This window comes from Staurois parvus, unplaced genomic scaffold (genome assembly GCF_062004578.1).
Source record: "Staurois parvus isolate SC_StPar_1 unplaced genomic scaffold, SC_StPar_1.0 ptg000097l, whole genome shotgun sequence".
Classification (NCBI taxonomy): Eukaryota; Metazoa; Chordata; class Amphibia; order Anura; family Ranidae; genus Staurois; species Staurois parvus.
Window position 1 is genome coordinate 343,547 of NW_028317893.1, and position 72,089 is coordinate 415,635.

The window sequence follows — 72,089 nt, forward strand, 5'->3', positions numbered from 1 at the left end:
ACATTTTTCTCTTTTAAATCTGTCTCCTTATACAACTTGACCCCCTCCCCCACCCCAGCATCACCTGTCCCATATGCAAATCTATGGATCACCGCCCCACTCTTTAACTATCTATTTACTGATCAAGTGAATGTGTCTCATTTTCTATCAGCTACAGCTCAGATCTCACATTATTATACAATTGCTGATTGTATCTCACCACTAGTCTGATTGAATTCACAATTCCTGGTCAGTCCTGTTCCCTGACCTCTAATAACCTTTAGGGCCAGTTCACACTACATGTGTTTCAGTTCCTTTTTCGGCATCACAAACGCACAGAAAGAAGGTTATGTGGTTGTCAATGTCATAGTTCACATCAGCGCTTGCATTTTCAGTGCATTGCAGGTGCTGTAAACAAAGTTGACCACGCTGCATTGTTTCTGCACAGAACTGTACTGGAACACATTGAAACGTCCTTGAATGTACTAAAACGCACATGTCCCTAACTACATTGAATACAAAGAAAATAGAAAAAAATAAGTGGAAGGGATACAAAAATGCAATGTAAACATGTCCAAAACGCATCCAAAATGTACTGGAACACACTAAACATGCATGCCAAAAGGACATGAAAAAAACCCATCAGGAACACATCTAGACTGTTTCTATAGTGTGAACCGGCCCTTAGGACTTGTTCACACCATTGGTGGTGCAGAAACGCATGCAAGAACACACATTTTCCAGCACAGCAAAGAAATGCAATGCCTTCTGTAGATGTGCGCAGGTACCATGATGAAAACGTTATTGCACCTACACACGTCTATTAAAAACAGCCCCATTCACAGCCACAAAAACGCATGGCACCACACTACTGTGCGGTTAGGTGCCACACACTTGGAAAATAACATGCCTGCAGTATTTTGGCATGTTTCCACATGTTAAGCAGCCCATTGAATTCAATGGGCTTTGGGAAAAAATAAATATAACAAACACAAAATGCCACATTCACACAGGTCCTCTGGCCTGTACAGCATGAATGAGTGGGTTGTTTATGTGGCTAGAGCCACCTGTTACACTATGGGGACACAGCAGCTGTATGAACACAGGTTTTAATCTGACAAGTGTGAAGGCGTGGGGAAGTGGCCCTGAATGCTCACTGTCTGTGTTCAGGGCTGTACAATTGCAACCATATGCTTGTCAAATTAGGATCTGCAGTATTCACATAGTGTAACATAGGTTGCATGCTAATGGCGACAGACACAAAAACCAAACACTGATTCACACTCTACAGGCCACAGCACCCATGTGAATGAGCCCTCAATTACACAACGTTTGATTTATTAACTCAGTACAGTTTTATCATTTGGATTGAACAGGAATTTGTTTGTGATTGTGTCCATGAAGAAAATGTTGTGTATTTTTACCATATATATAATTTGGATATTTTCTCTAGTGGTGGGGGCCTGTCAGGTATGCTGTATGGGGCCACGTGATATCTAACAGTGGCCCTGGTTGTATGCTTGTGTCTGTGCCACCTGTATAGTTAGGAAGAACAATAAGTTCTTCTATGGAGTATCTTGAACCTCTGCTATGTACCTCAATGCATCTAGGGATCGGCCACGTTTTCCTATGAAAAATAACAAAATTCGTTGTAATGTTTCCCCTGAAGCAAGCGTGAACTAGCCCCTTCATATTATAAAGCAGACCGAATTGGCATTTTCCACAATTATGCATAGGCCAGATCTGTGTGCCCAGATAGGACCTCCTAGTGGCTATTCTATGGACAAGGTACACTTTTCTGTATGCCTGATCTTTATTGAGCTGCAATAGTCAATACGCTGCAATGGGCAGAAATATTTGGAAACAAACCACATGAGCTCAAGTATCCAAACATTAATGTTCCTTCATAGCAAGCCTCCATGATGTACTGTATGGGCCTGGCCCACTCCAAATGAATGCATTGTTCTGGTAGGTCCTCCTATGACAGACTTTATCTACATGTGGAGGACATTGCTAGAGATGAGCGAAGTATTCAAAAATTCGATTCGACTGATTCGGCGAATTCGTAGAAAAATTTCGATTCGAGTCGAATATATTCGCTGTGAATTTAACTTAAAAAAGGGTGTTTCTAGGCTTCAGAGAGACTTAATATTAGTGCTGAACACTGTACCTTTAATTTAAATGCCCTTGGAGTCTGCTGGGGAAGAGAAATAATACTGTCAGGCAGTATGACATGCAGATGAGTGCCGTCGATCTTAGAATCACCGCACACTTCACTCATTTGGGCAGTCACGGGGCCAAAACCAGAGTGTGGAGCCACAGTGTGGCGGTGGAGGCAGCAGCAATGGGAGGCCATACAGCACCCTATGACAAAAATGGAAACCACCAGCAGTGTGAGGAGACCTGAAAGTGGCACATGGCAGAGTGTGGCGATAGAGACAGCAGCAATGGGAGGCCGTACAGGGACCCATGACACACTCTGGACCTGGCAGCAGCATGAGGAGGCGGTACAGGGGCCCATGGCAGATTACGGGCCTGGCAGCAGCATGAGGAGTCGGTACGGGGGCCCATGGCAGATTACGGGCCTGGCAGCAGCAATGGGAGGCCGTACAGGGACCCATGACACAATCTGGACCTGGCAGCAGCATGGGGAGGCGGTACAGGGGCCCATGACAGATTACGGGCCTGGCAGCAGCATTTGGAGTCGGTACGGGGGCCCATGACACACTCTGGACCTGGCAGCAGCATGAGGAGGCGGTACAGGGGCGCATGACAGATTACGAGCCTGGCAGCAGCAACTTGGACAGGAGGACGTTCAGTTTCTGCACCGTCTGGTGCGTGCTCGCAAACTGTTGTCTCTTGGAAACGGATTCCAAGAAAGACTGCTGACGGAATCCGTGAAGAGGAGTAGCAGGAGAAGGAGCATCTGAACGAGCGGAATATGCCAACAAGCGACAACAGGGGCCCATGACAGATTACGGGCCTGGCAGCAGCATGAGGAGTCGGTACGGGGGCCCATGGCAGATTAGGGGCCTGGCAGCAGCTATGGGAGGCCCGTAATCTGCCAGCACCCTATGACAAAAAATGGAACCCACCAGCAGTGTGAGGAGACCTGAAAGTGGCACATGGCAGAGTGTGGCGATGGAGACAGCAGCAATGGGAGGCCGTACAGGGACCCATGACAGACTCTGGACCTGGCAGCAGCATGAGGAGGCGGTATAGGGGCCCATGGCAGATTAGGGGCCTGGCAGCAGCTATGGGAGGCCCGTAATCTGCCAGCACCCTATGACAAAAAATGGAATACACCAGCAGTGTGAGGATACCTGAAAGTGGCACATGGCAGAGTGTGGCGATGGAGACAGCAGCAATGGGAGGCCGTACAGGGACCCATGAGAGACTCTGGACTTGGCAGCAGCATGAGGAGGCGGTATAGGGGCCCATGGCAGATTAGGGGCCTGGCAGCAGCTATGGGAGGCCCGTAATCTGCCAGCACCCTATGACAAAAAATGGAACACACCAGCAGTGTGAGGAGACCTGAAAGTGGCACATGTTTGGGGCATGATTCATGGCGGATTTAGTCAGTTGTGTCAGGAACTGGTGGTTTGAAATCCAGACTAATCCACGCCTGATTCATTTTCACAAACGTCAGTCTCTCCACACTTTGGGTGGACAGTCGTGTCCTCCGCGGAGTTGCAATACCTCCTGCCGCACTAAACACGCGCTCCGATGCCACGCTACTGGCCGGGCATGACAGCCTTTCAAGGGCAAATTCAGCTAGTTGGGGCCAAAGGTCAAGTTTCGTTGCCCAGTAGTCAAGGGGATTGTCTACCTCGGTTGGCAGGGTGCTGTCCAAGTAGGCCTAAGCCTGTTGTTTGAGGTCCTGCTCCAGGTCCACCTGATGCTGCTGCTGCTGCGGCTGGTTAGTAGTTTCCTCACTGCGCTGGTGAAGAAAGCTACTCATCATCGACTGCAGACTGAGGCAGCCGCTGCTGGTGGAGCTGCCACTGCTCCTACCACCCCACCCCTCCCCTGCTGCCATGGCAGCGGAACGCGAGCGCACAGGGCCCACAGTGTCTGAGGATGGACGTTGGCGTAGACAGGCAGAGACCAGCTGACTACATAGGTGGTTTTTATAGTACGTTATTTTGGCCTCCCTCTCAGCAGGTGTGAAAAAGGCCACCATTTTTGAACGGTAGCGAGGGTCCAACAAGGTGGACAGCCAAAAGTCATCCCTCTGTCTGATGGTTATTATTCGGCTGTCGCTACGCAAGCAAGCGAGCATGCTATGGGCCATTTGTGCCAAGGAATGCGAGGGACTCCCTGCCTCCATCTCCACAGCATACTGCCACGGTGCGTCTGGGTCCTCTGTCTCCTCCTCCTCCTCCTCCTCTACCAGATGCTCCTGCTCCTCCACTCCTGTCCGCTGAGTGGAAAAACCACCCATTTCACTCAATAATTCCTGAGCACCAATGTCCTCCTCTACCTCCTCCTCTTCTTCCTGTCCTGCCCCCACAGGGGTCATGTGGCGTTGAGATCTGTGCGCCACGTCTACCGCACCCTGACCAGCCATTGTTAACAGCATTTGTTCCAGGACGTGCAACAGAGGAATGACGTCGTTCATCCCATAGTCCTGCCGACTCACGAATAGCGTGGCCTCCTCAAAGGGCCTGAGCAAGTGCAGGTGTCACGCATGAGCTGCCAATGGCTGACATCTAAGTTACACAGGGAGTACCTTTATCCGCTTTTAACATCAGGAAATCGGTGATGGCCTTTCGCTGATCGTAAAGGTGGTCTAACATATGTAGGGTTGAATTCCACCTTGTTGCAACGTCACAGCATGAGGAGTCGGTACGGGGGCCCATGGCAGATTACGTGCCTGGCAGCAGCAATGGGAGGCCCGTAATCTGCCAACACCCTATGTCAAAAAATTCTACACACCAGCAGTGTGTGAGGAGACCTGAAAGTGGCACATGGCAGAGTGTGGCGATGGAGACAGCAGCAATGGGAGGCCGTACAGGGACCCATGACAGACTCTGGACCTGGCAGCAGCATGAGGAGGCGGTATATAGGGGCCCATGGCAGATTAGGGGCCTGGCAGCAGCAATGGGAGGCCCGTAATCTGCCAGCACCCTATGTCAAAAAATTCTACACACCAGCAGTGTGTGAGGAGACCTGAAAGTGGCACATGGCAGAGTGTGGCGATGGAGACAGCAGCAATGGGAGGCCGTACAGGGACCCATGAGAGACTCTGGACCTGGCAGCAGCATGAGGAAGCGGTATATAGGGGCCTATGGCAGATTAGGGGCCTGGCAGCAGCTATAGGAGGCCCATAATCTGCCAGCACCCTATGTCAAAAAATTCAACACACCAGCAGTGTGAGGAGACCTGAAAGTGGCACATGGCATGAGACACTGTGGACCTGGCAGCAGCATGAGGAGGCGGTATATAGGGGCCCATGGGAGATTAGGGGCCTGGCAGCAGCTATGGGAGGCCCATAATCTGCCAGCACCCTATGTCAAAAAATTCTACACACCAGCAGTGTGTGAGGAGACCTGAAAGTGGCACATGGCAGAGTGTGGCGATGGAGACAGCAGCAATGGGAGGCCGTACAGGGACCCATGACAGACTCTGGACCTGGCAGCAGCATGAGGAGGCGGTATATAGGGGCCCATGGCAGATTAGGGGCCTGGCAGCAGCAATGGGAGGCCCGTAATCTGCCAGCACCCTATGTCAAAAAATTCTACACACCAGCAGTGTGTGAGGAGACCTGAAAGTGGCACATGGCAGAGTGTGGCGATGGAGACAGCAGCAATGGGAGGCCGTACAGGGACCCATGACAGACTCTGGACCTGGCAGCAGCATGAGGAGGCGGTATATAGGGGCCCATGGCAGATTAGGGGCCTGGCAGCAGCAATGGGAGGCCCGTAATCTGCCAACACCCTATGTCAAAAAATTCTACACACCAGCAGTGTGAGGAGACCTGAAAGTGGCACATGGCATGAGACACTGTGGACCTGGCAGCAGCATGAGGAGGCGGTATATAGGGGCCCATGACAGATTAGGGGCCTGGCAGCAGCAATGGGAGGCCCGTAATCTGCCAGCACCCTATGTCAAAAAATTCTACACACCAGCAGTGTGTGAGGAGACCTGAAAGTGGCACATGGCAGAGTGTGGCGATGGAGACAGCAGCAATGGGAGGCCGTACAGGGACCCATGACAGACTCTGGACCTGGCAGCAGCATGAGGAGGCGGTATATAGGGGCCCATGGCAGATTAGGGGCCTGGCAGCAGCAATGGGAGGCCCGTAATCTGCCAACACCCTATGTCAAAAAATTCTACACACCAGCAGTGTGTGAGGAGACCTGAAAGTGGCACATGGCAGAGTGTGGCGATGGAGACAGCAGCAATGGGAGGCCGTACAGGGACCCATGACAGACTCTGGACCTGGCAGCAGCATGAGGAAGCGGTATATAGGGGCCTATGGCAGATTAGGGGCCTGGCAGCAGCTATAGGAGGCCCATAATCTGCCAGCACCCTATGTCAAAAAATTCAACACACCAGCAGTGTGAGGAGACCTGAAAGTGGCACATGGCATGAGACACTGTGGACCTGGCAGCAGCATGAGGAGGCGGTATATAGGGGCCCATGGCAGATTAGGGGCCTGGCAGCAGCTATGGGAGGCCCATAATCTGCCAGCACCCTATGTCAAAAAATTCTACACACCAGCAGTGTGTGAGGAGACCTGAAAGTGGCACATGGCAGAGTGTGGCGATGGAGACAGCAGCAATGGGAGGCCGTACAGGGACCCATGACAAACTCTGGACCTGGCAGCAGCATGAGGAGGCGGTAGTTAGGGGCCCATGGCAGATTAGGGGCCTGGCAGCAGCTATGGGAGGCCCATAATCTGCCAGCACCCTATGTCAAAAAATTCTACACACCAGCAGTGTGTGAGGAGACCTGAAAGTGGCACATGGCAGAGTGTGGCGATGGAGACAGCAGCAATGGGAGGCCGTACAGGGACCCATGACAGACTCTGGACCTGGCAGCAGCATGAGGAGGCGGTATATAGGGGCCCATGGCAGATAAGGGGCCTGGCAGCAGCAATGGGAGGCCCGTAATCTGCCAGCACCCTATGTCAAAAAATTCTACACACCAGCAGTGTGTGAGGAGACCTGAAAGTGGCACATGGCAGAGTGTGGCGATGGAGACAGCAGCAATGGGAGGCCGTACAGGGACCCATGACAGACTCTGGACCTGGCAGCAGCATGAGGAAGCGGTATATAGGGGCCTATGGCAGATTAGGGGCCTGGCAGCAGCTATAGGAGGCCCATAATCTGCCAGCACCCTATGTCAAAAAATTCAACACACCAGCAGTGTGAGGAGACCTGAAAGTGGCACATGGCATGAGACACTGTGGACCTGGCAGCAGCATGAGGAGGCGGTATATAGGGGCCCATGGCAGATTAGGGGCCTGGCAGCAGCTATGGGAGGCCCATAATCTGCCAGCACCCTATGTCAAAAAATTCTACACACCAGCAGTGTGTGAGGAGACCTGAAAGTGGCACATGGCAGAGTGTGGCGATGGAGACAGCAGCAATGGGAGGCCGTACAGGGACCCATGACAGACTCTGGACCTGGCAGCAGCATGAGGAGGCGGTATATAGGGGCCCATGGCAGATTAGGGGCCTGGCAGCAGCAATGGGAGGCCCGTAATCTGCCAGCACCCTATGTCAAAAAATTCTACACACCAGCAGTGTGTGAGGAGACCTGAAAGTGGCACATGGCAGAGTGTGGCGATGGAGACAGCAGCAATGGGAGGCCGTACAGGGACCCATGACAGACTCTGGACCTGGCAGCAGCATGAGGAGGCGGTATATAGGGGCCCATGGCAGATTAGGGGCCTGGCAGCAGCAATGGGAGGCCCGTAATCTGCCAACACCCTATGTCAAAAAATTCTACACACCAGCAGTGTGAGGAGACCTGAAAGTGGCACATGGCATGAGACACTGTGGACCTGGCAGCAGCATGAGGAGGCGGTATATAGGGGCCCATGGCAGATTAGGGGCCTGGCAGCAGCAATGGGAGGCCCGTAATCTGCCAGCACCCTATGTCAAAAAATTCTACACACCAGCAGTGTGTGAGGAGACCTGAAAGTGGCAAATGGCAGAGTGTGGCGATGGAGACAGCAGCAATGGGAGGCCGTACAGGGACCCATGAGAGACTCTGGACCTGGCATCAGCATGAGGAAGCGGTATATAGGGGCCTATGGCAGATTAGGGGCCTGGCAGCAGCTATAGGAGGCCCATAATCTGCCAGCACCCTATGTCAAAAAATTCAACACACCAGCAGTGTGAGGAGACCTGAAAGTGGCACATGGCATGAGACACTGTGGACCTGGCAGCAGCATGAGGAGGCGGTATATAGGGGCCCATGGCAGATTAGGGGCCTGGCAGCAGCAATGGGAGGCCCGTAATCTGCCAACACCCTATGTCAAAAAATTCTACACACCAGCAGTGTGTGAGGAGACCTGAAAGTGGCACATGGCAGAGTGTGGCGATGGAGACAGCAGCAATGGGAGGCCGTACAGGGACCCATGACAGACTCTGGACCTGGCAGCAGCATGAGGAGGCGGTATATAGGGGCCCATGGCAGATTAGGGGCCTGGCAGCAGCAATGGGAGGCCCGTAATCTGCCAGCACCCTATGTCAAAAAATTCTACACACCAGCAGTGTGTGAGGAGACCTGAAAGTGGCACATGGCAGAGTGTGGCGATGGAGACAGCAGCAATGGGAGGCCGTACAGGGACCCATGACAGACTCTGGACCTGGCAGCAGCATGAGGAGGCGGTATATAGGGGCCCATGGCAGATTAGGGGCCTGGCAGCAGCAATGGGAGGCCCGTAATCTGCCAGTACCCTATGTCAAAAAATTCTACACACCAGCATTGTGTGAGGAGACCTGAAAGTGGCACATGGCAGAGTGTGGCGATGGAGACAGCAGCAATGGGAGGCCGTACAGGGACCCATGACAGACTCTGGACCTGGCAGCAGCATGAGGAAGCGGTATATAGGGGCCTATGGCAGATTAGGGGCCTGGCAGCAGCTATAGGAGGCCCATAATCTGCCAGCACCCTATGTCAAAAAATTCAACACACCAGCAGTGTGAGGAGACCTGAAAGTGGCACATGGCATGAGACACTGTGGACCTGGCAGCAGCATGAGGAGGCGGTATATAGGGGCCCATGGCAGATTAGGGGCCTGGCAGCAGCTATGGGAGGCCCATAATCTGCCAGCACCCTATGTCAAAAAATTCTACACACCAGCAGTGTGTGAGGAGACCTGAAAGTGGCACATGGCAGAGTGTGGCGATGGAGACAGCAGCAATGGGAGGCCGTACAGGGACCCATGACAGACTCTGGACCTGGCAGCAGCATGAGGAGGCGGTATATAGGGGCCCATGGCAGATTAGGGGCCTGGCAGCAGCAATGGGAGGCCTGTAATCTGCCAGCACCCTATGTCAAAAAATTCTACACACCAGCAGTGTGTGAGGAGACCTGAAAGTGGCACATGGCAGAGTGTGGCGATGGAGACAGCAGCAATGGGAGGCCGTACAGGGACCCATGAGAGACTCTGGACCTGGCAGCAGCATGAGGAAGCGGTATATAGGGGCCTATGGCAGATTAGGGGCCTGGCAGCAGCTATAGGAGGCCCATAATCTGCCAGCACCCTATGTCAAAAAATTCAACACACCAGCAGTGTGAGGAGACCTGAAAGTGGCACATGGCATGAGACACTGTGGACCTGGCAGCAGCATGAGGAGGCGGTATATAGGGGCCCATGGCAGATTAGGGGCCTGGCAGCAGCTATGGGAGGCCCATAATCTGCCAGCACCCTATGTCAAAAAATTCTACACACCAGCAGTGTGTGAGGAGACCTGAAAGTGGCACATGGCAGAGTGTGCCGATGGAGACAGCAGCAATGGGAGGCCGTACAGGGACCCATGACAGACTCTGGACCTGGCAGCAGCATGAGGAGGCGGTATATAGGGGCCCATGGCAGATTAGGGGCCTGGCAGCAGCAATGGGAGGCCCGTAATCTGCCAGCACCCTATGTCAAAAAATTCTACACACCAGCAGTGTGTGAGGAGACCTGAAAGTGGCACATGGCAGAGTGTGGCGATGGAGACAGCAGCAATGGGAGGCCGTACAGGGACCCATGACAGACTCTGGACCTGGCAGCAGCATGAGGAGGCGGTATATAGGGGCCCATGGCAGATTAGGGGCCTGGCAGCAGCAATGGGAGGCCCGTAATCTGCCAACACCCTATGTCAAAAAATTCTACACACCAGCAGTGTGAGGAGACCTGAAAGTGGCACATGGCATGAGACACTGTGGACCTGGCAGCAGCATGAGGAGGCGGTATATAGGGGCCCATGGCAGATTAGGGGCCTGGCAGCAGCAATGGGAGGCCCGTAATCTGCCAGCACCCTTTGTCAAAAAATTCTACACACCAGCAGTGTGTGAGGAGACCTGAAAGTGGCACATGGCAGAGTGTGGCGATGGAGACAGCAGCAATGGGAGGCCGTACAGGGACCCATGAGAGACTCTGGACCTGGCAGCAGCATGAGGAAGCGGTATATAGGGGCCTATGGCAGATTAGGGGCCTGGCAGCAGCTATAGGAGGCCCATAATCTGCCAGCACCCTATGTCAAAAAATTCAACACACCAGCAGTGTGAGGAGACCTGAAAGTGGCACATGGCATGAGACACTGTGGACCTGGCAGCAGCATGAGGAGGCGGTATATAGGGGCCCATGGCAGATTAGGGGCCTGGCAGCAGCAATGGGAGGCACGTAATCTGCCAACACCCTATGTCAAAAAATTCTACACACCAGCAGTGTGTGAGGAGACCTGAAAGTGGCACATGGCAGAGTGTGGCGATGGAGACAGCAGCAATGGGAGGCCGTACAGGGACCCATGACAGACTCTGGACCTGGCAGCAGCATGAGGAGGCGGTATATAGGGGCCCATGGCAGATTAGGGGCCTGGCAGCAGCAATGGGAGGCCCGTAATCTGCCAGCACCCTATGTCAAAAAATTCTACACACCAGCAGTGTGTGAGGAGACCTGAAAGTGGCACATGGCAGAGTGTGGCGATGGAGACAGCAGCAATGGGAGGCCGTACAGGGACCCATGACAGACTCTGGACCTGGCAGCAGCATGAGGAGGCGGTATATAGGGGCCCATGGCAGATTAGGGGCCTGGCAGCAGCAATGGGAGGCCCATAATCTGCCAGCACCCTATGTCAAAAAATTCTACAGACCAGCAGTGTGTGAGGAGACCTGAAAGTGGCACATGGCAGAGTGTGGCGATTGAGACAGCAGCAATGGGAGGCCGTACAGGGACCCATGACAGACTCTGGACCTGGCAGCAGCATGAGGAAGCGGTATATAGGGGCCTATGGCAGATTAGGGGCCTGGCAGCAGCTATAGGAGGCCCATAATCTGCCAGCACCCTATGTCAAAAAATTCAACACACCAGCAGTGTGAGGAGACCTGAAAGTGGCACATGGCATGAGACACTGTGGACCTGGCAGCAGCATGAGGAGGCGGTATATAGGGGCCCATGGCAGATTAGGGGCCTGGCAGCAGCTATGGGAGGCCCATAATCTGTCAGCACCCTATGTCAAAAAATTCTACACACCAGCAGTGTGTGAGGAGACCTGAAAGTGGCACATGGCAGAGTGTGGCGATGGAGACAGCAGCAATGGGAGGCCGTACAGGGACCCATGACAGACTCTGGACCTGGCAGCAGCATGAGGAGGCGGTATATAGGGGCCCATGGCAGATTAGGGGCCTGGCAGCAGCTATGGGAGGCCCAAAATCTGCCAGCACCCTATGTCAAAAAATTCTACACACCAGCAGTGTGTGAGGAGACCTGAAAGTGGCACATGGCAGAGTGTGGCGATGGAGACAGCAGCAATGGGAGGCCGTACAGGGACCCATGACAGACTCTGGACCTGGCAGCAGCATGAGGAGGCGGTATATAGGGGCCCATGGCAGATTAGGGGCCTGGCAGCAGCAATGGGAGGCCCGTAATCTGCCAGCACCCTATGTCAAAAAATTCTACACACCAGCAGTGTGTGAGGAGACCTGAAAGTGGCACATGGCAGAGTGTGGCGATGGAGACAGCAGCAATGGGAGGCCGTACAGGGACCCATGAGAGACTCTGGACCTGGCAGCAGCATGAGGAAGCGGTATATAGGGGCCTATGGCAGATTAGGGGCCTGGCAGCAGCTATAGGAGGCCCATAATCTGCCAGCACCCTATGTCAAAAAATTCAACACACCAGCAGTGTGAGGAGACCTGAAAGTGGCACATGGCATGAGACACTGTGGACCTGGCAGCAGCATGAGGAGGCGGTATATAGGGGCCCATGGCAGATTAGGGGCCTGGCAGCAGCTATGGGAGGCCCATAATCTGCCATCACCCTATGTCAAAAAATTCTACACACCAGCAGTGTGTGAGGAGACCTGAAAGTGGCACATGGCAGAGTGTGGCGATGGAGACAGCAGCAATGGGAGGCCGTACAGGGACCCATGACAGACTCTGGACCTGGCAGCAGCATGAGGAGGCGGTATATAGGGGCCCATGGCAGATTAGGGGCCTGGCAGCAGCTATGGGAGGCCCGTAATCTGCCAGCACCCTATGTCAAAAAATTCTACACACCAGCAGTGTGAGGAGACCTGAAAGTTGCACATGGCATGATACACTGTGGACCTGGCAGCAGCATGAGGAGGCGGTATATAGGGGCCTATGGCAGATTAGGGGCCTGGCAGCAGCTATAGGAGGCCCATAATCTGCCAGCACCCTATGTCAAAAAATTCTACACACCAGCAGTGTGTGAGGAGACCTGAAAGTGGCACATGGCAGAGTGTGGCGATGGAGACAGCAGCAATGGGAGGCCGTACAGGGACCCAGGAGAGACTCTGGACCTGGCAGCAGCATGAGGAAGCGGTATATAGGGGCCTATGGCAGATTAGGGGCCTGGCAGCAGCTATAGGAGGCCCATAATCTGCCAGCACCCTATGTCAAAAAATTCAACACACCAGCAGTGTGAGGAGACCTGAAAGTGGCACATGGCATGAGACACTGTGGACCTGGCAGCAGCATGAGGAGGCGGTATATAGGGGCCCATGGCAGATTAGGGGCCTGGCAGCAGCAATGGGAGGCCCGTAATCTGCCAACACCCTATGTCAAAAAATTCTACACACCAGCAGTGTGTGAGGAGACCTGAAAGTGGCACATGGCAGAGTGTGGCGATGGAGACAGCAGCAATGGGAGGCCGTACAGGGACCCATGACAGACTCTGGACCTGGCAGCAGCATGAGGAGGCGGTATATAGGGGCCCATGGCAGATTAGGGGCCTGGCAGCAGCAATGGGAGGCCCGTAATCTGCTAGCACCCTATGTCAAAAAATTCTACACACCAGCAGTGTGTGAGGAGACCTGAAAGTGGCACATGGCAGAGTGTGGCGATGGAGACAGCAGCAATGGGAGGCCGTACAGGGACCCATGACAGACTCTGGACCTGGCAGCAGCATGAGGAGGCGGTATATAGGGGCCCATGGCAGATTAGGGGCCTGGCAGCAGCAATGGGAGGCCCGTAATCTGCCAGCACCCTATGTCAAAAAATTCTACACACCAGCAGTGTGTGAGGAGACCTGAAAGTGGCACATGGCAGAGTGTGGCGATGGAGACAGCAGCAATGGGAGGCCGTACAGGGACCCATGAGAGACTCTGGACCTGGCAGCAGCATGAGGAAGCGGTATATAGGGGCCTATGGCAGATTAGGGGCCTGGCAGCAGCTATAGGAGGCCCATAATCTGCCAGCACCCTATGTCAAAAAATTCAACACACCAGCAGTGTGAGGAGACCTGAAAGTGGCACATGGCATGAGACACTGTGGACCTGGCAGCAGCATGAGGAGGCGGTATATAGGGGCCCATGGCAGATTAGGGGCCTGGCAGCAGCTATGGGAGGCCCATAATCTGCCAGCACCCTATGTCAAAAAATTCTACACACCAGCAGTGTGTGAGGAGACCTGAAAGTGGCACATGGCAGAGTGTGGCGATGGAGACAGCAGCAATGGGAGGCCGTACAGGGACCCATGACAGACTCTGGACCTGGCAGCAGCATGAGGAGGCGGTATATAGGGGCCTATGGCAGATTAGGGGCCTGGCAGAAGCTATGGGAGGCCCGTAATCTGCCAGCACCCTATGTCAAAAAACTGAACACACCAGCAGTGTGTGAGGAGACCTGAAAGTGGCACATGGCAGAGTGTGGCGATGGAGACAGCAGCAATGGGAGGTTACCCATTGTCCCAACATGGCCCAAATAGTCCCAACATGGGCCCCCTGGCCACGCTTGACTTTCTGGCCACATTGTCGACATACGGCTACGTTTACTTCCTCGGGCGGCTTGACGAAAAATTGCCACACCGCCGAGTAGGAAACTTTGCCCCCGATACTCCTCACTGGCTGACTGCTGCTTCCTCCGTGCACACCGGCACCACTACTGGCCGTGGTGGTAGGCTGCAGTGGAGCTGGTGCTCTACTCCGTGGCCGTTTGGCTCCACTGACACTGCTTCCACTGACACTGCTGCGACCCTGCTGCTGTCTCCTGGGCAACCCACCGACTGTTTCGCTCACTGCCAAGCTGCCACCCTCTTCTCCTGATGATGCGGAAGAAATTGCCTGATGACGACGAGGCTGCCAAGTGCGATCAACCTCCTCATCATCAAGTAGGGTCTCCGCCTCACTACTAGCCCCCTCGGCTGCGTCTGGGTCAGGAGACAGACCTGTCTCTAGACCGGCTACCGGGCCACTCTCCTCGCCACTACTTCTTCGCCTAGCTGCTGAAAAGGCGGATGTCTCCCCCCGTTCCTGACCGCCCTCTGTTAGCTCTTCCTCACTGTACAGTGGGGCTGAGCCCACAGCATGCGATACTTCGCTTGGTGAGGGAACACCAAAGGACAGGGGCAGGTAGAGGACACGTGATTTCAGTGGGCTAGGTCCCGGGCCATGCCAACTAACGGTTTTGTCTGACGTACCCACCGACCGTTGGCTGTAGGTGTCAGAGGTGACCTGGGAAGAGGAAGACGACCGAGCCAACCAATCGACGACGGCAGGGTTGTCGGTGGAGACACGACCGCTGGATGACACCGGGAGCACTGTCCTCTGGCTGCGAATAGTGCTGCCTCGACCCCTTCCTCTGCTGCCACGTCTGCTCGCTCCTAAAACATTGCCTCCTCTGCCACTCCTCTGCATGTTGTCTGACATACTCTTTAATTAAACGATTATGTGTCCCTGAGTAACAATTCTGTGTCCCTGAGTAACAATTCTGTGTCTGTGCGAGTAACAATTCTGTGGCCCTAAGTAACAGTTCTGTGGCCCTCAGTAACAATTCTGTGTCCCTGATTAACGTTTCTGTGGCCCCAAGTAACAGTTCTGTGGCCCTCAGTAACAATTCTGTGTCTGTGCGAGTAACAATTCTGTGTCTGTGCGAGTAACAATTCTGTGGCCCTAAGTAAAGTTTCTGTGGCCCTAAGTAACAATTCTCTGGCACTCAGTAACAATTCTGTCTGTCCCTGAGTAACAATTCTCTGGCACTCAGTAACAATTCTGTCTGTCCCTGAGTAAAAATTCTGTGGCCCTAAGTAAAGTTTCTGGGGCCCTGAGTAACAATTATCTGGCACTCAGTAACAATTCTGTCTGTCCCTGAGTAACAATTCTCTGGCACTCAGTAACAATTCTGTCTGTCCCTGAGTAAAAATTCTGTGGCCCTAAGTAAAGTTTCTGTGGCCCTGAGTAACAATTCTCTGGCACTCCGTAACAATTCTGTCTGTCCCTGAGTAACAATTCTCTGGCACTCAGTAACAATTCTGTCTGTCCCTGAGTAAAAATTCTGTGGCCCTAATTAAAGTTTCTGTGGCCCTAAGTAACAATTCTCTGGCACTCAGTAACAATTCTGTCTGTCCCTGAGTAACAATTCTCTGGCACTCGGTAACAATTCTGTCTGTCCCTGAGTAACAATTCTCTGGCACTCAGTAACAATTCTGTCTGTCCCTGAGTAAAAATTCTGTGGCCCTAATTAAAGTTTCTGTGGCCCTAAGTAACAATTCTCTGGCACTCAGTAACAATTCTGTCTGTCCCTGAGTAACAATTCTCTGGCACTCCGTAACAATTCTGTCTGTCCCTGAGTAACAATTCTCTGGCACTCAGTAACAATTCTGTCTGTCCCTGAGTAAAAATTCTGTGGCCCTAAGTAAAGTTTCTGTGGCCCTGAGTAACAATTCTCTGGCACTCCGTAACAATTCTGTCTGTCCCTGAGTAACAATTCTGTGGCACTCAGTAACAATTCTGTCTGTCCCTGAGTAAAAATTCTGTGGCCCTAAGTAAAGTTTCTGTGGCCCTGAGTAACAATTCTCTGGCACTCCGTAACAATTCTGTCTGTCCCTGAGTAACAATTCTCTGGCACTCAGTAACAATTCTGTCTGTCCCTGAGTAAAAATTCTGTGGCCCTAATTAAAGTTTCTGTGGCCCTAAGTAACAATTCTCTGGCACTCAGTAACAATTCTGTCTGTCCCTGAGTAACAATTCTCTGGCACTCAGTAACAATTCTGTCTGTCCCTGAGTAAAAATTCTGTGGCCCTAAGTAAAGTTTCTGTGGCCCTGAGTAACAATTCTCTGGCACTCCGTAACAATTCTGTCTGTCCCTGAGTATGAATTCTGTGGCCCTAACTAGCGTTTCTTTGTCCCTAAGTAACAGTTCTGTGGCCCTGAGTAACAATTCTGTGTCTGTGCGAGTAACAATTCTGTGGCCCTAAGTAACAGTTCTGTGGCCCTCAGTAACAGTTCTGTGTCTGTGCGAGTAACAATTCTGTGTCTGTGCGAGTAACAATTCTGTGGCCCTAAGTAGCAGTTCTGTGGCCTTCAGTAACAATTCTGTGTCTGTGCGAGTAACAATTCTGTGTCTGTGCGAGTAACAATTCTGTGGCCCTAAGTAAAGTTTCTGTGGCCCTAAGTAACAATTCTCTGGCACTCAGTAACAATTCTGTCTGTCCCTGAGTAACAATTCTCTGGCACTCAGTGACAATTCTGTCTGTCCCTGAGTAAAAATTCTGTGGCCCTAATTAAAGTTTCTGTGGCCCTAAGTAACAATTCTCTGGCACTCAGTAACAATTCTGTCTGTCCCTGAGTAACAATTCTCTGACACTCCGTAACAATTCTGTCTGTCCCTGAGTAACAATTCTCTGGCACTCAGTAACAATTCTGTCTGTCCCTGAGTAAAAATTCTGTGGCCCTAAGTAAAGTTTCTGTGGCCCTGAGTAACAATTCTCTGGCACTCCGTAACAATTCTGTCTGTCCCTGAGTATGAATTCCGTGGCCCTAACTAGCGTTTCTTTGTCCCTAAGTAAAGTTTATGTGGCCCTCAGTAACAGTTCTGTGTCTGTGCGAGTAACAATTCTGTGTCTGTGCGAGTAACAATTTTGTGGCCCTAAGTAAAGTTTCTGTGGCCCTAAGTAACAATTCTCTGGCACTCCGTAACAATTCTGTCTGTCCCTGAGTAACAATTCTCTGGCACTCAGTAACAATTCTGTCTGTCCCTGAGTAAAAATTCTGTGGCCCTAAGTAAAGTTTCTGTGGCCCTGAGTAACAATTCTCTGGCACTCCGTAACAATTCTGTCTGTCCCTGAGTAACAATTCTCTGGCACTCAGTAACAATTCTGTCTGTCCCTGAGTAAAAATTCTGTGGCCCTAAGTAAAGTTTCTGTGGCCCAGAGTAACAATTCTCTGGCACTCCGTAACAATTCTGTCTGTCCCTGAGTATGAATTCTGTGGCCCTAACTAGCGTTTCTTTGTCCCTAAGTAACAGTTCTGTGGCCCTGAGTAACAATTCTGTGTCTGTGCGAGTAACAATTCTGTGGCCCTAAGTAACAGTTCTGTGGCCCTCAGTAACAGTTCTGTGTCTGTGCGAGTAACAATTCTGTGTCTGTGCGAGTAACAATTCTGTGGCCCTAAGTAACAGTTCTGTGGCCTTCAGTAACAATTCTGTGTCTGTGCGAGTAACAATTCTGTGTCTGTGCGAGTAACAATTCTGTGGCCCTAAGTAAAGTTTCTGTGGCCCTAAGTAACAATTCTCTGGCACTCAGTAACAATTCTGTCTGTCCCTGAGTAACAATTCTCTGGCACTCAGTAACAATTCTGTCTGTCCCTGAGTAAAAATTCTGTGGCCCTAAGTAAAGTTTCTGTGGCCCTAAGTAACAATTCTCTGGCACTCAGTAACAATTCTGTCTGTCCCTGAGTAACAATTCTCTGGCACTCAGTAACAATTCTGTCTGTCCCTGAGTAAAAATTCTGTGGCCCTAATTAAAGTTTCTGTGGCCCTAAGTAACAATTCTCTGGCACTCAGTAACAATTCTGTCTGTCCCTGAGTAACAATTCTCTGGCACTCAGTAACAATTCTGTCTGTCCCTGAGTAACAATTCTGTGGCCCTAATAACGTTTCTGTGGCCCTAAGTAACAATTCTCTGGCACTGAGTAACAATTCTGTCTGTCCCTGATTATGAATTCTGTGGCCCTAACTAGCGTTTCTTTGTCCCTAAATAACGATTCTGTGGCCCTCATTAACAAGTCTGTGTCCCTGAGTAATGGTTCTCTGTCCCTAAGTAACTTTTCTCTGTCCCCAATTATCGTTTCTGTGGCCCTAACTCTGTCCCTGTCCCTAGTACAGAGCGGTCTGCCTCTGTTCAATAACTGCAGGCAAATGAAGAATTCCAAAATGGCCGCTATTTATAGCTCGACCATTACACAGTGCTGGCTGGCTGGCTGCTGATTGGCTGATGCGATCACATGTAGTTGAGGAATGCATTATGGGTCAGCGCGCCTTGTCTGCGCGCCTTCCCAGACATCCCCGCTCCGTCGCCGCACATGTCGCCGCCATTTTCTGAAAAATTTTGATTCGCGCGTCCGAATTAGGCTATTTTTCGGATTCGGCACGAATCGAAATTTTTCCGATATTCGACTCGAATTCCACTTCGGATACTTCGATTCGCTCATCTCTAGACATTGCACTGACTTTTCCTCAGATTGCATGTTATCTGGCCATCTGAAGTCTTGATAATACAATCAAGAGGATCTGACACTTTTTTAAGGTAACAAAAAATAGTCTTTAATTGACTCAATATAAAAATAAGCCAACATGGCTAAAACATATCTTGAAAATATGGGGACTCTGATATCCGGCGACAGTCCGTTCACGAACGAGAAGCAATTCTGCACCCTAAAACCAACATAGAGGAAAGGGATGGTCAAATTGCTGTGCTGATTTCAAACCACCTCTGGCATGCCACGGTCTTTATGCAGGTCCTCGATGCCAGTTCTTGCCTGGGGCCACAAAATATCCACTGGCCACAAGTGAAGGTGAGCGGAGGACGTGAAGGTGGATTTCTACCAGCTTCAACCACAAGCAGTACCACTCCTGAAAAATGAGAGCAAATAATCATTGACACGTCATCATGACAGTCAATTCTCAGTGCAGGCTATCTAGAGTGTCTTTCCTTTTTAACCATTTCAAGAGTTCAAGGAAACATTCTTGGAGCATCTACTGTGTTTGGAAAGGCCCAAGGTCCCCCCCTCCCCCAGGCACACTAATGCTTACTTGAAGTGGAGCCCCATCCTGATTTCATGATGTGCTTGAAAAGCTTGCCTCTCTGGTCTACGTGGCTCATGAAGGAGTGTTCTTGGGCTCACACCAAAACAAGGTGCTTGTTCGGGGAGCAATGGACAGGAGAGAGGGGCCAAGGAATGCTGGCAAGGGAGCAGCTAAATGAATGATCTTGGCTGCTCTGTGGTAAGCAGCTGCTTTTTAAAAGTCAGCAGCTACCGTTTTTGTAGCTGATGACTGTTATTTTTTGATAGGTGGAGTGTAAATCTGCTTTAAATGTCCTGTACAGCATTTCTGACAAACGCGGCTTAAGATATGGTGTGGCCCTAGGGTCAATGTGTGTTTAGAATACTTCCAAAATGCACATACAAAAACACTCCATCCAAATGCATGTTCCATTTCTATAGCATGTTAAACAGAAGAAAAATGCACTTACATAATGTTAACATGCGCAAGTAAAAGTAGACAAAATACACATCCTTTTATTCTGGCTTCACATACATGCATTGTGGTCTAACACCGCACTCCTGGGCAAATCACATGCAATTTGTGTGCGTTGCAATTAGAGACAAACATTTTGCACACCTCAAATTGCACCGCATCCAGGTCAAAAATGTGCAGGACCCTTTTTCAGGGTATGCACATGGGTGTGAATAGGCATGCCATCCAATTTGGCAAATCGCAATACGCTTTGTGTACCAATTTTGGTGTGTTGTTAACGTCACCTAGAAAGCCGCAGCAGGTGGCATGAAGGGGTTGCGGTTGTGATGCGGTGCAGCGCTTGCACAGAAAACACTGCAAATTTCACATCGCATCTGTGTGACACCAGAATGTGCCAATATGTGGCTTGACAAAGCACAGTGGTCAGTGCAGATTATTTTCAATCCATGTTTTTTGACACTTTTCATTCACTGGTTTAACTCAGGTGATCGTTAATCACAATTATCTCCGGAGATCACATGCAGCCCCTCAACCATCTACACATATCTCTGGAAATCTATACAGATCTCCTTGAAAAAATGTCTCCTCTCTTCTTCGGAAAACAATTGTCCTCCACCTCATAAACAGGGGGACAGAGAAGACTTCTCCTTGATAACTAAAATCAGATTAATTATCTGTGCTTAATAAACATACACCAATACTGCAAATGCATTGTACTGTCCAAGGCATTGCACACTAACACAATGCACACTAGAAATGTCAAATGCGTTAGTGTGTACAGTGCATGAGTGTAAAATGCTTTAGTGCACACTGCAGTGTACAACGCATTGCACACTGTAATACACTGTACAAAGTAATACCGTGTACACCCACACATTGTAGACTGTAATACACTGTACAATGTAATACCGTGTACACCAACACATTGTAGACTGTAATGCACTGTACACTGTCATGCAGGATGGAGCTACGCATTGCACACTGTGATACCGTGTACACCCACACATTGTAGACTGTAATGCACTGTACACTGTCATGCAGGATAGAGCTACGCATTGCACATTGTGATACCGTGTACACCCACACATTGTAGACTGTAATGCACTGTACACTGTCATGCAGGATAGAGCAACGCATTGCACACTGTGATACCGTGTACACCAACACATTGTAGACTGTAATGCACTGTACACTATCATGCAGGATAGAGCAACGCATTGCACACTGTGATACCGTGTACACCCACACATTGTAGACTGTAATGCACTGTACACTGTCATGCAGGATAGAGCTACGCATTGCACACTGTGATACCGTGTACACCAACACATTGTAGACTGTAATGCACTGTACACTATCATGCAGGCTGGAGCTACGCATTGCACACTGTGATACCGTGTACACCCACACATTGTAGACTGTAATGCACTGTACACTGTCATGCAGGATAGAGCAACGCATTGCACACTGTGATACCGTGTACACCAACACATTGTAGACTGTAATGCACTGTACACTATCATGCAGGATAGAGCTACGCATTGCACACTGTGATACCGTGTACACCCACACATTGTAGACTAATGCACTGTACACTGTCATGCAGGATGGAGCAACGCATTGCACACTGTGATACCGTGTACACCCACACATTGTAGACTGTAATGCACTGTACACTGTCATGCAGGATAGAGCTACGCATTGCACACTGTGATACCGTGTACACCTACACATTGTAGACTGTAATGCACTGTACACTGTCATGCAGGCTGGAGCTACGCATTGCACACTGTGATACGCTGTCCACTGTCATGCAGAATCCAGCAACGCATTGCACACTGTAATACCATGTACACCAACACATTGTAGAATGTAATGCATTATACGCAGTATACATGTCCGGATATTCAAAGATTAGCCATGAAGGCCTAGCTGGTTACCTATTTGGCGACCGCAGATAGCCGAATAACGCTACACTGCATCCAGGCAGCTCTGGGAGGGCGTCATATGACATCCTGGCAGAACGCGCTCTCCGTGATTGCTGTGTCCTAAGGACACAGCTGATCACGTGATGTGGTAAAAGGCCAATCACAGCGGCTTTTTACCATGTGATCAGCCATGTCCAATGACACGCTGATCACCGGGAAATGCATTTGCCGGGTCTTGGCTGCACTTTCATCACGCTGTCAGAATGTGTGGAAAGTACTGCCGAGAACCAGCAGTTATCAGAGCAGGGGTCAGCACCGATGATCAGTGCCCACCAGTGCCACCCAACAGTTCCGCCCACCTGTAGCCAGCAGTGCCACCCACCAGTGCTGCCTCATCAACGCACATCAGTGTTGCTAAATTACCAGTTTACCAAATGTTATAATATAAACAGACTGTTATTCATTATGAGCTATTTTGTTGATAATGGAGCAAAAAGTAAAAACTCACAGCAGCAAGTCAATACCACACAAAGAAAGCTCTATTTGTCTGAAAAAACTGATCTAAATTTAAGATGGGTACAATGTGGCATGACCGCACAATTGTCATTCAAAGGGTAACAGTGCAGAAAGATGAAAATTGGCCAGGACAGGAAGGGGGTATGAGTACCCAGTAGGCAAGTGGTTAATATAATTGACCCATCAATACCCAGGAGCTAATGTACAGATAAGTAGCATGTGCACCAAGTGAGATTCTGCTAGGCCCCACCCACAAAATCACAATTACCTGTCCCTCACATGTTATAAACATATTTGCAATGGCCACACTTACTTTACATATAAGGATCATCTCCTCAGTTGAGAACTGTGCTCTCGCCATGTCCAAATGCCAATAAAGTTATCAAAATTTTCAACCAACACAAAACCTCCAACCACTTCTCATCCACTTACACTCCCCACAACCACTTCCGGGTGCGCGCGCACGTGATGACGGACTTCTGGGAGGATAGCCGTTCATGCGCCATGGGGACACCTGTTTGGCGCTTATTTGTGAGCTATCGCGCATTTTTATGTGCGGCTATGATAGCTTTCGCGAATATGTGTTTATTGATTCGTTTTTTTAACCTTGGCTAATATATATTTGTTGCCAAAGGCCAAAAATCAACAAAGTGTGGACTATTTTATTACTGTAAATCGAATTGTAGAAAACCTGTAGCTGGCTGCACAGTGAATGTGACATTCATTAGTACATAACAATATTGTGGTGCAAGTGGGTTTTTTTTTTTTTTTGGTTTTGAAAAAGCCAGTTTGCACCCACTTGCATATTCACGCTCTTACAAGCTACATTTGAGCAGATTATATAAGTATACAAAGTAACTATTAAGGTTGTTCATATATTGAACATAAAATAAACACAAAAACATCGGTCAAACATTTATTGATCAAATATATCTTCATTTATTTGGTCAGCAGGAACAAGTAGGTACAGTCAATATCTTGGTGAGTCACAAAAATAGGATTGATGTGGCAAAAATAAAACACTCCTGCTCATAAGAGCTTACAATCTAAAGATGCTTCTAATGAACTCTGGGTGCACAGGTTATAGCAGGAAACAAAGGGGAAGATGAATCAAGTAACATTTTCGTGCACATAAGATTTACTTACACAATCACTTAGTATAAAGATCCATTCACAAAAAAAGTCTACAGATCAAAATATCAAGAAAACAAAGCATGTGAAAAAAAAACCCTCCCACCTCTACAAATCCCCTCCCACCTCTACAAATCCCCTACACATACATTTGTCAGCAGGTTTGTCAGAAAAATGCATTGGAGTCTAAATAAGCAAGCAAAATTAAAACAAGAGCAGATTTTAAACAAAACGATTGACATGTGTGAGGCTTTCAATGCAAAGAGAAAAACACAATCATTGTGCAATAACACACAAACACACTTTACAAGGCCAAAAATATGCAAAAATTTCCAGCCCACTTCCAAACACAGCCTGAGTGGTGTCTGGGGCAATTCAGCACAAAATCTCTTCCTCCCCCAAACCACTACAAGCAAGGACTTGGTCAAAAACCACACGGCCTAGTAACAGGCCAAATCACTCCCTACTGCACGTCTTTATATAAGCTAGGTTGTATTTGGAGCGTGCCAAACAAGGCCCCACACCCAATTAAGCCACACCCACCACTGACCTTAATTTGGTCAGTGAAAGTGTTTTCACCTGATGAATCCGCTTCCTACCTGCATTAACCCTTGGTATACAGGCCCCACAAATCAGAAAGAAATATACAGTGAAATGTACGTGTGCAGCATACAACAGAACATTGAGCAGGGATGTGAAAGGGAACCCCAATTGGAACCTTTATTGCTACTATGGTCACAATTCCCTCCAGATTCTCGCATGAGGTAAGACAGTCACATGACCACATCTTGTATGCAATACTGAAAATGACAAATCAATTTGACTAGTATGGTGAATTTCCCATCAATTGGTAAAACACTCCAGAAATCAAACATCACCAAACATTACACTCTGGGCAAAGCTGATTTACAAATCATGCGACGTACAGTAAAGTTGACCATTTCAATGCAATTTTCAAGACATCTGACACAGATCTCTATGCAAATTGCCACTAAAGTAGTACATGTACTAATATAGAAATCAATGTTTGAAACACACCCATGTGGTCGCTCTAATAGCAGACAATAGGGTGCGACTTTGCAGACGATTTACAACTTGCATGTTGTGCAAATCACATGCCAAGTCCCACTCAATGTGCACGCTATTGGAGCGTTTATATTGTTGTGGTTCAAACTTGGTTGGAGCCGCAAGTAATAATAGAGTAATGAATACACTACTTTTCATGCAATTTGCTGAGAGATCGGTGTCGAATGTCTTGCAAATTGCACTTGAAATCACCATGTACCCCGACTTTGAAATCATGCAACTTCTATGCAAGTCACATGATGTGACTGTGGTGTCAATAACACCACTTAGAAATCTGCTTTAATGTGACTGGGTAGCCCCCAGTAACATTGTTTGCGATTGCCATGCAATTGGCATGACAGGCGACTTGCAAATCGTAGACCAAGTCGCACCCTATTGGCCACTGTAGGCTCTGTTCACATCCAATTGGATTGTGAACTCGTGCAACTTCACTGTAAGTTGGGCAATTGCCGCATCGGATTAGATGTGACAGTGGTGTTAGCCTCCAGTAACACTGTGTGCAATTTGCCATGCAAAAGGCAAGCTGCTGGCCATGCCAATTGCATGACAATTCGCATCCAGGGTGTGCAATTTCAGGTGCGATTTGTGAATTGACATCGTACCTGATATTGGATATAATGAATGTGAATGTGAGTGTATTAACATACGCCATTTGTTGCAGCGAGAGTTCAAAGGTATTTGAAAATTTTGGCCATTTATTAGCAATTTAACATCTAGATTCAAATAGAAATTGCAATGCTACACACAATTGAAAACACAACTAGTTAGTAATTCTCTAGAAAACACAGTAAAATTGGCAACTTTAAGAGTAATTTTCAATTGCATATAGTGTGAGCGAAGCAGGAAAATCAACAAAGGAAATAAATCTTTGAAGGCGTGCGGTACCTGCCTGCTGGGATAAGGGTCTGCTTTGTATTTGGTGGAAAAATCCATACCAGTATTTGTGACAAGTTTGATGTGCGGATTCACCAACCAAGTCTTTTCTCTCTCGCTCACTCTTCTGTATGTCTCTCTTTATCACTCTTCAGTATGTATCTCTCGCTCACTCTTCTTCATCTCACTGGCTCGCTCTTCTCTCTCTCTGTCAGCTCTTTGCTTGCCAAATCCTTCACAAAAGTGGATGGAGTGTAAACCATCATTATCAAATCTATTAGTGCTCCAGGCTCTTACATTATCCCATTGTATGACATTCACATAAGGTGCAGCTTTGAAGGTGTTTCAACAGACAAGGCCTCATTCTAATTCACATTTTAGGGATCATTTAGACAGAAAGCAAAGATGTTGCCAGAACATCTATTTGAAGACAGCCACACACGGAGATCATGCTACTTCCTCGCCGGGGTTGGGATTCAAACCGACAACCCTAGAGTTGTGAGGCAGTAGTGCTAACCACTAATCCACAGAGCTACATTGCTAACCCTGCCTGTATTTCTGTGTTGTGAATCAATCCTAGGTCCCTGGGCAAGGTCAGTGTAACTAGCCAGATATCTCCAATGTGACACAAATGTGCTATGTTGCCAATTCAGATGTATGTTGGTTCTATGTATCCCAATACAAAGGATTGCAATACTAATACAGGCGTACCTCGGTTTACCAATGCCTCAGGGAACGTCATATTTGGGGTACAAATGCCAAACCATTTCAGTTAATTGGTCTGTTTACAAATGTTTGAATAATTTGGTATGGGCATGTGGCCTGGTATGGTTCAGGAGGGGGGAGGCGCTCGCTTGTCCCCCCCCCCTTTCCTGACCTGCTGGGCTGCATGCTCGGATAAGTATCTGTTATGGATTTTGGGGGGTACCCCATGCTGTTTTTTATTTAATTTCAGCGTTGAGTTACCCCTTAACATCCATACGAGACCCGAAGGGCTTAGTATGGATGGGAGGGGGGACCCCACGCCGGGTTTTTTACAAATTGTTTATAATTCCCTGCAATACTTTTACATCAACTATCAGTGGGGAACTTCGCCGACAGCTGAAACATGAGCGCTGCATTGGTTTTCGCTACTAAAATGCTGCATGAGTTGATAACATAACTCATGCGGGATTGTAGGAGCGACAGCCATGTGTTAATGTTTCATCTGTCAGCGGGGTTCCCCACTGACAGCTGAATGTAAAAAACTCCATGCTGAAATTAAAAAAAAACAGCTTGGGGATCCCCCCAAAATCCATACCAGACCCTTATCTGAGCATGCAGCCCGGCAGGTTAGGAAAGGGGGGGGGCGAGCGAGCGCCCCCCCCCTCCTGAACCATACCAGGCCACATGCCCTCAACATGGGGGGGTGCTTTGGGGCAGGGGAGCTCCCCTCAAAGCACCTTGTCCCCATGTTAATGGGGACAAGGGCCTCTTCCGTTAGTGGGATAATTGGTCGGCCATTTTTTGGGATTTTAGCATATTTTGTTTACCAGTAAAGTTGGAAATTTTTTGTTCCAAATTTACTGATAAAAAAAAATGTGCCAAAATCCCAAAAAACGGCTGGCGAATTAACCCACTAACGGCCCGAAAATCGTTCGATTTTTTTTTCGGCAGAAAAATCGGCCGATTTTAGACCCATCTATGGCCTGCTTTAGATGGGTCTAAAATCGTCCGCAAAAAAAAATCAGCTGATTTTCGGGCCATTAGTGGGTTAATTGGTCAGCCATTTTTGGGGATTTTGCAACTTTTTTTAATTGGTAAATTTGGATAAAAATTGGCCGATTTTGCAGATCGGCCGATTTTAGCTGCAATGATCGGCAAATTGGCTGATCTTTTAACAGATAAAAAATCTGCACATGAGCCATGACCTGCAAGAAAAATAAGAAGAAAATGAAAAAGAAGAATAAAAAAAAAGAATAAGAAAAGAAGAAAAAGAAAAATGCAGGCCATAGATGGGGCGAAAACTGACCGTTTAAAAAAAAAAAAAATCGGTTGTTCAATGGGCCCACGTTACCACCAATGGTAAAAAAAATGTTCGATTTTCGCCCCGTCTACGGCTGGCAAATATAATAGCAAAGTAATTACTTCTGTCCCTGCAGAGAGCTGCGCTATTATATTTGACATTAAAAAGTATAAAGGTTGCAACATTGTATCTATATGTATCCAAATAAAACCATCTATATCCGAAATGGACACAAATAGATACAATGTTGCAGTCTCTATACTTTTTAATGTCAAATATAATAGCGGAGCTCTCTGCAGGGACAGAAGGAATGTTTCAGCTATCATCAGGGTTTCCCACTGACAGCTGAATTTCAAATTATTTCCGTGAATTAAATAAATAATAAAAAAAACAGCGTGGGGTCCCCCCTCTCATCCATACCAAGCCCTTCAGGTCTGGTATGGATATTAAAGGGGAACTCCACGCTGAAATTTTTTTAAAAAACAGCGTGGGTCCCCCTCAATATCCATACCAGACCCTTATCCGAGCATGCAGCCCGGCAGGTCAGGAAAGGGGGGGGGGGGACGAGCGAGCGCCCTCCCCCCTCCTGAACCATACCAGGCCACATGCCCTCAACATGGGGGGGGTGCTTTGGGGCAGGGGGGGCTCCCCCCCAAAGCACCTTGTCCCCATGTTGATGAGGACAAGGGCCTCTTCCCCACAACCCTGGCCGGTGGTTGTGGGGGTCTGCGGGCGGGGGGCTTATCAGAATCTGGAAGCCCCCTTTAACAAGGGGGCCCCCAGATCCCGCCCCCCCCCCCACGTGAAGGATTCTGCAGTACACGGTCCGCAGACTCATTCACAAAAAAACTAAGTGTGGTGTAAAAAAAACACAGTACAGGGTCTTTGACAAGTCCTTTATTAAAACAATGTCCCCCGAAGTAGATCCAACATCAATCGTGGTGGCAGGGACCCGAAAAAAAAAAAAAAGGTTCCGCCCCCGTCCGAAGCTTCCAGCCTTGTGAAGAAAAGCCTAGCTGACATTTCTTATATAGGTATGGGGCGGGGCCAGCCGGGAACAGCAAGCATGTGACATGGGGCGGGTCACTGGGATGATGTCCCCGGCTGGCCCCGCCCCATACCTATATAAGAAATGTCAGCTAGCCTTTCCTTCACAAGGCTGGAAGCCTCGGACGGGAGCAGAACTTTTTTTTTTTTTTCCTTTTTTCGGGTCGCCGCCACCGCGATTGACGTTGGATCTACTTCGGGGGACATTGTTTTAATAAAGGACTTGTCAAAGACCCTGTACTGTGTTTTTTTTTTTACACCACACTTAGTTTTTTTGTGAATGAGTCTGCGGACCGTGTACCGCAGAATCCTTCACGTGGGGGGGGGGCCGGGATCTGGGGGCCAGATTCTGACAAGCCCCCCGCCCGCAGACCCCCACAACCACCGGCCAGGGTTGTGGGGAAGAGGCCCTTGTCCTCATCAACATGGGGACAAGGTGCTTTGGGGGGGGAGCCCCCCTGCCCCAAAGCACCCCCCCATGTTGAGGGCATGTGGCCTGGTATGGTTCAGGAGGGGGGGGCGCTCGCTCGTCCCCCCCCCTTTCCTGACCTGCCGGGCTGCATGCTCGGATAAGGGTCTGGTATGGATATTGAGGGGGGCCCATGCTGTTTTTTTTTTTAAATTTCAGCGTGGAGTTCCCCCTTAATATCCATACCAGACCTGAAGGGCTTGGTAAGGATGAGAGGGGGGACCCACGCTGTTTTGTTTTTTGTTTTGTTTTTTATTGCGGACCTTTATTTTTACATTCAGCTGTCAAAATAAATATTATCTAGACCTTCAAAATAAGTAAAATTATTACAGAAATAATTATAAAGGATAAGAAACAAAAATAGAATCACTAGAACTAAGGAAATCTAATTAGATTACATGAAGATATTCTTAGTGCTGTTTATTAAACACAGTAGTCACGACCGAGTGCCGGCTGTCAGAGGAATCCACAGTAAGATTCACTATTAGGCAGTGGCTAAAAAGCAACATGCTCAGTTGTATCTGCCAAAGACACTGCACGGGCGTCTAGATTTTTACTGTGTCGATTTCCTTGAAAAAAACGATTTTTAACACATTCTTAATTTTTTTGGAAATAGCAGATATTGTTTAAAGTGAAGTCCTGATATTTGGCAAAACAAATTTCTAAGTGAACATGTCTCTGCAGTGATTTTTCATGGTGTTAGACGTGCTTCTTAGCAAGTCTGCTTTGTGAGTCTGATTCCGGGCGTGTGTCTTTTTGTGAATTAGATTGGGCATCTGCTTATGGGCTCTGGTCAATAGTGAACTAGGTTGCAGGGTAAAAAATAGACGGACGCCCATGAAAATTGGGCTTAAGCCCATGAATATACGCCCATGCCCAATAGTGAATCAGGGTCACAATGTCACATCTTCTGCAGCTACTACTGCCATTTACAACAATCAAATGGCTGAGATATGCAGTGGATGTACGATAAAAAAACATGTGTCTAAAATGTTAAAACAGTTTTTTAAACTTTTTGTGCTAAGAAAATGTGTTGGGAGATTTTTGTATTGTTCACTGAATTTATGATCGGGATACATGTGCGCATAAAAGCAGTATTCTGGCTTTAAATGCTTTCTGTGGGTTTTGCACCAGAGAAAATTTAGCTTGGGTTTCCCACGTTATGAGGAATTGCAAATGCATTTCTGGAGTACAAACTGTGATAGATCTGAGCTGGAACTTGTTGCTCAGATAATACTGTGAAGAGTGTGGTGCTAAAAAAATTTCTGTGTGGTCCATAGGTATTTATGTAATGTTTATGGCCAATACTACCATTACCATGGCTGTTATAATGATATTTTAGCCTTGAAATGTTGAAACATATGAGGCTCAATTTACAAAAGGGATAACAATCCTGTTTTTCAAAAAGTAAGAGTTATTTTCAGTTAAGTCTGATGAGATTTTAAAATTACAGTCGCATGCTTCTTATTCTTGTGCAAAGTTTAATGAATTTATGCTATATGATTGGATCTGAACCTTCCAGTTTGTTATAAAAGGCTTTTGAATCATCTAGAAAAGGGGTATCAAACTGTGGCCCTCCAGCTGTTGTGATACTACAAATCCCATCATGCTTCTGCCTTTGGGAGTCATGCTTGTAACTGTCAATCTTGCAATGCCTCATGGGACGTGTAGTTTGACAACAGCTGGAGGGCTGCCAGTTTGACACCTGTGATCTAGAACAGGGTTTCTCAACCAGGGTTCATGGAACCCTAGGGTTCCTGCAGAGGTTGCTAGGGGTTCCTCTTGAGGAACCCAGTTACATCATTTTTAGCTATCTGTAAGGGAGAATTCTAAGCAAAGTTCTTCCACTGACCATCACACTAATGTGTCATGAGTTTTAGTCATTTTTACCAGGCATTCCCTTAAACCAGGAAGTTATTACAAGGGATCCTCTGTGTTGAAAAAGTTGAGAAAGGCTAATCTAGAAAAAAATCACTTGCGTACTCACATTTAACACTGCCCTTTACTAACCCTACAGCAAAAGGGTGAACCAATGTTAAACCTTTCTCACATATTCAGTTATACTAAAACTGAATGCTTGATTCTGTATCTGAACACTATATGAATGGTTTAATTTATCCTTGAGCAGAGGTTTGTGTATTGTACAGGATATTTAAGAAGTATCTGCATATTTGTATTTCTTGTTTTATTGAGCATGTACTTTATGTCCTGAGGGGGGCTCTCTGCATAATGCTGATATAGCTAAGTGGTTGTGGATGTACCATACTGTGATTTGACAATATTATCATAAATTTAAAGTACACTGCAGGATATTTTTGATGAGATGGTCATGCTGACCAGATATTAATAAAGAATTTATGAAATCTGCTGCCCAGGTCTTTTCATTAATATCTATTCTTTCTATGGATTGTCCTATTAGCCAAACCCCTGAAGTAATTATTATGGAACACAACAAACTCTTGCTTTTTGTGTGCTGTCCTGTATTTGGCTCAAACATGCACCGGCTTTCCTAAGGGTTAGCTGCACAAAGCTATAGACTTCTATTACATCCTGCAGGTTTGGTGCACTTTCTGAAAGTGCACCACACCTGTAAGATATAACAAAATGTAAAATGACATTGCCGCACTAAACAAATTACAGTGCATATCATAAAACAAACACATGAACTATATGAAAAAAATTTGACCCAAAAAACAGAAATAATAGATCCAATGTGTGAATAGTGTGATAAGGAAATCCTGTATGTTAGATTTTCACAACACCAAAGTGCACCACCACCTTGAAAATATGGAACTCTTACCAGAGTATGTGGTATAAAAAGAGTCACATGAGCTTGTGTGTCAATACCCTATCCATTAAGGACCAGATGCCACCTTCAAGTCTTCACATAAGAATCACCAATCCACATCAGATAGAATGGAGTGGTCAGCCATAACATATAAAGAAGACAGGAAACACCAACATAGTGTCAAAACATATTAACTATTTTATTAAAAAAGTACTAGCCACTCGCATAGTAAAAACAACAAGCTCTTATCTGCAATACCAATCCCAGGATTCACAGCAATCACTTCCTGATGACAGAATGCGTGGTGACGTCACAAGTGATGTACATTTTGGTACACAATTTGTCTGATTGTTTTTGCCTACTTCTGTTTTTTGATCTCATAGCGCAATTTCTATTTATTTTCAAAAGATTTAATAGAGGTTTATGGCAAGTGCAACTAACCTGCAGGAAAGCTGCAGGTACACTGCGCTGCAGGTACACTGAGCTGCATCTACAGTGCGGTGCAGTGACCACAGAGCATCAGTGTGAAAGCAGCCTTATAGGGGGCTCAGGACAGTAAGGGCTCATTTATATTTGTGGTTAGAGGGCGGTAAACCCATAGTTAAGACATGTTTTTGCACCCCCCAATGCGACCCTCCCCATGCTCCAGGGGGCCCATGCAGCCTCCCTGTCACATTTTGTTAACTACTTGGACAGGAGGGGCGGCCATGGCACTGATCCTCTCCATTTTCCTCCTGCAAACACTGAAATCCAGGTTCTCCTCTTCTCCCTCCTGCCTGAAGTAGCTGCAGGAGAAACATGTTCATTATGCTAGTCAAAATAAAAAGTGTGAAATTCTGAATCACTTAATTTTATCGTGGCCTGCAACCAGTTACCAAGTCACTTAATTGGCCCTCACTCTTCAAAATGTTGAGGACCCTTTCCCTAGATTTTGGAAACTTCTTTTGAAATTATGTAGCTAGAGCAAAAGGTGTCATACAAAGGTGTCATACATATATAATGATGGTTTATTTTTAGGATTTCTGGAGACAAAGGTATCAGAGGAACTGGCTCGGTTAAAGATTAATAAATCAGTAGGCCCTGATGGTATTCATCCCAGAGTTCTAAGAGAACTTCGAGGTATAGTTGTTGGACAATTAACTGACCTTTTTAATCAATCTCTTCTAACAGGAGAAGTTCCCCATGACTGGTGTACAGCTAATATTGTACCTGTCCACAAGAATGGCAGCAAGGTAGAAGCTGACAATTAAAGGCCAATGAGTTTAACATCGGTAGTAGTCAAGTTAATGGAGTCACTCCTGAAAAGAAGGATAATTGATCACTTAAAACACACACCTTGCTGGATCCAAAGCAGCATGGCTTTACTAAGGGCAGATCATACCAGACTAATCTGATTGGATTTTATGACTATATTACCAATGTTTTGGACCAGGGTGGTGCTGTGGACATAGCATATCTTGATTTCAGCTAGGCATTTGATACAGTTCCACATAATGATCTAATACAAAAGTTGTACAAGCTAAGACTTAGCTCTTGGGTGGTTCAGTGGATATGCAGCTGGCTAAACAATAGATACCAGAGTGTGGTTGTAAATGGGGTTCACTCGGAACAGAGTCCAGTCACTAGTGGTGTACCACAAGGCTCTGTACTAGGTCCTGTTCTATGTAATCTATATGTAAGTGATAAAACTAAATATTTTTTGGGCAAGGTATGTCTTTTTGCTAACGACACAAAGGTATGTAATAGGGTTGATATCCCTGGAGGTGTCTGTAACATGGAACACGATTTGGCATTGCTGGAAGATTGGTAAAAAAAGTGGGAATTGCAGTTTAATGTTTCTAAATGTAAAATAATGCACCTAGGGAAAAAGAATCCCTTGAGAGAGTACAACATTGAGAGGTACAGTATTGGCCAGCCCTTAGAGGAAAAGGAATTGGAGGTACTTATTTCTAACAATTGCAAAATGAGCAAACAGTGTGGCCAGGCAGTGGGGAAAGCGAATAGAATCCTAGGACGCATTGCTAGAGGGGTCACCAGCAGGAGGAAGGAGGTCCTGATTCCCCTATATAGATCTTTAGTTAGACCTCATTTAGAATACTGTGTCTAGTTCCAGAGACCTCACTTACAAAAAGATATTGATGAGATAGAACGAGTCCAGAGACGGGTAACAACAATGGTGAAAGGTCCGGGGGATAAAACATATGAAGAGAAACTTCAGGAACTTAACATATACAGTCTGGAGGAAAGAAGAGAAAGAGGGAGATGAAACCTTTAAACACATCAGGGGGATGAATAAGGTTCAGGAGATCAGTATTTTCAACACAAAATCAAAATCAAGAACATGGGGACATGACCTAAACTAACTGCAGGTAAGTTCAAAACTAATCTTAAAAAATATTATTTTATTGAAAGAGTAGTTGATGCTTGGAATAAACTTCCAGCAGAAGTAATGAGCTAGTAAACAGTAAATAGCTACAAACATACTTGGGACAAGTATAGAGCTATAACCCCCCCAAAGAAAAGCAACACAAAACTAAACAAAAAAAAAATAAAAAAAAATAACGTCCAGAATCAATGGACCACTCAGTCTTTTTCTGCCATCCCTTTTCTATGCTTGTAATATTGTAAACAAAAAAGATCAGGAAGAGTGTTAAACATTTTAATATAATAACACATAGGAGCCTTTAAGTTAGTATGACATACATTACAATATTCACAGTATGCTGGCAATTAAAATGGGTGATTTTACTGTAAATCAAATCTAGAAAGTAAATCGGCATTTTGTGACTTGCTTAATTGGTTCATCAAGGTACCGTACTTTATTTTGTTTTCTGAGCCTTGCAGTTAAGGAATGTCAACCTGGGGATCTGGGATCTGTGAAGCAAAACTTACATCTAATGCATCAATGAATCAAATGCTGTCCATCATTTGTATATGTTCCTGGCATATCAATGCTCCAGTTGGTTGTGCAAATATGTGTAATGATGTTTACCTAATGAATGTGCTAGATCTGATTTCAGCAACATAAGATACCCGCCTGAACAAATTCTTAGTCAGTGGGTCATCACATAATGTAAGCACAAATGCAGGTAAGTAAGTCAGTGGAACTATTTAAAGAAAATATTTCCAAATACAATCAAAAATTTCTGAAAAAAAATATATATAAATTTTATGGGTGTGTGGTCAATTTAATGTAAAGGGATATTAAAACTCATGCAAAAGTTTATACAACCCTTTTCAAATGTTTTTTTCTTTTGTGTGTATTTGAAAAGTCATAAAGCTGAATGCCAGGCAAGCAGCTAAATACACAATTGAAATATATAATTTAACTGTCCTATTGCTATAGAACTTGCCATTTTATTCAGCCAATCTCACAGTGCACGGCCAGGAATATCCAACTACAACTTCCTGGCTCACTTCCTAAAGCTGGCCATACAGGGTTAGAATTTCATTTGAAAATGTTTGTTGTTGGGAGTGCGCATGCGCGGCTGACGGCGCAGGACATGTCTCCCTGAGGCTCCTCCATGCCGCAGGGAAGACAGCCTTACCGCTGCATGATCCGGCCCCACACCGCTCCATGAATGGCACCAATCGGCAGCGCAACCCCCCGGCCACCTGTCAATATGGTCAGGGGGGCAAATAAACATTAGGCGGCGCCGCCGCATAAGCCCATAAAGGAGGCCCTTGCTCGTGCCTCCACCAAGATGGCCGCCGCATCGGAGCACCACAAGAGCCAGCCAGCCCTATCCAACCCTGCAGCCCTGCAAACGGAGCAGCCAAGCCGCCCAAGCTCTTCAGAGGGTGAGTCAGATGATGACACTGCGACCCTCAAACATGCCTTGACGCCTGACCTTACTACCCCTGACATTCTAGCTCGCTTTGAAATAATGCTACATAAGGCCCTGAAACAGACCTCAGGCCGCATAACTAACCAGCTGTCCAGGGAAATCCGTGAGTTGGGGCAACGCACTGCGGACCTAGAACAGAGGGTGGACGACCTTGATGCATCTCTCCAAACGCAAGGGGGTGAGCTAGACCTGCTGCGTGATGAAAACGCTATACTTCAGGCGCGCTTAGAGGACTTTGAGAACCGGGCCAGACGCTCCAACGTGCGTATTCGTGGCCTCCCCGAGTCAATTATTGATGTCCAATCTACAGCTACTGCGCTATTCCAAGAGCTCGCCCCCGCTATCCCAATAGAACGCCTCGAGATGGATAGGGTTCACAGGGCACTAGCTCCAAAGCGCACTGACGGCCCGCCGCGAGACATCATAGTTAAACTTCATTTTTTCCGAACAAAGGAGCAACTACTACAAGCCGCCCGCAATTCGGAGTCCCTCCTGTTTCAAGGTCATCATTACCAGCTGTTTCAGGACCTTTGCCCTACTACCATTACCAAACGCAGAGCCATGAAACCGCACTTGCTAGTGCTTCAACAGCATAGTATACCATATAAATGGTGCTTTCCCTTTGCGGTACGCTTCCGCCATCAAGCCCGTGACCACGTATGCAAGACTACTGACGAGCTTCAGGACGCGCTACAAAACCTCCAGCTGCACCCTCCCGCTGCACAGATTGAGACCTCCAGAAGGCGTTCGTCATGCTCACCGCAGAAATCCCAGCCGTCACAAATTCCTAACCTAAACGCACACAAGCTGGGACGCCTTTCCTCTCCTGCTCCCTCACCGCAAGATTCAATGGACTGAATCCCGTTGACCACCTTTGATCCTTAATCCTGCTCCTTATGTGGTGGTCCGTTACCACCCACACAGTCGCCACCAACAGGGTTTAGTCAATTGACTGTCTACCTGACTGCCGTCGTTGCAACCTTGTATCCTTATACTGGTCTGTTGTGCTCCAGTTGTTTTTTTGTTTGTTTTTTTTGTTTTTTTTACCTAAGCCTGACCAGCACCGGATACATGCTGCCCGGGTTGGGAATCATATTGGTCTATTGTTTGGTTTGATGTTCGCCATGTTTGGACTGCTGTTGCACCTTTACCTCGCCTGGCGGACCCTCGGTTCTGGTGTTTCGGTTGGTTTGGCTCCGGCCTCTCTGGGGCCGGGCTAGATTGACCGGGGCCACCAGCGCCGGGGCTCTGCGGGCTTTTTGCTTGTTGATTTTGATGCTTTCTTCCTACCAGGATCACTTTAATATGCCTTTGTCTACATGCTGTCTTCCTAGCCGCCTGCGTTTCTGCGCACTCACCACTAGCCCCCTTGGTGTTCCATTTTTTACACCACCTGGGCTACATCCGCTCCCCGGGCCACCAGGTTTTGGGTGCTCCCGGGGACCGTTGTTTTTTTTTTTCCTTTTCTTCTTTTTTCCCTCTTTCTTGGGTGTTTTTATGTCCTTCAGTGTCTATCATAGAATACCCTCCCCTCCCCCCATCCCCACCCTTGCTCTCGCATACGACTGCACGTTAAAGCTTAGCTCGAGTAACCGCATACCCTCCCTGCGCCAAATTGACATAACATTCCTCTTGATGGTACCTCACTGTCCGCTTACCCATTGTTTGCTCTACCCATGGGTTCCTTGAATATTCTCACCCTGAATGTTCAGGGTCTTAACGTCCCGCAGAAGCGCAACAAAGCATTCCGCTCATTTGCGTCGCATAATGCGCATATAGTCTGTCTTCAGGAAACACACTTCACTCTTACCTCTATTCCCAAATTCTTTGGCCCTCGTTACCCACAGGTCTACGCGGCCTCTGCTGCCACTAAGTGTAGAGGGGTTTTAGTCGCCCTCCACCGTACAACTCCTTTTAAGTTACAAACTGAGATTAAGGATCCTGAGGGTCGTTATATCATACTGGTTGGGCAGTTGGTGGACTTTGAGGTCACCATAGCCACGTATTACGCTCCAAACCAGGGTCCTCTGCCGTTCCTTTCCCACCTCTTCTCGGTTATAGATCATCATAAGCGAGGCACGCTCATAATCTGTGGAGACTCTAACCATATAATATATCCCTTTCTAGATAAATCCCCACAATCACCTTCTCCGCGCACCCCCAACCACTCCCTCCAATCCATACTGCAACATTACTCATTGGTCGATTCCTGGAGGGAACTCAATCCCACTAAACGCCAGTGTACTTTTTACTCCCACCCACATAAGGTTTTTTCGAGAATAGATCATATTTTTTTGACCGTCAGTTCTTCCCCCTGCATCTTAGCTTCTGACATCCTACCGATCCCTTGGTCAGATCACTGTGCAGTGGTCACTACCATTGCTTCTTTGGCCCCAGCTCCCCCTGATCCCTCCTGGATCATTAACGAAAGCCTGCTGGCTGACCCAGTTTATTGCTCAGAGATAGCAGCTGCGCTTAAGGACTATCTCTCCTTAAATCAAACCCCTGATATCTCCCCCCTTCTGCTATGGGAAGCACACAAGCCGGTACTTCGCGGACTCTGTATCAGCAAAGCCTCCTTCCTGAGTAGGGAGAGGACGCAGAAACGCCTCCTCCTTGAACAAGCTTATGACCAATCCCATGCCGCCTTCCAAGCTTCCCCCACCCCTGCTAACAAAGAAGCTCTCGAGCACTCCCGCCTAGCCCTGGATCTCTTCCTCACGGACCAAGCCGAGCTCTCCATCCACAGATCTCGACACAAATTCTACACTAAAGCCAATAAACCTGCCGCTTTCCTTGCTCTCTCTCTCTCTGTAAACTGGACCAAACTGTTAGACCCATACGGTTACGGACCTCAACTGCGAATCTCACTAGCAACCCCAAACGGATTCTGCACAGCTTCCACAAGCATCTCTTGGGCCTTTACTCTGCCTCCACGCCCTTTGACTCTTCCCATGCTGAAGCCCTTTTTGTTTCCCTTCTTTTCCCGAAATTGGCTGAGAATCACTTAGGAGCACTGGAGCGACCTATCTCAGTAATTGAAACCTTAAATGCTATCAATTTCCTAAAGCCCCGTAAACACCCAGGACCCGATGGCTTTTCTGCCACATATTATAAAAAGTTTGCCCCCATTCTGACGCCTGTTATAACTAATGCATTTAATGCCATACTTTCAGGCCATACCTTTAACTCAGATACAGTGCAAGCCAACATCTCTATGATACCCAAGCCGAACTCAGATGACACGCAATGGTCCAATTATAGACCAATCTCCCTTCTTAACGTAGATGTTAAACTCCTAGCTAAAATCCTATCTACTCGCCTTAATACATGTATTGGATACCTAATCCACAATGATCAGGTCGGCTTCATACCAACCCGACAAGCGGGGTACAATGTCAGACGTGCATCCCTTTTAGCACACTTAGCCAAAACTCGCAATATTCCTGCTTGCTTCTTGTCCTTGGACATACGGAAAGCGTTCGACACTGTCTCGTGGCCATACCTACACTATATATTGCGCCGATGGGGTTTTGGCCCGCATTTCTTAACCTGGATCTTTTCTTTCTACCAGGGCCCTTCGGCCAGGATCAAATACTTAGGGCATCGATCTGCTCATTTCCCAATTATGCGTGGCACCAGACAAGGTTGTCCCGTATCCCCTCTGCTTTTCACATTAGCTGGCCCTATTGATTAGGGCTGACCCGGATATCCGCGGACTTGAGATAGGAGGCACCACACATAAACTGTGCTTATTCGCAGATGATGTCTTACTTTTTCTCACCTCCCCCTTAACATCCACACCTACTCTTCTTCAGCTACTTGATAGGTTTGGGATGCTCTCGGGCCTCCAAATAAATCCCCAGAAGTCACTTGCACCCAATATTTCGCTCCCACCCAATGAACTTAACCATCTAAAATTGATCCTGCCGTTCTCATGGTCGCAAGACTCTGTTCCCTTCTTGGGTATAAAATTCACCCCGCATATTTCAGGTCTCTATACAGCTAACTACATTCCTATGCTAGCTCGTCTAACGGCACTAATGACCAAATGGTCCTCCCTTCCGTTGGCTTGGCTGGGCAGGATAGCTGTTTTGAAGATGTCGATCCTCCCCAAAATCCTTTACCTTTTCAGAGTTCTCCCTATCCCAGTACCTTCTCACTACCTTCGCGTATTGCAGCGCCGTATTTCCTCCTATGTTTGGGGTAAAGTCCGCCCCCGTGTTCCTTGCTCTACTCTATACCGACCAGAAATTAGCAAGTATTACCAAGCGGCGCATGTAGCACAATTGTCAAAGTATCATGCTACCAATGAAACCCCGCAGTGGGTCATTCTGGAATCCATTGAGTGAGACCCCTTTAGTAAAGGAAACCTTCTTTGGCTGAGACGTGTTGATCGCCGCACAATTGCGAATCCCATTACCTCGCATTTTTTGTCCCTCTGGGATAAACTGAAGTCCCGTTATCTCCTACAATCACCACATAATCCCCTCCTTTCATACCTTCGAAATCCAGCCTTCCCCCCAGCCTGGTCCGCACCACACGTCTTTGCTCGCTGGTCTGCGGCTGGTCTCACCCAGACCCGACACTTCGTATGCAGGAATAAATTCAAATCCTTCTCCTCACTATGTGAATCCCATAACCTCCCTGCCTCTGAGATATTTAGGTATCTGCAGCTGAAGCATTTCTTTGCTCCGTACACAACGGCACCCAACCCATCACCTACTTTGTCATCTTTTGAGTGAGCTTGCCTCAGGGACCCCCATAGACGGGGCCTCATCTCCTGTTTATATTCCCTCTTCACAACTTCAACTACCTCAGCGTTCCGCTCGTATACAAATAAATGGGAAGTGGATTTAGGACGGCAAATTGACCCCTCAGATTGGGACCTTATTTGGTCCAATACCAAGGAGTCGTCACAGAATATTGTGGCCCTGGAGACCAATTACAAAGTTTTGACCCGCTGGTACCTAGTCCCGGCTAGAATTGCGAAATATACCCCTGATTACCCCTCAGTTTGTTTCAGGGGCTGCGCAGACCTGGGTTTTTTTTTTCATATTTGGTGGGATTGCTCCATTGTCCGTGCATTTTGGGTGGAGGTTTTTAAAATATTATCTACACTCAGTGCCGTAACCCTCTATCCCGATCCATTAATCGCGCTTCTTAACCTGCGACCACCTGGCATCGCTAAGGCGCATTTCAAACTTATTCTACAAGTCACCACCGCAGCCAAGCAGGTTATCGCTAAATCATGGAAATCTCCCTCGTTGAGTATGACTGCAGTTTCGAATAGGGTCACTCAGGCAATGATTCACGCAAAAATAGAAGCCACTATCCTAGATTCCATCCCTAAGTTCAAGAAGATTTGGAATCCCTGGGTAGAGCATTTCCTCCCATCCAATTTTGATGACTCCCTTCTCAATCCGTAATCTGCATCTTTTGTACCATTCCTTAACCATACTGCGGGTTTCCCCCTTCTCCCCCTACTGTGCAGCCGTATGCCCCTTCCCATCCCCCCCCCCATTTTGTTAGGCCTTAACTGCCATTTGATAGTCCTCTTTATTAGTGATGCCTGACCTTATATTATTGGGTTTCTTACTGTGCAATTAATGTACACCTTCAATGACCCATACTTTTGCTTATTATTTTGTACTGTTCCTTGTTAAAAAATAAAATTGTTTGAACAAGAAAATGTTTGTTGTTTTAAACCTTTGTTTGGTTTTCTAATGGTTAGACTCCATGTATACGAGACACTGAATGATGGAAACTGACTGCTGGAAAACGTAGGTTAAAAAACATTTGTTTAGCTGCTTTTGCATACCGCGTTTGTGCGTGTTTATTCGCATTTGCGCTTAGAAGCGTTTTTTAAAGATAACCTCAGGAGACCTTCCAAAATGCACAAAATGCATTGAATGCACTGAAAAACAGTAAAAAATTAACTATTTCAGTCAGTTTGAGAGAAATAGACAGAGCAGAAGCAGAGAGAGCAGTATTTGTTGAGATTAGCTGTCTTTTTTTTTAATAAAGCATTTTTTAAAAAATCAGGTCTCTATTTTTTTCACAATTTTAACCCTTTAGTGAAGGGGTAGGTTTACAAATATCCATTACTGATTTACAAGGGGGTGCCTCCTTATTTGAAGGGGTAACCTGATGCTAATGAGCCCCCCTGCCCCTAGACCCCCACAACCACTGGGCAAGGGCTGTGGAGAAGAGGCCCTTGTCCCCACATGGCCTGGTAAGTCACAGGGGGGGGGGGGCACTCGTTTGCCTTCCCTTTCTTGTCCTGCCAGGCCTGTGCTCGGATCAATGGTCTGGTAGGAATTTAGGGGGGACCCCATGCTTTCCCCCCCTTTTTTGGGTGGTGGAGTTCCCCTTAAAAGTCCTACCTGGCCTAAAGGGCCTGGTATGGCTTTTAGGGGGAACCCCATGCACATTTTTTTAAACAATTTTTTTACTTTGGGGTCCCTCCTAACCTTCCTACCAGACCTAAAGCGTCTGGTATAGTTTGGGGGGACCCCACGCTGTTTTTTTTTAATTTAAAAAACATATAATTTTTTTTAAAATGTCAGTCCTGCTACAGCAAGTTCTATACATTGTACAGATGTGCAACTTTGTAGGTAGTTTAAGGGGACCCTCCAGGCATGGTATTTAAAGGATGTTTTCTTTTTTTTTACTTTAAACAATGAAAAATGACTTCATCTTTAAAAACAGATCTTTTTAAAAAAGTTCAAGTCCCATAGACTTCCATCATGTTCGCGGCAGAACTTTTGTTAGGTTCGAATGTTCGACTGTGAACCAAACAGGGGGTGTTTGGCCCATCACTAATAACACTGATAAACAAAAACAATTTTCTGTCAAAGAAATGAAAAAGAGTAATTCTAGCTCTGTTTTTGGTTGAAAACCCAGATATCTGCTTAGAAATTCTCCATCACGTAATGTTTTGGAGTGACATCCAGTTGAAATTTACACTATGTTGTTTATATTTACAATATGCGTATATACTGTAGGTGTATATTGTAGCGTAGTCTTCTAAAAGGTATTTATATATGATTTTCTGTTGTGTTGCACCTCAGGGACATCCCTCTTAAGGGTCCAACAATAGTCTGCAAGCATACTGGAGCTACACTTGCCGTGGTACCTATTTTCCATTACTGAAATATCCTGATGCAACCATTCCCCATGTTCATCACTGACTGCTCCTAGATTTGCAGGGAAAAAATCCAGGTGTGAATCTAAGATTGCATTTTCAAAGACATGTTACATCCCAGTTTCTGGTAAAATTTCAGTGAAGTGTATCCACTAATTCTGCGTAGTTGCCTGCCTTGCTATTTCCCAAGAAGTCGCAGCAAACAGTCTTAAAGGACTCCCATGCAGCTCTTTCAGTTTAATTCAACTGACCGTCAAAGTTTTCATCTTTCATCAGTTTCCTAATGTCAGATCCTACAAAGATCCCTTCTTTGATCTTTGCTTCACTGATCCTTGGAAATATCTTTCTTAGATATGCAAATCCAAGTCTACTTCTATCCATCGCTTTTACAAAGTTCTTCATAAGACCCAACTTTATATGGAGTGGAGGTAGATATACTTTATTCGGTTCCACAAGTGGGTCATGTGCAACAGTTTTCTTTCCTGGCACTAGTGATGTTTTCTTTGGCCACTGTTTCCAGATGTAATGATTAATGGCTAATTTACAGTAACGTACAATCTTTACTAGAGCATAACTCTGGAAGTATGGGTGATAGAAAAATTCTGATACCATATTTGTAATCAATAGGAAAAAATACATATGGAACAGGCCAGAACAGGTCTATGACAAAAATTGTGTTGAACAGTGTAATATGTACAATTTATATATCATACCATATACCCAACTTGACCTTTTACCCTTTAAAATTATGCCAGTAGTTAAAGTGGTTCTAAAGGCTCAAGGTTTCTTACCTTCATGCATTCTATGCATGAAGGTAAAACACCTTCACTGTTCAGTAGGTCCCCCAGCCCCCCTAATACTTACCTAAACCCTCTCTCGATCCAATGATTTGCACTGGAGTCTCGACTATCCCGGGGCTCCTTCTCATTGGCTGAGACAGAAGCAGTAGCCCTTCGCTCCCACTGCTGTCAATCACAGCCAGTGAGCCAATGAGAAGAGAGAGGAGGTGGGGGCGAGCCTTGGCTCTGTGTTTGACTGGACACATGAAGCAGTGGGTGTCCAGATAGCAAGCTGCTTGCTGTGGGGCACCCGACAGGAGGGAGGGGCCAGGAAAGCCTTTAAGGGACTCCAGAAGATGAGGATCTGGGCTGCAAAACCACTGCACACAGTAGGTAAGTATAACATGTTTGTTATTTTTAAAAAGAAAAATGTAAGCCTTTACAATTGCTTTAAAAATCATTTGTTGAAGTCTTTCCTTTTTATCTGTAGGTCCACATTGTAATGCAAAGAGACTGAATTCTGGTTGAAAAATGTGATCTGAAGAGTAGTATTTTCCATACACTATAACAAAAAAGTGGACTGTAGCTTCTAAAATTCCAGTGGCATCAACAAAAAATACAAATTTATTTGGTTATGTTTCTATGGGCCACTTTGTTGGTCTCCATACATGCTATTGCATTGATCCCATTCTGTCTACATTAGAAAACCCAAACGGCCAAAAAAAGAAAAGGGATATATTTTTTGTTGTAACTGGAGGTGCAATTCTTTCGTTAAAATGCAGTGTTCAGAACAGCTATTGTAATCCTTCAGAGTGGATTGTTTGCAAAGCAGAGACATGTAACCTATTTTAAACCAGCACACGATTTTTCACTGGCATTTCCAATTGTCAAGTAAATTAGGGGGAACATAAATGATAGATTAGCTATTAACAATGAAAGAAATGCTATTTCCATGCCACCTTCTATTGTAATTATTGTTTATCTAAAAGATGGACCACATTGAGTGCAAAATCATTATATACTTTTAAGAGTGTCTTTGTAGTCATGTAACATTTTCAAAGACTTGAACGTTCTATGGCTGTGATTATGTTCAGCATAATATTAGTGTTGCTGAGGCTATATTTTCTAAGGATATTATTTGAAAGGTACTCGCTTGTCTGCTTTTTTGTTTACCTATATTTTAAAACAAGTTGTCAATATGAGCAAACAACCTTTTGTAAATTTAGAACAAAAAAAAACTGTGGATAATGTACTGTTAGAACATTCATTTTGTCTTTAATTTAATTGTTGGCTATAGTGTTTTAAATGATCTCTACAATGCGCATGCGCAGCCGGCCGGAAGGTATGATCCGGCACTAGCTCCGCACATCCCTGGACCTAGTGACAGCCCGTGTACGGGCACCGATCCCCAGCTGCTTCCGAGATTTCCCCCGGGTGTTGCCCGGACTTTAGTGCCCCCGCATAATGCCAGGGCGGACAGCGGGGAAGAGCCGCGGAGGCTCACAATCATTACTACCTGCGGGGAGGAAGGGACCCAAGATGGCTCGGCATCTGCGGCTAGTGCCGCCTCATCTGCTGTCTGCAGAGCTGCACCTCTCCCACAGAGGGTGACACGGGACCCTGCTTCTCCCTCCATCATGGGCCGGGACCGGGCCGCTGATGTTGCGCAGGATAGGGTGAGTGAATCTCGACAGCCCCCTCAGTCACCTTCCAGCCCTGCGGTACCCGAGTCCCAGGCTTTGGCCTGTTCACTGGGCCTTGATTCCCCTGCTTGCTCACCACTGGGAAGCGAGATAGCGGCCATATTTTCTAGCCAGCATAGTGGCCCAGAACCCGAGGACGCCAGCCCCGCTCACTCACCAGCAATCCATCCTGATCCACCACAATATTTGACTGATGCAACCCTAATAGCTCGGTTCGCTGATTTACTGCAACGCGAACTGGATAGAGCTACTTCAAAATTGGCGGCCGACCTCAAACAGGATTTTCAGGAGTTGGGCCAGGGCCTAGACAGTATTGAGGCTAAAGTTGATACGACAGTTAATAGAGTTTCCCAAAACTCTAATATGATTACTGACTTGCAAGATCGCTTGGAGGAGGCTTGCTCTAAAATTGATGATTTGTAGAATCGGGCTAGGCGCTATAATTTCCGCATTCGAGGTCTCCCTGAATCGGTTAAAGATCTCACTAGCTGCGCACACACCCTCATGCGATCTGCAATACCCGAGATTGATGATCTCCATACTGAAATCGATCGTATCCATAAAGCGCCGATTCCCCCTAGACAAGGCGGGCCTCCTAGAGATATCATCGTAAAGCCTCATTTTTTCCAGGTCAAGGAAGCGGTAATGAAGTATAGCAGAGAGACTCCGGATCTGGATTTTGAAGGTCATAAGATAAAATTTTTGCTGATGTTTCTCCGACTACTATCCAGAATCGGCGATCCTTTAAGCCGCTACTTTCCCATTTGGTGCAGAAGGGTATCCGGTATCGCTGGGCCTTCCCCTTTTGCCTACAATTCAATCTTAATGGAAAGTCTTATGGGTTCTCCACATTCCAGGATGGCGAGCAATTGGGCATTATATCTCAGAGTCCTACATCTCATTCCCCAGCAAGATCGGCTTCTCAACCTCAGTCGCTCTCACCTTTGGGGACTGCTTCAAATCCTCGAAAGACCGGGCCACGGAAATCACCCAAGCAGACTTCCTAAGTTTCTACAGCTTTTCATGGGACTCCTTGGGTGTTTTTTTTTCTTTTTCTTCCACGGTTGGGTGGTGGCCTCTCAGTGGTTCCTCAGGAACATTGGCCACAACTTTTCTGCTGTTGTGGGAGGTTTGGCGGGGGAGAGGGGCCTTAGGGTTACCTCTTATTTACATGCGGATTTCTTTATTGGAGGGATCGGTTGCATTTTTGACTGCTAATTGTTATGTTATTGGTGGGTTGTTGTTGGTTCCAGGGAGTGTCTATGTGCCCTCCCTGATTGGAAGACTCTTCCCTGAGTTGTTTTCTCCGGGTGGACCCATTCCTTTGCAGGGCTATTGTTCTGCTATTACGGGTGTGAAGTTTCATTTGCTTATGTTACAAAAGTTTGTATATCACCTTCGGTTGCTTGACATGAGGATTTCTCTATTCCAAATGTCTCTTTTTCCTTCTTTTTTCCTTCCTCTCTTTTCTTTATTGTCCTCCCTCTTTTTTTTTTTTTCTCTCCCAGGGTCAGCCGTCGGCTTATCTGGATCCTTTGGACCTTTTTTATGCTCCAGGAGCGGAGGGTCCCCATTCTATCTAGTTTTTTAAATTGCCGATTATGTCTTCCCTACGGTCTCATAGCGGAACGATCCGTCTACTTTCTCATAATGTTCAGGGGCTTAACTCCCCCTCCAAATGCATAAAAGCCATTAATTCATACCGCTCTTTTGGGGCGGACATAGTCGCCCTACAGGAGACGCATTTCCCACCTTCATTTACCCCACGATACGTACATAAGGATTATCCTGTCTGTTATTTTGCTAATGCCTCAGAGAAGAAACGGGGGGTTGCTCTTTGCTTATCTCACCGTCTTTCCTTTACCGAATCTAAAGTTATCCAGGACAAGGAGGGATGGTATCTTCTTGTGCAAGGACACCTGGGGGGGACACTTGTTTACTTTTTTAATTTACTACACTCCAAATACCAACCAGGTGGCATTTTTTCATTCCCTATTGAACTCTATGGCTAGCGAATTCGAAGGCGATGTCATTCTGGCTGGTGACTCTAACTTAGCTTTAGATCAGATTTTGGATCGTTCCCGAACCGCCGTGCTTCAGCCTCCTTCTAGACAAAGCCGTAAATTGGCCCAGCTATTGTATTGGTTTGACTTTGTTGATGCTTGGAGGGAGGCTAACCCAACCTCTTGAGACTATTCCCATTACTCTAGGGCTCATAATTGTTATTCTCGCATTGACCATATATTTCTTCATACACATTCATTCCCTAGACTCCTCACTGCTAAAATCCCCTCCACGCCTTGGTCCGACCATGACCCGATTTCTAGAACATTGTCATCCGGGCTGCTTGGTAGGACTGCTTATTGTTGGTGCCTTAATGAATCTATTTTTGGGTAATTCTTCCTATTGTCAGGACATCTCCTCTCACTTACAAATGTACTTTGAACTTAATAAGTCAGAGGATATGAACCCGGCCATTAACTGGGCAGCCCATAAGGCCTCAGTTAGGAGATTTACTATTCAGCTCTCTTCACGACTTAAAAAAGCCCGAAATTACCTTCTAGCCACCAAAACTCAAGCATATTCTGACTTGGTTGCCCAGCATAAGCAAAACCCCAGTCCGGACTTGTTGCTTAAATTGGATCAAGCCCGGCTGGAACTAAATCTTTGTCTTACTACTACGTCTGACAAACAACTACGATGGTCTAACCATAAATTTTTTACTTGGAGGGATAGACCTGGTACCTTATTGGCCCGCAAGATGACTCCCAGACATTCTCAAAACGCCCTTCCTAAGCTCAGATTAGACAATGGCACTTTATCCCAAGATGTGGGTAAGATTCTTCAGAAATTTCACTCTTTTTACACTGAACTTTTTAGTACGCCTCAGGGAGGTGCTTCTTCATCTTTCGACTCCTTTTTGAGCTCTGTTTCTCTTCCCTGTCTCCAGGAGGCTCATAAGGAGTCGATGAAACGGCCCATTTCATGTGAAGAGATTAGGGATGCTTTGAAATCTCTTGCTCCTTATAAATCCCCAGGACCGGATGGTCTTCCTCACAATTATTACAAAGTTTTCCCTAATATCCTGGTTCCCCATATGGTTCAATATTTTAATTATCTACGGGATGGGGGACTGGTGCCCCCCGACAAAAATAAGGCTTTTATTAGTGTCATCCCCAAACCCCTCAAAGATGTTTATATAGTTTCCAATTACTGGCCCATCTCATTAATTAATTAATTGTGATCTAAAGATTCTCACTAAAATTTTGACCTTACGCCTCCTTAAATTCCTAGCACTGTATGTTCATGATGATCAGTCAGGATTTATCAGCGGTCGACAAACATCTGACCAAATTCGCCGGACTTTAGCTTTGCTGTCAGCCGTACATTTTAATTGGGACAAATCTTCACAGAGGGAAATTTTATTGTTATTGTTGGATATTCATAAAGCATTTGACAGTCTATCATGGGACTCTATTTCAGATGTTAGCTTGGTTTGGGTTTGCCCCTTCTTCCACGACCTTGCTACGGGCCCTCTATTCTAATCCTTCGGTTCAAGTTTCCATTCGTGGTTATAAGTCAGCCTCCCTGTCGATAGGGCATGGTACTAGCCACTATTATTCACTCTGGCAATGGAACCGCTTGTGATTGCCATTTGCTCTGATCCCACTATTTCCGGCATCCGCTGCGGTCAGCGGGATCATAAATGCGCTCTATTTGCTGATGATGTCCTTATGTACATATCTGATCCTCGCAGTTCTTTATCCGGTCTCCTTCACCTGGTTCATCATTTCTCAGAGGCCTCTGGTCTTACTCTTAATTCCTCTAAAACAATTGCCTTAAATATTTTGTTGCCTGACTCGGAGGTTCGTTACCTTCAGGACAATTTTGATTTCCAGTGGGCCCCTCGTTCTCTCCCCTATCTGGGGATTCACCTCACGAAATCTTTTTCATCCTTGTACAAGACCAATTATCTTCCGCTCTTCAAGTGACTTAAATCTGATTTACTAGAATGGCAGGATCTCCCACTTTCCTGGTTTGGTAGAATCCACTCTATTAAAATGACTTTTTTACCGCGCCTATTGTACTACTTTAGGACGTTACCGATCATGGTTCCCAAACGGGAACTGCTACTATTACAGGCTGCAGTCTCTAGATTTATCTGGAGGGGAAAGCGTCCGAGGGTCAACAGGTCAACTCTCTTTTCCCTAAAGAAGCATGGCGGTTTGGGACTTCCTAATCTCTTAGCTTATTGTCATGCAGCTCAGACAGCACACTTAACTTGTACTAGAGCCAGGGGTTATGTCCCCCAGTGGGTTGGCATTGAGGCCTTATCCTGCCATCCTTATGCTATTGGTGCTCTTATGTGGCTCCCCAGTCACTTACGTCCTCCTATTTTGTGTCCTACGCTGTCCTATTCGTTGATGGTTTGGGACAGATGGCGGGCTCGCAAACCTTTCTTTTCCCCACATACTCCATTAGCTCCAGTTTTTTATAATCCTGAGTTTATTCCTGGGTTGTCACCATCAGTATTTCAATGGTGGTTGAATAAGGGTTTGTGGGTATTGGAGACTTCCTGGATGGACTTCGTCCTCGTTCTCTCCAGTATTTTCTGACGCAGTACCAGATGCCTCCCGGAGAACTGCTTCGCTATTATCAAATTATCTCATTTATCTCTAGCAAACTTAAATTAATTGCGGAACCTTGTATACTCACTCCTTTAGAAGTCTCCTGTGGCGCAGTTGGGTTGATGAGGGGTCGTTTGTCCATTGTCTATGCTTCCCTTGTCGATCCTCTCACTAAATTATCCTATATGACTCAATGGGAAAGGGACTTGAATAGCTCCTTAGATCTGGAAACTTGGCAGACTGCGGCCCATTCTCTATCAAAGATATCGATTAATACTGCTCTTATTGAATCCAATTAAAAAACGCTACTTCGTTGGTACTTGGTTCCTACGCGCCTCGTTAAAATATGTCCTTCAGTATCACCTAATTGCTTCCGGCACTGCAGACAAGAGGGAACCATGTTCCATATTTGGTGGAAATGTCCTGTAGTGAATAGATTTTGGATCCGAATGTTTAATTTTATCTACTTGGTTACGGGAAATAATATTCGTAGAACACTGGAAGTGGCCTTATTTCATCTGCTACCTACTACCGTTCCCAAAAAATCGACTAAACTAATTCATTACCTCTTACTGGCGGCACGTATTACCATAGCTAGAAGTTGGAGACAATCATTGATTCCGGCAGACGGGGTTAAACAAAAACTTAATTGGATAATGGTAAATGATAAGTTAACTAGCATTGTCAATAATGATGAATCTAGATTTGAGGGACCGTGGGAACCATGGATCAGATATATCTCCATTGCTTAACAATGCTGCAGCTGACTCTCTCATTTTCTCCCTCTCCCCCCCCCCCCTTTTTTTTTGTCTTTTTCTTTTCTTCTCTTCTCCTTGTCTTATCCTAGATCCTTTCTTTCGATCTCCCTATTCTTAACTTTTTTTCTTTTGAATTGGGGTTTTATATTGGTGGTTAATTTATCTGGCAATGCCCTTGTCCATCGTCTGTTGGAACGTTTGCTACCTGGTGAAAATGCTGGTTTTTATATATATGCTTATATGTTCTATGACTTTGTTATTCTCAGCATTTCGCCATGTAAAAATATTGAAGTATAAATGATCTCTACAATGCACTGGGAAATATTGTCTATTGCCGGAGTTGTTTTAAATATATCAGTCTGTTAAAACATATTATAGAAGCGTTAAAGTGCAACAGTGGCCAAAATGTGTTGTCTTAAAGTGGTTCTAAAGTGTGTAATTTACCCACTTGCCTACCTGGCACTTTTACCCCGTTCGTGCCCAGCTATCAGCTTTCAGCACTGTCGCACTTTGAATAACAATTGCACGATCATGCACCATTGTACCCATATAAACTTTTAGGAACTTTTTTCACTCAAGTAGAGCTTTCTTTTGATGATATTTAATCTCCACTGGGTGTTTTATTTTCTGCAATATAAACAAAAAAATGCAAAAAAAATTGAAAAAAAAAGGTTTTCTTTGCTTCTATTATAAAATTTTGCAAACAAGTACTTTTTCTCCTTCACTGATGAGACTGCACTGATAGGCAGCACTGATGGGTACAGATAGGCTGCACTGGTGAGGTGGCACCTATGAGGCGGCACTGGTGGACATTGATGATGCTGCACTGATAGGCGGCACTGATGGGTGACACTGATGGGTGGCGTTGACAGCACTGACTGGCGGCCCTGACTGGTGGCACTGCTGGTCAGCACTGATGGGCACAACTGCTAGGCAGCACTGATCGGTGGCACTGCTGGGGGCACATGATAGGTGACACTGCTGGGCACTGATGGACTATGGTGGGTGGTACTGCTGGGCACTAGTGGGCAGCACTGCAGGGCACTGATCATCAGTGATTATCAGTGTTGATCTGCTCTGTGACAGCAGCCGGTTTTTGGCAGTACTTTCCTCACACTGTGACAGCTTGAGGAAAGTGCTGCCGATAACCGGCAACTGTATATAGTCGGTGAACTGCTGTGTCATTGAACACAGCTGATCATTTAGTAAAAGGCCGCTGTGATTGGCCTTTTACCTCATCATGTGATCAGCTGTGTCTGTAGGACACAGCAATCATGGAGATCACCGGGTGCGCACTGCTGGGGGCGCATGGGAGGGTGCGTTCAGGGAGGACGTTATATGACGCCCTCCCAGAACTGAACAACCATGCTGTAGCCATCATTTGGCTATACTCTGGTAAGGATGTGGTTATAAAAAACATGTTATGTGCAAAGGTTCTGCTCAGAGCATCCACAATACTCTTCTTTTTGGGTCCCCCACCATGGGCCCTTGCTCCTTCTCCCTGCCGAGTGCCCCCAATAGCAAGCTTCTTGCTATGGGTGCATTCAGGCTGGCTTGCTCCTGAGCCACTCTCCTGTGAATGGACATTGTCCGTTCACACACAGAGCATGGCACGGCCATGCTCCCCATTCTCTTTTCAGTCACAGCCAGTGAGCCATTGGCTCTCACTGCTATGAAAGCCAATGAGAAGAGAGAGACCCGCGAGAGCTGCTGCTCTCATGCTGCACATCGCTGGATCAAGATAGGGCTCAGGTAAGTATATTGAGAGCGGCGAGATGCTACAGATGTTTTTTTTACCTTAATGTATAGAATGCATTAAGGTGAAAAACCTTCTGCCTTTAGAACCACTTTAATTTTGCACAGAGTGCGACAAGACTAGAACTTCATTAGCTTTCTGTTGCTGTCTGAGGCCTTGTTGGTATGTTTTGCCTTGACATCCTCTGCAGTTTTTAGCCAGATCAGAGAGCAATCTTCTATCAATGTAGTAACCACTCTTGGTGCAGCATTTATTAGAAGTTAAAAAAATCTTTACTGATATCCATGATTCTCTGCTGAAATAAGAAACGCTAGTAGATTTGGCCCACCTAATCTTTCTCTCTAAACTGTTTTCCCCACTGACAGAAATAGGAAAGTTCAGTTGAGCTGAATGTTCTTTAAAGCGGAGTTCCTGAATTTGACAAGTACCAGCTCTTACTTCTGCTGGGATCGCCTAGGCGATCGGAATCGGACGTTGTCCTTCCTCCCTCCCCATAGTCTTCTGGGACATGTAACAAGTCCCATAAGACTACGGGGGCATTCACAAAGCACAGTGCTTTTACCGCATGCGCAGTGGGCCCCCGGCTGTAAAGCCACAAGCTGTAACAGCCTGGGGCCCACACTAAAGATACCGGCATCAGGGAGAGAAGACGGCCGGTGAAACCAGCGGTGGTGAGGACACCGCTGGACTGAGGGACAGGTAAGTGGCTGTATTTTAATAGTCAGCAGCTACAGTTTTTGTAGCTGCTGGCTTTTTTTTTTCAGCTGGAACTCTGCTTTAAGGAGTACTCTGTTCTCTCAGTTGTTGGGGAACATCCAAAGTGGGCATCATGCACAGTAAAGTTTGTTATTAGGACTCAGGATGAGTTGAAATACAATATCTCTTTTGCATCAGGTAGAAGCTGCGCCTTTCTCTTTTTTTAATTAAAGAATAAATGGAACTATGCTTAGTTTTCTGCACAAAATAAATTCTTCTATGTCAATTTTGGAATATCGCTGAAGCCTAGAAAACATTGCAATAATTTAAAAGTTACGTGTTACTAAAAGATTTATTACAGCAAGGGAGATGTATCTCTTTCTGGCAGTGAAAAGTTTCTTTTGACATAATGTCAGTGCAAATTAGTCATATTTTCCCTGTCCAGCCTGATCCAAACCCCATAATTTTAAATTTGGAAAACAACAGAATTTGTTGTGTCTGCTGTACTGAGAAGGTAGAGCTCACCACAAAAGTGGGTACATCACACAGTTTAGAAGATACTGGAGCGTTTAATAAAAGACCACATAGATGAGTTCTTGCTGGAAAACTTATTTTAAGCAACAGACAGCATGGATTGATAAAATACAGAAGTTGTCAAACAAATCTGATTTCTTTTTATGAGGAGGTGAGCAAAACCTTGGACAGAGGGGTGGCTGTGGACGTGGTATACTTTGATTTTGCAAACGCGTGTAACACAGTTCCCCACACACAGCTAATGTGTAAGGTAAAGTTTACAGGCTTGAAAAAATGGATAGAAAACTGGCTAAAAGATGATATTCAGAGAATAGTGGTTCATGATCCATACTCTGAATGGTCTAGGGTTGTTAGTGGTGTACCACAGGGTTCAGTGTTGGGACCCTTACTTTTTAATATATTTATAAATGATATAGGGTCTGGGATTAAAAATACTCTTCCAGTCTTTGCAGATGACACCAAGCTGTGCAGTGGAATACCGTCCTTGCAGGATGTCTCCAACTTACAAGCCAACCTCAATGCACTGTTTAATTGGCAACTATGTGGCAAATAAGGTTTAATGTCAATAAATGTGAGGAGGTTATGCACTTGCAGGCTAAGAATATGCATGCATCATACATACTAGGGGCAGTACAACTGGGGGAATCAATGGTGGAGAAGGATCTGGGAGTTTGTTATGATCCGCCAGGTGGTGCCTCAGGCTGCCAACTGACAGACCTACTCAGAGCGTGGGGTCTAAGCCCGGGCTGTGCTTTCACCAGAGCCCCTGATGGTGGGGATGGACTTGAAACAGTCCCGGGCCAGGTCACGACCTCCGAGCAGGCCCACCAGTGGCTGAGGAGACCTTTGGGGAAAGGTACCGGGAGAGCCAGATATGAAGAGGATGGCGGCCCCAGCAGGGTAGTAACGGATCGTGGGCCCGTGAGGGTAGGCGGGGTACAGAATCGGTAGGCGAAGAGTAGTCGGGTCACACGCAGGGTCAGCAGGGAAGTCAATCCGTAGAATGGTCAGGGCTATCCGGGTCAAACGCAGGAGCAGGCAGAGTAGTCAGGACAATCCGGGTCAATCACAGGAGCAGGCAGAATAGTCAGGGCAATCCGGGTCAATCACAGGGGCAGGCAGCGTAGTCAGGGTCAATCAGGGTCACTAGACAGGTGCAGGAACTCGGGATCACAGGAAGACCTTGCGGCAATCTGTGACAGTGCAGGGCATCTTTAAATAGTGCGCCCTGCACTGTCATTGGCCGGCTAGGACGCGCCCCCGGCTGTCATTGAGCGCCTGAGGTGCGCCCCCGGCACCTACTGCGCATGCGCGGCGTCCTGTCAGCCGTGGCTCGCCGGGACCTAGTGCCTGTGTCCCGGCGCGATCTGCCGCCAATGCACATGCGCGGGGGACAGAGCCGCGATCGAGGAGCACGGAGCCGCGATCCCTGACATTGCCCCCCCAATGGGCACCCTCCGGGAGCCCACTGATCTCTCCACCGCGGGTGAGCACGACAAAATTCCCGGATGAGCCTGGGCGCGTGGACGTTCTGGGCGGGTTCCCATGAGTTCTCCTCAGGGCCATACCCCTTCCATTTTATCAGGAACTGTGTCTGGCCCCCCCTCCGTCGGCAACTGAGGATAGTCTCCACTTCATATTCCTCCTGGTCACCTATGGTGACTGCCTCGGGAGGTCTGGATTCACGGTCCGGGAAGGGATCCGGTCTGGATGGCTTCAGGAGAGATACATGGAACACAGGATGTATCTTGAAGGTCTGCGGAAGCTCGAGTTCGTAGGCCACCTCGTTAACTACTCGTTTTACCGGAAATGGGCCAATGTACTTGGGTCCCAGCTTCCTTGAAGGACACAGCATCTTCAAGTTGGTTGTTGCTAGCCAAACCTGATCCCCTGGTTGAAGCAGTAATTCTCCTCTTCTCTTTCTGTCGAATGCCCTTTTACTGTCCTCTTGGGCTTTAGCGATGGCTTCCTGAATTGTCTTGTTATTGACAGAAAAGAAGTTCAAGATGTCTTGAGATGCCGGTACCGGATTCTCAGGCATCAGATCAGGGAGGAATGTGGGATGATACCCATAATTGGAAAAGAACGGGGATTGACCCGTAGCTGAGTGACTCGAGTTGTTGTATGAGAATTCCGCGGAAGGCAGCAACGACAGCCAGTCATCCTGAAGGTAGGATGTGTAGCACCGTAAGTACTGTTCCAGCGTCTGGTTTGTCCTCTCAGTTTGGCCGTTGGTCTGTGGATGGTAGGCGGATGAAAGCGACAGCTTGATTCTCAGCGATTTACATAAGGCGTTCCAGAACCTGGAGGTGAATTGGACCCCCTGATCTGACACTATATCTTCGGGAACACCATGAAGCCTAACCACTTCCTTGATGAAGATCCGTGCCGTTTCCGGTGCTGATGGGGTCTTCTCCAGGGGCACGAAATGTGCCATCTTTGAGAAGCGGTCGACGATCACCATTATTGCAGTGTAGCCCTGGGATGGTGGAAGTTCGACCACGAAATCCATGGCTATCATTTGCCAGGCCCGCTTGGGTATGGGTAATGGACGTAACAATCCCCATGCCCTGCTCCTGGAGGGCTTGTTCCTTTGACAGGTGGGACAAGTTCGGACGTAATGCTCACAATCCTTGATCATGTCTGGCCACCAGAACGAGCGCCGTAGTAGATCCAGAGTTTTCGTTACCCCGAAGTGGCCCGCTATTGGATGGTCGTGGCAGTGCCCTAGAACCAAGGTTCGCACTTCTTCTGGGACCATGATCCGGTCTTCCTTCCAAAATAGCCCACCATGGCTCTGGAGGGGTGACCCAGACGGAACTGGTAGTCCTACAGAAGCATCGAGAAGCCGGGAGCGAAGTTCCGTTTGTAGAGCGAGGAAACTCCCAGAAGGTAAGATGGTGTCAGGTACCACAGCGTAGTCGGGGTCCTCAAACATGCGGGACAGAGCGTCTGGTTTAGTGTTCTTAGTACCGGGTCGGTACGTTATATGGAATGAGAATCGAGAGAAGAAAAGAGCCCATCTCGCTTGGCGAGGTCTCAGTCGTTTTGCCGTTCTTAAATATTCAAGGTTTTTGTGATCTGTGAATATTAGGATTGGGTGTGTGGCTCCTTCCAGTAAATACCTCCATTCTTCAAGAGCAGTTTTAATGGCCAGGAGCTCCCGATCTCCAATGTCGTAGTTACGTTCCGCTGGTGTCAACTTCCTGGAGAAGAACGCCACAGGGTGCAGTAGTTCCTTGGTACCATTCCTTTGGGACAAAACCGCTCCTACCGCATTTTCGGAGGCGTCCACTTCCAAAACATATGGGAGAGAAGCGTCTGGATGGCAGAGAATGGGAGCAGAGGTGAACAATTCTTTGAGCTTTTCGAATGCTGTCTGCGCTTCGGGAGTCCACTTAAAGCGGACCCCTTGTTTCGTCAGTTGCGTGATCGGGGAGACCAGACCGGAGAAGTTCCTAATAAACTTCCTGTAAAAGTTGGAAAAACCGATGAAACGCTGTACCCCCTTTTTGTCGGCGGGTATTGGCCAATCTAAGATTGCCGTGACTTTCTGGGGATCCATCGCGACCCCCGCGGAAGAGAGAACCAGTCCCAAGAACGTGATTTCGTGCTGTTCGAAACAGCACTTTTCTGCCTTTGCGTATAGCCCGTGTTGACGCAACCGTTCTAATACCCGTATCACGTGACCCCGATGAACCTTCAGTGAGGGGGAAAAAATTGGGATGTCATCCAAATAAACCACCACGAAAATATCGAGAAAGTCACGAAAAACATCGTTGATAAAGTGCTGAAAGGTCGCCGGAGCATTACAGAGCCCGAACGGCATCACCAAATACTCGTAGTGACCGAATCTCGTACGGAACGCCGTCTTCCACTCATCCCCCTCCCTGATACGGACAAGGTTATAGGCCCCCCGCAGGTCTAATTTAGTAAATATCGTTGCCGATCTCAATCTCTGGAGGAGCTCGGGGACTAGGGGTAAGGGATAACGATTCTTTACCGTTATTTTATTCAGGTCACGGTAGTCTATGCAGGGCCGTAACGATTTGTCTTTCTTCTCTACAAAGAATAACCCGGACCCGGCTGGGGATGTGGATGGACGAATAAATCCCTTCCGAAGGTTTTCGTCAATGTATTCCCTCAGTACTCCCGATTCTGTTTCGGACAAGGAAAAGATACGGCCGAATGAGATTTCAGATCCGGGTAGGAGGTCTATGGGGCAGTCGTAGGAACGGTGCGGAGGGAGAACATCAGCTCCTCGCTTACTAAAGACGTCTAAGAAGTCATGGTAGGCCGGAGGAATAACCTGGGATAGATCGGTGTCGCCATCCAAGCACAGGAGGAACCGGGGAACCACGGATCCTGTGACGTGGCAGTGACTCAAACAATAGGGTGAGCAAAATTGAATTGTTCCCTTTTCCCAGTCAATCTGGGGGTTATGGGCCCTCAGCCAAGGGAGCCCCAGAATGACTGGAAAAAGGGGGGATGCGATGGCATCCAAACGGAGGAACTCCTGGTGATGGTCTGCCATTGTGGTGAAAATGGGTGGTGTCTCCTGGTCCACCACCCCTGATTTTATACGGGACCCATCTGCCAAGAAGATGTTGAACCCCCTTTCTTTGGTCTGGAGAGGGATTTTTTGCCGGTGGGCAAAAGTCAGATCGATGAAGCAACTACAGGCTCCTGAGTCAACGATTGCGGTCACCGACAATGTTCCTCCGGGGAGCTGTAAAGACACAGGAATGGCCAGGTAACTCGACTGATCATCCCTTCCTGCAGGTAAAGTAAAAGAAACGGGCGTGGACTTACTCATTTTAGCAGGACAGGAGCGCACCTGATGACCAGCTTCCCCGCAGTACAGACATAGGTTCTGTGATAGTCTCCTCTGACGTTCCTCGACCGATAAGTGGGAACGGGCCAATCCCAGCTGCATGGGTTCCGGGTTGTCCCCTGTTTCCGTGCTTCGCGGATGGTTCCCTGGGCTTGGAGCTGTATCTCTGGATGGAATCCATGCCACCCTTTGACCCTGGCTGCTCCTTTCCAGCCGACGTTCCCTTAGTCTACGGTCAATTTGAATGGCCAACTCAATCAGTTTTTCCAGGGAGTCAGGTAGACCTACTCGTGCTAGTTCGTCTTTGAGAGACTCAGACAGCCCGATGCGGAACTGGTGACATAAGGCCGCATCGTTCCATCTGGTGTCTCCCATGCAACGCCTAAAATCGAACGCGTATTCTTCGGCTGTCCGGCGGCCCTGCCGCAGAGAGTATAGAGTAGCCTCTGCGGAAGCAGCCCGCTAAGGGTCGTCATACAAGACGGCCATGGCCCGAAAGAACTCGGTCACGGAGTCAAGATGGGGGTCGTGCTTCTCCATCAGACGGTGAGCCCAAACCTGGGGCTCATCCTGAAGGAGGGAGACTATAAACCCCACCTTGACGGTCTCGGTGGTGAACGTGCGGGGCTGTAAGTCAAAGTACAGGGTGCAAGCGTTCCGGAAGGCTCGGAAGCGGCTCCGGTCACCACGGAATCGTTCCGGCAGAGGAACGCGGGGTTCAGGAGCAAGGGGTGTGGCAACCGCTCCGGATACCGGGTTAGCGGGAGGTTCTGCAGGTGGAGGACTCTGAGCAGGGGGAGTCAGGGGAGCTAATGACTCCATGCGGTCCTCCAGTCGGGCACAGCGACTGTGGAAGTTCTGGAAAGCCTGGGTCAAGGTTGCCAGGTGCTGACAAATATCCTCTAGGGACGCCGGTCCACTTCCTGGCTCTGTCATGGCCGCAAGGTACTGTTATGATCCGCCAGGTGATGCCTCAGGCTGCCAACTGACAGACCTACTCAGAGCGTGGGGTCTAAGCCCGGGCTGTGCTTTCACCAGAGCCCCTGATGGTGGGGATGGACTTGAAACAGTCCCGGGCCAGGTCACGACCTCCGAGCAGGCCCACCAGTGGCTGAGGAGACCTTTGGGGACAGGTACCGGGAGAGCCAGATATGAAGAGGATGGCGGCCCCAGCAGGGTAGTAACGAATCGTGGGCCCGTGAGGGTAGGCGGGGTACAGAATCGGTAGGCGAAGAGTAGTCGGGTCACACGCAGGGTCAGCAGGGAAGTCAAACCGTAGAATGGTCAGGGCAATCCGGGTCATACGCAGGAGCAGGCAGAGTAGTCAGGACAATCCGGGTCAATCACAGGAGCAGGCAGAATAGTCAGGGCAATCCGGGTCAATCACAGGGGCAGGCAGCGTAGTCAGGGTCAATCAGGGTCACTAGACAGGTGCAGGAACTCGGGATCACAGGAAGACCTTGCGGCAATCTGTGACAGTGCAGGGCATCTTTAAATAGTGCGCCCTGCACTGTCATTGGCCGACTAGGACGCGCCCCCGGCTGTCATTGAGCGCCTGAGGCGCGCCCCCGGCACCTACTGCGCATGCGCGGCGTCCTGTCAGCCGCGGCTCGCCGGGACCTAGTGCCTGTGTCCCGGCGCGATCTGCCGCCAATGCGCATGCGCGGGGGACAGAGCCGCGATCGAGGAGCACGGAGCCGCGATCCCTGACAGAGTTCTACTAGATTATAAGCTTAATAATGGCATGCAATGCCAAGCTGTGGTTTTTAAAGCGAGCAAAATCCTTTTTTGTATTAAAAGAGATATAGACTCCAGAGAGAGAGAGAGATATCATTTTACCCCTGTACACATCATTAGTAATACCTCATCTGGAATATGCAGTTCAGTTTTGGGCACCAATTCACAAAAAGAACATTGGGGAACTGGAGAAAGTACAGAGAAGGGCAACCAAACTGATAAGAGGCATGGAGGAGCTCAGCTATGAGGAAAGATTAGAGAAACTGAATTTATTCTCTCTTGAGAAGAGGAGATTAAGGGGGGATATGATCACCATGTATAAATACATCAGTGGTTCATATAGTGAACTCTGTGTAGAGCTATTCACCCTGAGGTCTTTACGTCTGGAGGAAAAGAGATTTAATTTCCAAATACCGGAAAGGTTTCTTCACAGTAGGGCTGTGAAAATGTGGAATAGTCTCCTACAAGAGTTGGTTCTGGCCAGCTCAATAGATTGCTTTAAAAAAGGCCTCTATTCATTCCTAGATACACATAATATAACTGGATCCTAACATTTATAGGTAACGTTGATCCGGGGAATATCCAATTGCCTCTTGGGGGATCAGGAAGGAATTTTTTCCCTTGCAGGAGCAAATTGGGCCATGGTTTGCTGGGTTTTTTGCCTTCCTCTGGATCAACTGTGAGTATAGGATTATAACTATTTTTTTTGTTGAACTGGATGGACTATGTAACTATGTTACTATGCAACAAAGAGTGCACTGCTGTAGTGTTTCCAATCTCCTAAGTATCAAACTATGGATGCCTACTGATTGGGTTGACCAATCCAAAACATCTTACAAATGAATTTAGTTTATATTGTTACTCCTATTTCAAATACATGGTTAATGTATATCCTGTTTGTAAATCTGTTTTGGATAGATTTGGTGGTTGTTTAAACCACTGTCCTTTTTCTGTCCTGTGTCCCATTGGGGAGCTTTTCCATCACTTTCTGTCTCAAGACAGAAGAGAAAGTAAAAGGATACAATATCTCTCCAAAGTAAGGTAAATCCTCTCCTAGACAGTCCACATGGGAACCCCTTTATAAGATTTCCCCTCTACTCCTGTTCTGGGGACAACTCAAAATTTTAGTTTTTTTTCTCACTTTCAGGTAGGTCACCAGGACGAATAGAAAGGGTGAATCTCTACAGTAGGGGCACAGAAATAAACACCTAACAGAAGTTCTAAGGAGTATTTAGTAAGGAAGTGCAAGCCATTAGAAGGCTGTAGGCATTGAGCCTTCATTTACAACAGGAATCACAGAGATTGGTCATAGTAATCACATGATACAGGGCCAGTTTCACCTTGTTCTATGATCTGCTGTGTTGGAGAGACACTGTGATCACAGAGCGTGCTGCTGTGTGCACAAGTCATGTATAAGAGACTGTTGTAGGAGATTGCATATATACGCCCTCCCACATCAAGGCTTGTCCCGTCTCTTCCAATCACTATGTTAAAATGGCCTGACAGGACAAGAGTCGATGTGGTTAAACTATTGTGTACTTTACTTGAATTGTGTAACTTATTTAATTTTATGTGGTGAAAGAGTTTCTATTATTGGTATTTACTGTGTACTAATGCTCCATCCACCCACTTGCTTTTCAACCAGATGGTTTATGATTTTGTTTTGACAGTCGGACATCAAACATTTTATAGGATTACAGAAGCATTACATGTTTATAGGCTTGAAGTACTTGTTATTTATTATACCAATTTATGCATACTTGGTACTAATCTGTATTTGTTTCACGATCATTATTGTTGCCAGTTACTAATATTAATAAATTACTGTCAACAGTATTACGTGATACAAAACTATGCAATGCAGAAAATAATATTTAACAGTAAAATCACAACCACACAGTAGCAAATACTGAAATGAATTGTGCACAGTGTTTTGTTGCTTAAGATTACAATAAAAAAAACATTCCAGCAATTAAACATTGAGGCCCAGTAGACACCTTGGGGTCTTTTTAAAAAAATTTGTGCAAATATCTCAACATTCACAAAAATGTAACAAACAATATCCATTATTTTTGTAATATGTATGTAATAATTTCCTTGTTGCCTTTCACTAAGCAAATGTAACATTCCATAGCATTTAATTTGAGCGAAAAATATCTATAAGAACATCTGACCATGAGAGTCAACATTCACCAATAGAGATAATAGCCTAGGTGTTGACTCTTATGGTCAAATGAGTCAAAGAACATTTGACCAACAGGGAAAACAGGGAGACTTCTGCACTGTGTACAGTCTATAGAGATTCCTGTGTGAATGACTGAACAAATGGGTGTTTAGCTGAATTAACCTCCAGCTTCAGTGTGAAGCAAAACTATTATATCCAATGCTAAATGTGACAGCGTCATTCATCCCAAAACCCAGTGACTCATCCCTGCCTGGAAAATTCAGCTATCAACCGGGGATTTCCTACTCCCAGGTGAATGTAAACAAACACAGTGTGAAGAAAAAAAAAAGAATGAGAGAGTTAGGACCCCCAAAATGCAAACCAAGCCCTTTAGATCTGGAATGGGTTTTAAGGGGAACCCTGTAAAAAATGGCATTGGGACCATCTGAAAATTCCATACCAGACTCTTCAAATCTGGTATGGATTTTAAGGGGGAACCTCAAACTAATAACAAACAAAAAAACCCCATAAAGTTCCCCCCAAAAAACCCATACAAGACCCCTATCTGAGCATGCAGCCTGGGTGGCCAGGAAAGAGGGAAGGAGCATGCAGTTCTTGAACCGTACCAGGCAACATGCCCTCACCATTGGGAAGCACTTTGCCAGGAGTGACCCCCTGACAAAGCACCTTGTATGTTGATAAGGACATTAAAAAAAGTAAATGGTAAATAAACACACACTTCTTGACAAATCCTTTAATTAGAAAAAAAAATGTCCCACAATGTAACTCCACCATTAAAAATGTTGTCTGGTGATGCAGATCCACATTAATAATGAGTCCCAATGGTCACTAACCCACTGAATGGAAAAAAAAACTGGTATCACAGACCCATTTGAACCTGATGCTTGACTCTTACCGAATTTCATCTCCTATCCCAACAGCTACAATATCAGAAAAATGGTGGGGGGTTTTGGGTGATGTCATTGACCATAAATGGACAACTTTTTTTTATCCCTGCTGTTTGTTTACACTGACCTGTCAGTTAGGAATCCCAGGCTGACAGTTGAATGTCTTGGGCAGGGATGAGTCACCAGTTTTTAGGATGCCATCAGGTGCTGGCTCCCTAACAACCAGGAGAAAGCTGAGGTGGTAATAATACCACTGTTAAATGTTTTGATTCACACTGCAGCTGGGGATTTGTTCGGCCAAACACTGATTCTTCCAGCTGTTCACACAGGAATCTCCAAAGGCTGAACACAGTGTAGATGTCATCCTCATTATTTCTCCTGCTGGTCAAATGTTTTTAGTCCATAGTGTTAGGTTATTTATAGCTTTTACAGTTATTTGTCTCCTAGGATCAAATGCTAAGGAATGTTACAATCGCCCAGCAAGAGGCAGCAATGAAACTATTACACACATATTACAAATTTTACGGTTATTGTTCATTATACTTGTACAAATATTAAGACTTATGGAAGGAGAATTTTTTTATAAAGGGACTCCCTGTACAGGGTTCCTTGCAGGTGGTCCTAACTGAGGATGAAGTTTGGGTTGACAGCAAATTTTATAGGTTGACAAATTTCATGAACCACAAACTTTTTGGCTGAAATGTTTCCAGGTTCACTGCTAGAAAAAGGAACAACCTATAATGCAGTACATAGCCTTTGTGCCTGGTCAGATGAGTCACGAGAGTCGGTAATTTGAAGGAATGGATAACCCAGCCCCCTGTCCATAAACAGGTGGGGTCACAACAGACATATTGTAAGAGTGTGTCGGAGTTATTAAGAAAGGCTAACAGTTCTGTGTACAGAGAGATACTTTTGGCCCCCATGACAGTAGCCAGATTGCTATGTCTTTTCCTTGACAATAGCTAATTTATTAAACCTGCAAATAGTCTGAATTAAATAACAAAAGTTACCCCCATTGACTTCAAAAGGGTTTGTTACAAAGTTCTTAAACTTTGAACTTTGAGCAAGATTCATAAAACTGTTCACAAACCAATGCAAGACAGATTTGCTCATTCCTAGTCCTGGCCTCTATTAAGCACTTCCGAAAGCAACCAGTTTGAAGGCAAGTATAGAGCTAATTGACTTACATTTGGGCAACTGCCAGGCTCAGTATAATGTTGATACAGCATGAATGGACATTGAGGTCATGACTACCTATTAACCTCCCTGGCGGTATTCCTGAGTGTAGCTCGGAGTAAAGTTTCAGCACCACAAGCGGTAACCCCGCGCTACACTTGGGAACACCTTGCAGCGCTGCTCCTCGATCTCTTCTTCACTTACCTTGTCCTTCGCTCCCGCGATGTCCCTTCTGCAGTGTCCCCGGCAATTTCCTCCGGCAGATGCCGGCATCTGTCTTCTGGGTTCCGTTCCCTGCGATGTCAGGACGTACGGGGGATGGAACTGACAGGAAATTTGTAAAAGTGACATTCACATAGTAAAACATTACTGTATCAAACCATTTATTTATTTCAGGTACTTATATAGCGCCGTCAATTTACGCAGCGCTTTACATATATATTGTACATTCACATCAGTCCCTAACCCTCAAGGGGTGTACAATCTATGGTCCCTAACTCACATTCATACATATACTAGGGCCAATTTAGACAGGATCCAATTAACCTACCAGCATGTCTTTGGAGTGTGGGAGGAAACCAGAGTACCTGGAGGAAACCCACGCAGGCACAGGGAGAACATGCAAACTCCAGGCAGGAGGTGTGGTGGCTGTGATTTGAACCAACGACCCTAGTACTGCCAGGCGGAAGTGCTAACCATTTAGCCACTGTGCTGCCCATAGCCACTGTGCTGCCACATTTCACATTTCACATACATTTTGTCCCTAGTGCTTTGTCCTGTGCCCTGCCTGCACTTTTTTTCGTTCTTTCTGCCTGTTAACTGAAAAATGTCCATGGCGTCCAAAAAGCGTCCCTTTAGGTCAAAAGCGGTTTTAGACCAGCTAGAGAACAGTGATAGTAAATTAGAACTACTTGCAGAATTGAGTGATGATTCGTGGGGAAATTCGTCATCAGACACTGAAAACAATTTTGCGACTTTGCTCATTGATGTGCGAACTTGGCACTATATTTCAAATTTCAGTGTTTTTGGTTTGATTATATTATTAAATTAAATTTATTATTATTATATTATTATTTTTATGATTATTTATTAGATTATAATTTATGTTTTAAAAATTACAGGCCTACAATAAAAAAAATCCATATTTCCATGCAAAAAAATGTACCACTTTGAGCACAGAAATATGGATATAATCAGACCACTAGGGAGGCTACTTCATATTGCTTCCTGCTAGGACAGTGGTCAAACCACAAACACACAGCTGCCTGAAAAATGTGAGTGTTAAAAGTTATTTTGCATCCAGTAGCTTATTGAAGCATCTTTTTTATACTCTGTTATATAGCATGTCCTGCATCCTTTTACATCCTGGGAAAAACACAAAATGTGCACAAAAGAATTATCAGAAATTACAACAAATAGTGGAATGAAACATTTTAATCTGAAGGAAATATATGCTCATATACAGTATTTAATATATTTCAGTCATAGCCAGGGATCTGTTTCTTTCTCTGCCATATGTAAAAGTGCACAAAATATGTAACACCCTTGCTGCAATGTCAGCTGCAGGATGTTAAAACCAACACAAGATGGCAGTGTCCTGCAAATTCAGTGGCAGGCACATTCTGCAGAGCAGCCCCATGGACCTTCTATGCTGAATCACAGGACTTTGCTAGGGAGCAGTGTATCAGAGGACTACTTTTCCCAGCAGTGCTGGCGTTTCAGTGGGGGCAGAAAATACAGAAGCTCGGGAGACTGGACAGGAAGTGAGAGAGCAGGAGAGGGGAAACAGAGAGAGAGGGGTGCTGACTGCTGGAGAACCGGACCAGTTTGTAGAGCTGGAGAGAGGAGAAGCAAGGAGGAGCCGCTGACCGCTGACTGCTGACCTTGCCACCTTGTTCAGTGAGACAGTCTGCCAGCAGGTGACACAAAGGCAGTGACCAGATGAAAAGCTACACGTGACACTGGAGAACCTGTGAGACCATTGCCACTGGTCACTGCATTCCAGAGTGGAGCTGCCCTTTTGCCAATAAGCCCATTTGTCAGTTTAACACTTTATTTTCCTAAAAGCTGCTCTGTTCCCAGCATATTAAAAAAGACAACACACAAGTCAAGTGTCAATTAGGGAAAGTCCTTGTTCTTTCTTCTACCTCCCCTTTGTGTAAATCCTGTCAGGAGCTATCGCCTACACAGTCCTGCTTTTCTGCACCAACTGGGCCCCAGCAAGCATGCAAAAGGGTCCTCACTGCACTTAAAGGGACTTTTTGGTCAAAAAAGCTCTTCTACCTCAGATTTAACCCTTACTTTCAGACTCTGAGGGCCCAAAGTGAGCTATTCACATTGTTGCTAGTTCTTATTGCTCCCAGGGGTTGCCACCACTTCAGGTAGAAAGCCACTGGGTTCATTTCTGAAAGCAGGCCTGCTAACATTGAGTGAACATCTGCTATATGTGAAACTTCTTTGCTTAGAGTTGCTAAAAGTAATTATTGCCTTTCCAAGTATCAATACCAGTTTGTACTGTTCAGCCAAGTTTACATTGAAGTTTAATATAAACCTCATATCAGTTTTTATCTGTGTTTGAGTTTTCTTTCTGGTGTTAATTTACTCTTGTCAAAGGAACCTTGTGATGTCAACAGGGGTTGAGCTTTCAGAGAGGGGTCCAATGTGTCAGGGAGCCCGAAAATAACTCAGTGACTCCTAAGAGGGTAGTGCTACAAATACATAAATAAATGAACAACACCAGAAGGTGCAACTAATATCCAGTATCAGTAAGTCCCATTTAAATAATTGTTGCTTAAAAACCAAAAGATAAGTGAACTAATGCTGGTGCCATGTGTTTCTTTATAACTAAACTTAGAGTGCTATTAACTTTATATCCAGCTCTAGCCAAAATAAGCCAAAATGAGAGCCTACCTGGCCCTGGTGTGGAGCGGCTGGGAGATTGAGTATCTGAAGAGGTCTTACAGGAGAAAACAAAGAGAATCTGCAATCCAATTATGGGAAAACCAGTGACAGATAAATTGAAAATCGTAGGATCAGGCGGCCAAAAGGAATCTCGGCAGAAAGCCCCAGAGATGTGATTGTTAGCTTCCATAATTTTGGAGATAGGGAATGAACATGGAAAGGGTTTTGGGACTGTACTGAAATAAAATATGAAGAAACAACCCTCCATATTTTTGCGAACATATCTCCAGAGACGCTGGCGCGGAGGAGATCCTTGAAACCACTGCTGAATCAAATGAAAGAAAAAAGTTTGATATAACTGGAGCTTTCCAGCATGTCTAATCGGGTGGAAAGATGGAAGATCGGCAAGGCTGAGATTCCCAGAAGAATTTAATGGCTTTTGCGAGAAATTAGATGATGGGGGAAGGGGGAGAAAGGAGATAGGTCACACTTCAAACTGTCTATATCTGCTTTTTTCATTTCTTTGTTTTTCCTGGGGGGAACGGATATCTAGTAGGGCAGAAAAACAATAGCTAAAGTGAATGTTATGAACTTTATGACTTATAACGTAAAATGGCTGAACTCCCCCACTAAAAGACGTAAGATACCTAGGGAAGTTCACCAACACTCCATAGATTTAGTGTTTCTTCAAGAGATGCACATTTCCCATGATACAAATGTGAGGATCTATACAAAGCAATATTTACATGGTACTATGCAGACTCCCCAGTTAAAGGGGCTAAAAGGGTCGTGATAGGGTTGGCAAAGAAGGCGAGCTTCACTTTGAAGGGAAAAATGGAGGATCCAGAGGGTCAATTTTTACTTCTGAGGGGATATTTACAAGGAGTTGAATACACACTGACTAATATTTATTGTCCGAACCAAAACCCAGCTACAGTATATTCCTAGAAAGAGTGCTAAGATAACTTGCCGAATTTAGAAGAGGTAGCCTGGTTGTGGCGGGGGACTTAAACTTGTGTATCGATCCTTAGTTGGATTCGTCAGCTTGTACGAGGAGAGAGGGGGGGGAGGAATTTAAAATCATTAAAGAAATTACTTTATCAAGATCAACTAATTGATACTTGGAGAGTTAAACACCCAAGAGAAAAAGACTATACCTTCTTCTTTCCCGTACATGGATCATACTCAAGACTGGATTACATAATGATCGAACATAGACAATTGGAATCGTTGGTGAGTGCCAACATACATGTTAAGTTTATTTCAGATCATGCTCCCATCACAATGAGACTACGGGTGGGTGGGGACCAAGATGAAATTTCATGGTGGAGATTAAATTAGATGCTTATCCAAGACCCAGAACTAGAAAAAAGATTAAGGGGGAAAATAGAGCAACTCTTTGAGCTTAATCAATAAACAAAATTCCGCACTCTGTCACTTATCAAAATATTCTACTAAACCCAATAGAAAAGTAAAACTTTCACCCTTGAAACTATAAATACATAAAACTAAACTCTTCTTCAAACCTAAATATGTCTAACTCAATATATATAATACATTAATAAATACAAAAATTGAATAATAAAATAATAATAAATATTAAATAAATAAATCCCAGAAAAGTATATAAAACTATATAGTCCAAAAGCAACCCCCCCCAAAAAAAAAAAAAAATATATATATATATATATATATATATATATATATAAATAAAATGTCAAAAGTGTCTCTGTAGAAAAGTCTTTCCAGATTCTCAAACCAACTCGTATCCCTCTTCCATCATCCAGAATGGAATCTCAAACATTCTTCGTGAACCTCAAAAAAAATAAACTAATGATAGTGTATTACCCTTAAACTGAGCAAACATGCAAACTTGTGAAAACCGTGCATCATACCAACTGCATAACGTGTACTCACACGTGAAAAGGAAATATAAAAAAAATAAATAAATTTAAGAATAAATAAAATAATATATACAAAACTCAATCTCTCAATAGATAAATATACTTGTGATGATATTCAAAATCATGCCCATTCCAACTTCAACCTATGAAACATAAGTGATCACTCCAAATAGTGAAATAAACCCCAAAAACTCTATTGGTGAGCACTACACACTCAATGCTAGTGAAACAAAAAAGTGATCTCCTTCAACTGGTACAACAATGGATAGTTACCCTCTGGAAATATGTAACAAGCTTTAAACCAGTGGATATTAGTGAAACATAAAGTGATCTCCTCCAACTGGTGCAACAAATGGATAATTACCCTCTGGAAATAAATGACAGGATTTAAACCAATGGATGATAACACTCTCCAGACTTCCTAATGTTCCTGTGCCATTCTTCCATAAGGTGAAACAGGAGAAAATCAGCAGTATATATTAACCACTTGACCTCCTGAGGATTTACCCCCCTTAATGACCAGGCCTCTTTTGCTACTCGGCACTGCACTAATTCAACTAATAATTGCGTGGTCATGAAATGCTGCACCCAAACAAAATTTACGTCCTTTTTTTCACACAAATAGAGCTTTCTTTCGGTGGTATTTGATCACCTGTGCACTTTTTATTTTTCACGCTATAAACAAAAAAAGGCCAAAAATTTTGAAGAAAAATTATATTTTTTACTTTCAGCTATAAAAAATATATAGGAAACTCAAAGTTAGTTATAAATTTAGGCCAAAATGTATTCTGCTACATGTTTTTGGTAAAAAAAAAATCCCAATAAGTGTATATTGATTGCTTTGTGTGAAAGTTATAGAGTCTACAAACTATGGTATAGATACTGCAATTTACGCCATTTTTTGCTATACAGCGCTGCACTAGTTTAACGGTCAATTGCACAGTCATGCAAAACAGTACATAAATGAAATTTACATCCTTTTTGTTTATCACAAATTGAGCTTTCTTTCGGTAGTATTTGATCGCCTGTGCGGTTTTTATTTTTTGCGCTATAAAAAAAAAATGCTGACAATTTTGAGGAAAAAAACAATATTTTGGACTTTTTGCTATAAAACATGTCCAGTAAAAAAAAATTTAAAAATCAAATTTAGTCATAAATTTCTGCCAAAATGCATTCTGCGACATGTCTTTGCTAAAAAAAAAACCCAATACGTGTAAATTAATTGGTTTATGTGAAAGTTATAGCGCTTACAAATGGCGGGAAAGATACTGGGATTTTTAGGTTTTTTTATACTAATAATGGCGGCGATCAGCGACTTATGGCGGGACTGCGGCAGACATTCTGACATTGGGGGGTACTGACTTGGGGTCACTGACATCCCCAGTGACACCAATACAGTGATCATTGCAAAAAAAAACCCACTGACACTGTACTAATGGCACTGGGGAGGAAGGGGTTAAGTTTATTATTCAGGGAAAGGGTTAACTGTGTGAGGGGAGTGTTTTACTAGGGGGCGGGGGTGTGTACTTCAGGGAACACGGCTGATCGGGAGAGAGAAACTCTTCTCTCCCGATCACCATGTCCTGGAGCTGTCAGGGAACTGATCGAAAGCACAGCTACTGCAGCTGTGCTCTCTGTCAGCGATTGCCGCCGATCGCCGGGACATAGCCGGTAACGACCGGCTGTGACCCGGCGACTGACATCCGCGGCTGTGATCAGCAGGACAGGTAGGGCGGAGGCGCGCCTTGCGCGCGCCCCCTACCTGTTTTTAAAACGTGGTTTTGCCCAGCCATGCTGCCCTGCCGCCGTATTTCTACAGTGGCTGGGCGGCATGTGGTTAAAATATAAATAAATCTTTATTATGCATCTTACATGAAAATAGAAGAATATCAGCTTCCAACCATCTAAAACAGCTCTGGTGTAATCCTGTGTATAGGGAACTGCATGTTCCCACTTCAAAAATGGCTGCGTCTGCACTTCCAGTTTGCGTGAGTGCGTCAGACGTCACGTGTTCCGATGCGTTTCATCACTTCCTGGACTTTTACAAGGGATCATTGCCATTTTTTCTTGAATAATCATATTTTATATTGGATTGTTCACCATTGTCACTTTATATTTACGAATATCACTTTCTCACTACCAAATTGCGAGACACTTATGGAATATCATTGACGTCAGCGCTTAATTTAAGCGCCACACTTTGTATCTGCCACTATTGTCACTTTCATTTATGCACTAGTGCCTTGTTTTTTATGATATTTTATAGTGCTGCATTTCACATTTTTATATATATATATATATATATATATATATATATATATTATATATATATACACACACACACCATTATCCTTTTTTGGGATAATGCAGAAAATTATACTTAGGCTTATTTGGACAAATAAGAAACCGAGAATTAGGCACGAGACACCGAGGTAGGGCAAAAAGTAACAGGGGGTTGGGGATGCCAAATGTTAAGAGTTATTACCAAGAGGTATTGAGTAAGGCACAGTTAGGAAAGTTGGTGTGGGTTCCACACAAGTATCGCACATTAGATGGGAACACTAGTTCACTGACAGAGAAAGTTTTTAGTATGTGGGATAGACTGCACAAACAAAAGGGATGGAAATATAAC